Genomic DNA, 57,426 nt, shown 5'->3' with positions numbered 1-57,426 from the left:
AAAGAGTACTGTTACCACTGGAGAGCACTGTTATACAGCTACAAATACTGATTTATGTCCGTCAGCTCCCTACTTCAACAGCCCTTTCTGTTAATTGTTTGTAACATCTGGCAGGTAGTTTAAGAATTTGACCATGGTTATTAGAAGACCTGAAGGAAGTTCTTCAAAAGACTGGATCCTGTTATGCTACCTTCTACTTCAATTGCCTTTATGTTCCTGTGGGACAATAGCACTAATGGAGTTTGTCACTGGAGGTGGTCCCAAAGCCCTCCAAAGCCTTGCTTCATGTCTCCTTAACTCATGCTCTGAAGGGAATTGTGCTCTCTGGGGGTCCAAGAAGTCATTTTACCAACTGTAATCATTGCAAGCATCCATTTCCATCACTTTCTCCACCTGCTGATACTTCTCAAGGAGAGTAGTAGCTCTGTTGTTTAGTTAAGCAATCTACCAGCAATCAGTGACAGCTTTCCTGAAATTTACCCAATTAATAGTTGGGTGGATGACTCCAGACTGGGATTTCAGTGGCATTTGTAATGCAATTACAGCTGATGATGTTCTTGACTTCTCAGGGGATCATTGCAGTTGATTAGGGCACCAGCAGGCAGTCATGAGGTGCTCCCAAGGCTATCTCATCTCCAGGTTGAACCAGACCCAGTCCCACAGCAAATGGTCCAGTGCTGACTGTCCTGGTGGCCTCCACTGATCTCACACCATCTTTCTTGTACTGGGGGGCTAAAACTGGGCAGATTATTTCAGTTGTGGTCCAGCAAGTGTCAAATAAAGAGGAATAATCACTTCCACTGACACCTTTACTACGCTCCTATAAACAGCCCAAGAAGTTGTTTGCCTTCCTTGCTGCCAGTGTGCAATGCAGAATCATGCTTAACCTGCAGTCCATCAGGACCCTCAGTCCTTTTTGACAGAGCTCCTCCATAGGCAGTCAGTCTCCAGCCTCCTTCGCTGTCCTGCGTAAGTCTGTGGTGGTCTGAAAACTGATTTTATTAACTGGCTTGAGCTAGCTTGGCTTTGGATTCTCTGGACTTGATGTAACATCCAGCAAAAATACCCAAAGAAAATTTAATCTGCTCTAATGGAATATTTTGTACCATCAGATGACAACAGGAACCATCCAGAACTCAGACCAAGTTTTGTGAAGATATATTTCTAGGAGCAGAACCCTTTATCACTCTAGACATTTTCTGAAAATTATTGCAACCCAGCCTGAATATGAATCAGTGGTCATTAAATCTTGGATTGTGAGTACAAGAGGCCAGATGATACATTTCGCCAAGGCCTCTCCAGTACTTGCTGGAATGCAATGGCTCTTAAGGCTCTTTTGAGTGATACATGTCACATACTGCACATAAAAAAATGTAGAAGCACTCCACGTGATCACACCAAACCCCCGAAGATTTCTTTGGCTCTTCAGTTGCTTAGCTCAGATCCATAAGTGGGACACAGTGCTTCGTTCTTCAGCTTGCATGGAAATGCTGACTTGTTTAATTTAAGAATTATTGGTGGGATTTTCAGAAGGGCCTTAAGTGACTTATGAACATAAGCCCCATTGAAAGTCGAATCCTACTTTCCATAAATATCGACCATATTTCTTCTGGTAAAATGTTTCTGGCTCAAGGGCCTCCTGCCAAAAACAACCTGTCTCCATTTCTAGACAACTTCACCCTGCATTTTTGATATGTGCAACGTCCCCATGGAACAGAGTGTTGCAGGCCAGGAAATGAGCGTGGAACAAAAGGAGCGTAGGAAGCTCTGCCGGCTGCATATCCGACCTGGGAGACAAGACATTGCATGGCTGGGGCTGGGCTGCGAGAGCTGCAGCCTCCCCAGGACTCCAGTCAGGAAATTGCACAAAGTCTGGAGCGAGAGCCCCCCATCATTTATTTTTTTTCACACTGACAGATGTCCCTCTCTAGCAACCTGTCATTCTAGGGAAAAATGACAGAGGTGACAAAACCTGTCAGTCAGGGATTATGGCTGTTTCTCTAACTAGTTTCCACTGTCTGTGGCCCAAAAAATAGGTTAGCTACTGGGGCACAGGCTGTGGGCAGTAAAAGACGGGACCATGGAGCCTGCAGCTGGAAAACACAAGAGAAGAGAGGAAGTCCTATGTCCTTCTTCCTTTCCTCTTGCCCCTGCCCAAACTGGCAGTTCACTCTGGCATCTAATGGCTCCCCTTCCACACATGGCTTATTAACCCTTTCACTGACCACTGTACTCGGGCATTTCCAGAGCGATTTGAATGCCCAGACCAAATACCTGATGAATTCAGGTTCTTCTACTGCAAACAGAAATTCAGGACCAGCAGGATGAGGTGAGGTTTCTAAAGGGAAAATGTTACTGCATCACCAGCTGGAAAAAGAAGCATTTGCCAGTGTCCTCCTGCATTCAGGATCTCAGCATGGGAATTTCAGCATGGTCGTCATTGGGTTTCTGAGCCATGGGCAAGGAGGCATTTGCTGCAGTGGTGCAGTACCTCTTAAAAGCAGGTGGGTATCACTTCCAAAGCACCTTTCATGGTACCTCAGGCTGGATTCCTCCAATACTGAGAGACTCCAAATGGCTGTTTGCTTTAAAAAAATATAGGTCCACACCCCAAAATATATATGTAGTGATAGTAAGGCTTTTGACACACAACTACTAGTGGATAAAACAAATAACACAACTGCTGTCATTATGGGTAGACATAATGTTCAGAGAGACACTGACTAAAAAGGGGTCAGTTTTGGGGACAGAGTGGCTATCTAGGGCTGTGAATACAGTAGCTCTCAGCTTGGCCACAAGTTCTGGTCTTATAATTCGCATTGAGGTCCTGTCTGGAGGATGCCACAGCTCCCTCTGGCCTAGTCACCCAAGTCCCCTTACAGTGGAAATAAGGGTACAAGACTGAGGGAGGGAAGAGAAGATGAGCCCCCCCGACCGTTACCTGAAGACTGAGTCTCCTACCCCAGAAGTTCACTTGTGCCTCTGGTCCTATGGAGTAGATTGATCCTGTGGGACCTGTTCCCACCTTGTTAGATGGAGCAGGCCATCCAATGGACTAGTAAATATTGCAGAATTACACATTTCTGGTAAGTATAGCCTTTCTCAATATGGAAGAAGGAAAGGAAGACTTAAGAAAAATAACAGAGAAAAAAGAAATACAACTTTCTTCAATTTCTGTTTTATTTTTGAAGGAGCAGACCACTACATTTCTGTTGTAGTTTCTTAACAGATACCTTGAGGCTTTTTAAAGGTTATTTTTGGAGCCACTATATCTCATTCTTTCCTGGAGCCCTGGCCAGGTCAACAGCACTAAGGAATGATTGTACCAGATGAGCTCTGCCTCTCAACCTGTGTGTCCCATGGAGCAGACACTGTTGCTTGAAAGAAATCTAGCAGGGTTTGTTTTGGTGTTCAATTTGTTTCCTTGGTTCTCCTGAGAAAGTGACCATGGCAATTAGCAATATTAATTGAGCTGCACAGAAACTCAGTCAGAAACTCAGTGTCCCCTTGAGGGAGCAGCCACAGAGACCTGGATGCCAACCAAGGTCTGCGAAGGTGATAGCAGCAGGCTGCTAAATTCAAGAGCTGGGGCCAGCTCTGTGCTGGGGACACAAGCCGTGCTGTCAGCTCATGGCTTGTAACAGCAGTTTGGCACAGGGTCTTCACATGTGTGTTCCTCCACGTGGCCTTGAGCCAATGCACTCACACATACCTCTGCAAAACTGGGTCTGTGTCGATCCCCAGTCCAAGCAGTGTCTAACGTAAGTGAGATGCATACTTGCACAAGCGGTGCTGAAATCCCAGCCCTGCGGGCCAAAGCACCTCTTTGGCCTCTTGTACAGCTGCTGGTGCTGGAGTGTGCAGCAGGGACCAAAATCTCACCTTTTTCATTTCAGAGAGCTTTGGTCTTAAACCCGTAACCTGAGGGAGGAATACTCAAGCTGTTGCCTCTTGTGCCCTGTATTTTTAATGTATAGCAGGAGCTTTCAGCAAGCTATTACTTTTCTTTTCCCCTCCTGCATGATAAGTTTTGCGAAGGAGTCTGCCTATGACAGAAATAGCAATGAACACACGCAACTCCTCACCTGCTTTCCAAGTGTGCATTTGGGGCCAGCCCGTGAGCCATTTCATCAGGTTGATGAAGAGTCACACCACCAGCAGAACGAAGCCCCTGCGGTGCTCACAGGCTGCTCCTTGGTGGAAGCTGGAGCAATGGCGCAGAGGTGACACCACCTGAGTGGCAGCTGCCAAAACAGATGCTTGGCTTTGTGTGCTCAAGGGATGCCTGTCTCCATGTGGTTACCAATAGCTCACCGTTAGTGGTTGGTGGGATGGGGACACTGTAAGTACAACAGCCAGCTGCCATCAGCATCAGCTGAGTAAGGCAGTCTGATCTGCTCCCCGTAAAACAACCAGCACAACTAAGACAAGGCGATGGGTGACAGCAGTGACTCTTCTGAGAGGTATGGAGGAACCTCAATCCATCCCATTCCTACCAGTTTGATGTCAGTGCCAGCAATAGATGCTCAGAGCCTGGACAACAGTCACAGGTCAGCAGGAGAGCACCTGCAGAGCCGCACAAAGGAATTCCAGCCACTTCTGCTGGTACATCAGCTTCATCAGGGCCTAGCTTAAATGCCTCTATGCAAACGCACGTAGTGTGGGGAATAAACAACAGGAGTTCGAGATGTGCATGTACCTGCAGGGCTATGATCTTTTTGGTATCATGGAGACACGGTGAGATGGCTCTTGGAGAGGAGAAGGCTCTGGGGGAACCTTATAGCTGCCTTCCAGTACCTGAAGGGGGCCTACAGGAAAGCTGGAGGGGGACTTTTTGCAAAAGCATGTAATGATAGGACAGAGGTCAGTGGCTTTAAACTGGATGAGAGTAGATTTAGAGTAGATATGAAGAAGGAATTCTTTACTGTGAGGGTGGTGAGACACTGGCACAGGTTGTCCAGGGAAGTGATGGATGCCCCCTCCCTGGCAGTGTTCAAGGCCAGGTTGGACAGGGTTTTGAGCAACCTGGTCTGGAGGGAGGTGTCCCTGCTCATGGCAGGTGGGTTGAACTGGATGAGCTTTAAGGTCCCTTCCAACCCAAACCATTCTGTGTTTCTATGATTCTATAATGATCTGCCCTTATTTTACTTTTCTGAGTCTGGAGCCTTAAAAAGTCTTGAAAAGGTTTTTCAGACTAAATGAGTTATGTTTCAGGCTAGATCCACAGTCATGAAGTAGTCTAGTGGTTGCCGTTGCTCACAGAATACCATATTGTGTACCATATAGAGGCAGTGAACATTCACTGTAATCATTAAGTATGTGTAAATGTTTTAGATATAAGCAAATGCCATAGGTTGCTGAATTTTAGCAAACACCAAAGCACTTGTGTCTTCAAGACATTTAAGGAACTTAATGACAGTGACTAGTAGCAACAGTACCTGGAGACATAAAAACAGCCCTACCAACTTAAGTAAAGCAAATGAACTCACAAAAAGTGATTCTCAATAGTATTTTTGGGTTTCATATCATGCCCTTTGGATAGAAATATCCCCATCCATATGCTGTTTTGATAAATGATGAACAGAAAAAGGAACTGTGCATCTTCTCTGTTTGTTTGGTGTTCAACACATGGTGACTTCCATTTCCGTCTCAGCCTGATCGATTTGGCGAGGAGTCACCTTCCCATGCATGGGCCTTCCAGATTTCCATGAAGGGAGGACTTATTCTGGCCTGGCGCAGCCTCCAGTTGCGAGGTGCCACCTTACCACACTGCAGGATGCACCTGATGCACCAGTGATCCTCACCCATCGCAGACCTGGGTCTTGCAGAAGAAGGAGCATCTCTACCACATCCAAGCCACTACAGGTGGTATGAATCTGTACAGGCAGCTGTTTTCCTGATATCACCATGCTTTTAATACAGAAATGCCTTAGCTGACAGCTCTGTCTTATGCATTCAGCAGCTGACCTTAACCATTCCCCAGGTATTATGGGTACCCTCCTACAAAAATTTGGGCATTGCAGAGGATCTAAACCTCCTTTTCTTTGGTTGTTCTGGCTTCTCTGTGTTTTATATTTATTAATGCCACACCTTATAGGGCAGGAAAAGGAGTCTCTCTGGAGTTCTCATTACAACACAAGAACAGTGGTTTTCTTATTTCTAGTCCAGTCTTGGAGGAAAGATACCCTGCAATCGAATATATCCTGACCCATCTGTGATGAATTATGTGGATCTTTTTTTACATATGTTTATACGGTGTTAGTTAATTGTAATTACTTATCATATTTTGGAGTATTTGTGGCATGGCAGAGATGATTACTGTTCTTCAGAGATGCTGTGAACACTGTTTTTTAAAGGATACAGGAGACCCAGCATGAATGTATACTAAAGAGATTCTCCTGCAAAAGGAGAAAGAAGAAACTGAGTTTGCTCTTAGCAGCCCCATTCCAGCCTCCACTACCGCCTCAGACATAGGCACCCTTAGCATGACGTGGTGGGAGAGGAATTTCAGCATGAAATGTAGCACAGATGGGCCAGAGAAGGGACATTTTGCACATCCTCTTCACCTCTAGTCCCCTGTCTCATCCAGCTCCCTTTTGCCTCTAGCAAATGTTATTTCCTTTAGCTTCATTGTGTGGGTGCTGACACAATGCAGACCTACAGCAATGTTTTTTCCACTTGGGGAAACAGGGAAGCCTGAATTAAGCCTTCCCTGTTGATATTTGTACTGTGCTGTGTTTGTTTTCTTTATTTTTACATAACTTACAGCTCTGCTAATTCAATCACATTTCCTTCGCCTGCTCCCCCACAAGCCGTTCACAATTACCATCTTCTTGCTTGCTCACTGTCTCTGTGCCACCATCAGGTGTGTGAAGCTTGTTTTTTGCTCCCTCCACATGAAAAGCACTTTGGAGGGTTTGCTTTTGCTGTTCAGATCCTTACACCTTCATCTAGCTGCTGCTGCTGCTTCGATATAGGCAAAGACTTCCTTGATTATTTTATTTTTGATTATTTTATTTTATTTTATTTTATTTTATTTTATTTTATTTTATTTTATTTTATTTTATTTTATATTTCATCTGGTAATTCAATCTACTTTTCCACCTCACCGTCATCTGGATCAGGCTAGAAACTGTACTTTCATTTTCCTAGAGTCAGAAGGATGTGAGAACAGTGGTCTTTTGGCTGGATGAAATGTCCGTGTAGCCCTGTGACCCATATGCAGATTGGTGACGGGGGGCTTTTGCCAGCTGCACTGTTGTAGAGCTCACAGCCCTCCTCAGCAAGCAGGTACTTTCATATTCTATACCTGGTCATTTTGTCCCATGAATTTTCCTTTTTCGTTTTTTTTCTTTCTTCAACCTGTGTAGCCTTTTTGCTTCTGCCTTACCCTATGACAAGGAGTTGCACAGCATAGCCACATTTTGGTGGAAAAGTGCCATCTTTTGTTCATGTTGAAGCTGTTAGCATGTCATTCCTTTGCCAAGATACTATTAGTGCTGTTCTATATCACTTTTGCCACTATAAGCTAAGAAAAGAAAAAACATATCCTCTGTATTTTTTATTGTTTTGGAACAAAACATGTCAGTTTTGGAGGTAAAAATGAAGTGGCCTATAATGAATATGATGTCAAGCGTAAATCGCAAATCAGAGCTGACAATTGAATGTCTGAAAATCTGATGTTGCAATTTTTCCCTTTTCTTTAAGACCTTTGAACAAATCATTGGGGGCTGGTAACATCTGAAAGCGCTTAGGTGAAAGTGGCACGAAGAGGTGTGATCAAAGCCATTTTCAGAGCAGACATAAAAATCATAGCATATCTGATTTAAAACAGGGTAAGCAAAACCTAACCTGCCTGCTGGAGAAGATTTCATTGAAACTAGTTTTAGTTATCATGAGGCTCAAGTAGCACGCTTGGGACGCTTGAGATTTGGATCTAAAGCGAACCCTTACCAACAGGCATTTAAATACGCTAGAGACCTTGAGTCTTGCAATGTTATGATGTTATGTATATGAAGAAAACTCACTTTAAATTATGCAGTCTGATGTTAGGATGAAGTTAAATTGCATACAAAATAATAATTTTCATTATCAGTTAAAAAATCACCCTGCATTTTAAAAAGATGTTCATAGGCATCGAGCAATGTAGGTTAAAAGAGAAGAAAAAACCCCAACTTTTTAGCAAGGTACAAAATGTGTTTAGCTTCAGGCATTCTTTAAACTGCCTCTTTTCTAGGAAGGGAACACAGATGTGTGAGATTCCTGATTTAGTTCCAAGCCAATACTCTTAATTAACTTCAAATTGTTTAAATATCTCAGTGCAGGGCAGCAGCATCCTGGGGGTGCACTGTGCTTCACTCAGGTGTCAGTTGTTCCCAAGGTCCATCTGCAGCACCCCAAATTGCTGCAATGGTATGACTTGGGTTTGGCAAATTGCTTCAGTGCGTGTCTGTTTTTTGGACACATAAATAAGGCCAGAAGGGTGTTCAATACTGGGTAGGATGCCTGGGATAGGAAATACGGTTATTGGTTAAAGCTAGAAGAGCACATTTGGCCACTGCTTTCAAATTACCCTGGAATATCTAGGCAAAGGAAAATGGTACTTGGGAAAGACATGGGGCCTCTGGAAGATGGAAACTAGTCTTAAACTGTAGGACTTAAGGATAAACACTGGGCAAGGAGCAAGTAGGGAAGACTGGGTTTGGCTGGGCCAAGAGCTGGATTCTCGTGGTAGACAAACAGGAAACAGAAAAAAGTACTTTATATAGGTTTGAATTCACTATACATGGTTTGTTCTTCCAGTGGAAAAGTTCTTGGTTCACAAATCAAAAGGGAGTTGAAAATGCCTACCTGTGTCCTCAGCTAAGGCTGTCTCTCTCAGTTCCCAGGGTGTCGGAGTCAATGTCATTTATTTGTGCCAATTGTGCACTGCACCAATCCCATGGGTAGTGGCACCAAAACAGGTCTGGGGGAAATTAATAATTCTGTCTGCAGTGATGGGTTTGAGCAGTGTGCAGCAAACAGTGCCTGGATCTGCCAGCTGAACACCCAGAGTAAGGAAAGTATTAAGCTACTGCTCATTGTATGGTCAGTGTCTTATGCACCCACTGAAGTAGCGGTCCTGAAGAAACTTGCATGTGTGAGGACATAACTGAGAGATCTTTATCTTACACATAGGCAGTTGCAAAGAAATCGCCTCATTTATTGAACTTGCAAGTTTAATGTTGTTCTTTTGCAATCCATACATTTGTATACACATGCATGTATACACATATACACACACATACACATACGCATGCACATACTCAAGTTTTTTGTACCTGATTTTCTCTTGTATTGCATTGGTAAGATACCAGTGTAATTCCAATAACTTCAGGAGAGTTGCTCAGAGCTAAAAGCACTGTAAATGAGTGGATAATCAAGTCTGCAGTGTCACCTCCCCAGTTTCTGGGCTACATGCAAGGCAGTGTCCCGAGGACATATCTATACTGAATGCCACACTGTGAGGAGATCCCCAAGCAAGCAGCTAAAGAGCAAGCCTTGGATGGCTGTGTCAGTGTGGGATGATGCTATTAATTAGTCCTGAGTTAATTAGCCCCTGTGAGAGGCAGTGCTAACTTGGTTGTATTGCTTTGGGGACCCTATGTAGTGTCTCTGCATGGGATTGTGCTGTATCATACCTTAAGGACGTACCATCCCCTTCTGAGCCAAAGCGAGATCTGCCACACTGTGTCGCCCAGGTAGGCCATTGGATTTTGGTGGGAAGAATGGTTTGTGCCACTCAGTAGTGACCTCTTTCATTTGTTAAGAAGCAGTGAGGAAGACCACAGGGGTGAAAGAAAAAGGCCGTGGCAGAGGTCTGTAGAGTGGGCCCAAGTGGCAGGGAGAAGATGAACAGGGAAGAAACAGTTCATTTCTTTTTTGTCATGGGATTAAATGAAATAGACTCAAAACACAGAAGAGGAAGTATTTTCTCATGCAATGTGTAGTTAAGAAAGCAACCTCCCTGTGCCCGCATTTTGTGTATGTTGGACATCTATATAGGCTCAAAAAACTAAACAGACAAATAAAAAAGACAACCACAGCTGCCAAGTGGCAAGACTTACTTTTGGCTAAGGAAGTCCTGGGGTAGCAATAACTTGAGGACAGGAAACTATGTCAAAGAAGAGTTGCTACACCGTTGCCCTAGTCTGCCACTTTTTACCAGTCATCTGTTGGTGGCCAGTGCTGCTGCTAGACCACTGGCTCAGAGGAATCTTTAGTCTGCCCAGTAGAGCTCTTCCCAGGTGTCTCTGTGCCATATTTGTATTGCATTTCATGAGTTTTCTCCAAACTCAAAAGAGACTTCTGTGGTTAACTTAAAACAAAGTGCCTCCATCAGAAGTGTTCAGGTAGTAGACCTGTCCTTGAAAGAGGCAAAGTCACCAAGACTAGGACAACAGAAAAAACAATAATGCACATTTGTGTGATTTTTCATGCAGGGGTTGACCTATTCTGCAGAAGAAATGCATGCCACCAACTCATGGCTTACACCGAGAACAATGATAAAGATAACTCAGACCAAATTAGGTAACAGTAGAAATACAGTCCAAATACCAGGACACTGGGTATCTCACACTGAGGAAAATGGGATTCAATTCAAGCATGTGTTGCCACAGATGGACTAGCACAAGTATTTTTTATCTTCAACAAAAGCTCTTGCTTTGTTACATCAAATACCACAGAGCATCAAGTAGCATCTAAAAGGAAATGGAACCTTGGCTAGAGTAAACAAGTGAAGCAAGCAAAGAGTTGTGGTGCTGTATGCTGAGCAGACTGATTGATATTTGTCAGGCTTCCGAAGCTCCGCTCTGTCCCTACATTCAAGGCAAGCAAACAAGAAAAGGAAATTCGGGAAAGGATGATAATTAGCAGTTGCTCCCTCAGAAAAGGCTCGAACGTTTTCAAATTGCCTCCTGCCTTTCTAAGCCTGACAGGAGCCAGCCCACAGAAACTGTGTGTATTAAATAAATATAGGGAATGTAACAACATCATTCATATGTTCAGGCACTCCTTTGAACAGCCAAGTGAGCCAGGAATCTAATGAACAAACAGTCGAATGTAACCTCTGGATAACCCTTTAATCTTCTCCATTCCCCTTGAAAATCTGAGGAGGGAAACGCTAGAAGACAACAGATTGGAAAAGGCCGACCAAGGGAGCTACTGGCGGACCGCGAGGCATGGGCGTTTCTTCTGTTTGCAAATTCTAGCAATTAAGAAAGTGCTGAAAGACTCTGACAACATGTTATCATTGAGAGAAAAGAGACTCATCGGGTTTAAAAGTCAGACGATCCGTAAATAGGGTAAAAGACTGATTGGCTTTAGCTGGTAAGTCAAAAGCCAGTTCAGACTTTCCTCCTCAAATAACATCAAAAACATAAGCTGTCAGATCTGAACATGGGCAAGTCATTCATCTTCTGATGCCACAGCCTGTGAATACCAGGGCAACACATACGGTAATAACAAGGCACTGTTGAGAGGAGCTCTAAAATCCCATCTGATCCTCCACATGTTGTAAGGGAAGTAAGAGTTTCTGAAGGATACAGACTCTGCAGTGAGTAGGAAATGCGTCAAAGACTCTAAATATTAGGGGCAGATACTGTTATAAGAAGGAAAGCAGAAGTAAAAAAAAAAGTCAGATGTTGATTAGGAAAAATCTGTGAATATGGTTGAAAAATTTACAAATAACCCATCAGAAGCAATCATCTCATCAAAACCATGATCCTTCATTTTACGCCAGAAAATTAATTATATTGAATTAAGCCACAAGAACAAATGTGTTTGGAAATAAATATGTCAAAGGATGAATGAATCAACATATATCTTAAATTCGTCAGGAATGATGACCTGGCCACCAAATCAAATGTGGGTCACAAATGTAATTAAGAAAATCAAAATAGTCCTGCATCAATCATTAAACAATTAAAGCATGGGGAGTAATAAGAGGAAAGAAAAGAGGGCAGTCAAGAAAAAATGAAACATCTAATCACTGTTTTCTGCAATAAAGTGTGAATGATTCTGAAAGGTGGGCATTTCTCTGAATTAAAAATATCTTAGTATGTCATTTGGCTTCGAAATGCTGTCAATCTCTGTCTCATTTGCTGCAGTGACAGTTTTGTTTCCAGTTTCCCTCTGCTTGTTCTTTGAGCAGAAGAACATAATTCACCTTGTGGATGTGTTGCTGTACCGTGTGGCCCTGGGCTACATTGCCCAGGGAAGTTGTGGATGCTCCCTCCCTGGCAGTGTTCAAGGCCAGGTTGGACGGGGCTTTGGGCAACCTGGTCTGGTGGGAGGTGTCCCTGCCCATGGCTTGGGGTTTGGACGGGATGATCCTTTCCAACCCAAACCACTTGATGATTCTGTGAGTCTGTGATTTGATCTTGCTGAAGTGGCTGGGCCAACAAAGCAGCATAATTTTGTTACCGAACTTCTAGCCACTTTTCTAGACAAGCATATCATTTGTCCCATAAACAAAGATGAAGATTGTGTGAGACTGGGCATCTAGAATGGACAAAAAAGCTAAACAAAAACCCAACAAGAAAGAGATTATTAGATTAGAGACATCTACTATTCCAGAGCACTCTTGTCAGATGCAGCCAACACAGTAGCCTGTATGGCCGTAAAGTTTTTAATTGAAAGCATCTTGGAACTGCTTTACATTTTAAATCTTAAAGCAAACACTCTACATTGCTCCCTGTGGTGCATGCAAAGGTAATGGTTCGGTAGGATGCTCAGTGGGAACCCGCGCCGCTGGCAAAGTCAACAGCACCGTTTCTGTTGCAGAGTCTTCTCTAGCAACTCGGTGATTTCTGGTGTGTTCAGTTTTGGACATCCAGTAAGGTCACTGCCCAAGCAAGTATGACATATATAGCAGGAACAGCCATATATGTGCTTTGCTTTGCACCATTGCACGGAAGTTTGCTGATGAACACATATTCTTAGACGAGAATGAACCAGTCTGAACCATCTCCCATCTACTTAAAATCTAGTTGTGTGCTCAAAGAAAAACAATGGCATAGATGAAATGCATTTTCCCCCAGAAAAGCAGGATTCTGTCTTCTCTTTGTCCAACATGTGGAATTTTCCCATTAATGTCTAGGACCAGATGCACCAGAAAAGACATTTTAGGCTCAGAGATTTTATTCCAAAACATAAGCAAGGATCGAGATATTATTCATATAGTTGATTGCTTACTTACAAAAGCCAGCTGTTTTATACTTAAAAATAAATAAAGTTTGAAAGATCTCATTGTATTTAATTTTACCCTTTACTAAACTGCATTTCTGTGCTTAACGGTAACCTTCCCATTCAAACGTCATTAGCTGCTAATTAAGATGTTGATATGCTGATTGTATATCTTGCAGTAGAGATGATTTGCAGGCACTTACTAAGTGTTTATCAAACTCCAGCACACGTATTGGTTTAGCATAAGTGTGGCACATTTAATTTACTGCACACTGTCCCAGTTCTCTGCTCTTTTTTCCTAATACATAATGAGCAAAACATGGCAAGTTGTCAGGAATCATCTCAGATAAGAAGAAAAGTGACCTAAGCACTCTCATGCAAACAGTTTTTACCTCTGATTTCAATAAACCTTATTTATAAATCTCTAAAAAGATTCCAGCATATTAAAACCAAAATTAATAAGCCCTTTGAATTTGTCTACAACTTACGTTTTTGGTATTAAAGGTTTGTTGCAAGCAACTTCTGTGTTACTAACAAGAAGAGTTTAAATCAAAGAGAAGCAGCGATGATCCTGCTAGTGCAAAAGCAGTTCTGCAACACAGGGTACATTTTCACAGGACTTTTTAATATAATTTATGAATATTTGCTCGCAACATAATTGTCTTTTCTGCTGACATTTTCAAAGCAACACTGTGATTTGTTGGGTCTCCGGAGAGTCCGAGTACAAAACTGATAATTATATTAAATATACATAGACAATAAAGAGTGTGTTTACATAACTATGCCCATAAATATCTGATTGAACAGTCATTGTTCTCAAAACCCTTTTAAGCAGCTCTCAGAGGGATCCAATTCTAATGACATGATGGTTTAAAAGATGTTGCTCAGTCTTGTTCCATATTTAATTAACTTTCCTTTTTTAAACTTGTGATGCTGGAGACAATAACAAATAGCTCTGAAAAGAGAGCGAGCTTTGAAACACGAGTGAGACCTTGTCAGGCTTTTGTGTGCCACACAGAAGAAGATCTGCACACAGGAGCTGGTGGCCAGGGACCGCCCAAGCTCCTGGGGGAGCGCACTGCTGTAGCGTTCACAGCTCACTACTACTAATAACAACAGCAACAACAATAATAATAATAATTAAAGAAATCTTCTGCATACAAATAAGGGAAGCAACATGGGGAGGGAAAAAGGGCTGTATTAAATGGATTGGGTAAAATAGGCCTAAACTTGTTTATTTTTGCACCGCTACGGAGCAGTGAAGCAAATACTTTAGAGAATGGCACATTGCCCACTAAGATGTAAAGGGCGTGTGAACATTAATTGAGCATCAGTGTATGACTGAACACATTAGAGAGAAACCAAGGTAACATTGCTGAATTCATGGATGGTCTTATTCTACCGAGTCCTTCACATCGCCTCATCCTAGACAGGCCTGCAAGAGCAGCACAATATTCTGTTTTCACACTGAGCTATTTTTAATTGTCACCAATTATAATTCATTTACTTTTATGTGTCCTGGTTGTCACAATATTAACATTTGTAAGTCTTTCCCTTTGCAGGCTGTGAGAATCTGTTGTGACATCTCAATAAAGTGGGATTCAATCAAGGTGTGAATGAATTGTTAATCTTGTTATAAATAGAAGGTGCCATATGTTGGTAAGGAAGGGACGTCTCTTTTTCTGTTGTTGAGGACAGTGGTAATGAAACAGAGTGGTCACGGCAGAATTACTAATAAAAGCCCAGTCACTGGGACATGGAGAGGACTCGGCTTTCCATGTGCAACTGAGAAGAAGTGGTAACTGTTAGTACATCCTAGGCAGAGCCATCTTTTTTGGGATTTGTGGAGTGACTCCTCGTTCCTCAGGAAAAGCAATGAGAGCACTAGACTAGGAGTGAACCAAAGAAGTTCTGATAACCTCTCTGTGAACACCTAAAATGGATTAGAAAGTCTAACTTAGGCAACCAACTATGAAAATGTACATGATGGTAAAAACCCCTACTTTGGGTAGCTGAATGTCATAAAGGCCTAATACAGATTTATTCCCTGATCATCTTTTGTTCAGATAAAGAATCAGTGCACTTCCTCATAAGTCCTGTGCTCAGATTATTATCTTAATAGCTTGCTTCACTTCTGCAGTATAAATTCCTTATTTATACCTGCTTTAGGTCTCTGACGTTTCTTAAACACGGCTCTGGCAAACAAGCAGGACTAATCGTTTTCCTAAACTATCGCTTACAGTAAAACCCATGTCCACTTGAAATCCTGGGAATAAAGCCAGTCTCAGAGGTAAAAGGATACCTTTTCCATCAATCTATCCACACAGCCTTCTGAATGGATTTATCCTTGCACATTAGGTTAAGGGTATGAGGAGGGGCTCCTCTTAGCCTCTGCTGCCCCAGGACAGAGAAAGGCAAGCCATAGCTGAAGCGCACACACAGTGAGCTGTGTCTCTCCTTCCAGCAGGCAAGATGATCTGCCTCTCCCCTTGATTTTTCTAAACTCTGTGGCAATTCCCCAAGGAACACTCAGTTCTCATTGGGAAGTTCAGATGTCTTCCATAATCTATTTAAACAGCTATTTAGGTATCACTGAGAAACCTGTGACTTTAGAAAAGGTAAGAGGATTCCAGCACTTGATACCAGCAGCCAGCTCTCAGAGGCCACCTGGGGCTGCCTGCGGCCTAAGACCCCGCTATTCGCCCGCGCCGACCTGAGGGGACAATCGATGCATAAAGTCTTCATCACGTTTGCTGCTGCGCTGTTTACTGCTCCTTTATTTACATATCTAGAAATTCAACATCTTTGCATGTTTTGCAAGCTGTCATGACATGAGACGCTAGTAATATGCTATGTTTTGCTTGCTAACATATTTTTGACATATTTTAGCTTTTGATTATAAGATTGCATTTTTCTCAGCTACCATCTGTCTCAACTCAGTGGCACTCTGACATTTACAAAAACAGTAGGGTGTAATATTTCTTATATACTTGAACTCTACTAGAAACATGTTATTTTCAGTCTTAACCAATATGTCACACTTTCACACATGAAGGCTGAAATGCCTTATATCCTTTAAGGTATCTGTCAAAAATAAAGAAAGTTGCATCGCATTCAATTTGGCTGAGATGAGTAATATATTAATGAGAATAAGAATGGGAACAGTTTCTGACTTATAAATAGAATTGGCATCCTACAAGCCTTGTGTACTCATGCCTGCGTTTATCCTTTTGTCAGCACAAATAAGATATTCATACAAAACCCAGGATTTTCTTTTTTGTATTTGGCAAAATATGCACAATAGCCTCAAAGCTGGAGCTTTAAACACAACACATTTTTTTCTGGGAATGTCTTGTAACCAGAGACTTTCAGACTTTACTTCTTTCGTCTCCATCCTCCATCTGTGAGGAGTCAATATGTGACATTCAGCAAACTGGAAATCACACTTTATATCTACCCTGACAGCAATAGGCAAGCAGCTCCAGCCATTTGGACTGTTGTGATGTGCAGGTCTTTAACTGCAGTATTTCAGCAACACTGGTTTCCATGGGATAAAACCAGCAATTCAAGCAATAGGGTAAGATACTGAAAGAGCAGGAGAATGTTTTGTTTGTCCTCTGTTGTAGGTGAGCTGGAGTAGTGGGGGATACAGGTAGGCAAGAGGAGTTTTTATCCCCTTCTTTCCTCGTCTCGAAACTGCAGGCAGTCAGGAGCCAATTCAGACCCGAGCAGAGCTATGAGATCTTGTGACTGCTCCCCCAGGGCCGCGGTGCTGGTGAGCATCATCCCGCAGTGGGCACCACCTCCAATTCTGCTGCCCACGTCAGAAGAGAGGGTGAGGGATGGGAGGAGAACAGTGCTACCAGCAGAGCTGTGGTGCCTCCCAGTTGTCAGTACCAGACCCAACTCACTAAAAAATATCGCACAGATGTGCGGTGACTCCTCTGGCAACCGACATGTCCAATGTACAGGTATGTAACTGAGACTGCCAAACAAAAAACCCCTAACAAACAAAACCAGAAAACAGTGAATATTGCCCTCAAGCACACATGGCTTTGCAGTGGGCCAGCAGTTATGTTTTTACAATTACATTTATTTAAATGCCTAGCTTTGAGAAAAGTGACCTGCTCCTACTGAGCAGTGCATAGGTCCTGACACAATGGTATTCCAGAGCACAGTGGCCCTTTAAGTACTACAGGAGCAGCAATAATAAAGTTACTTTCCAAGGAAAAAGACAAGACACAAGCACACTTACACATAATGGTAAACTGAATTTATTTCCTTTTGGAAAACAATTCCAGTAATCTCCAGGTTCAGACCGCAGAGTAAACATTAATAACAGTAACATACAGGTTAGTTCAACTGATTCAAGAATTTGGCCATGTGAAATCATTAAGGAAAGTCTTGAACACTCAAAGCTTCAAATGGTATCCAGAAAAAAAAAACTCTTTGACAATCTACATAACAACTATTGCATATATGGTAATGCTATCTGTCATATCGCAAGGCTTACAAATATATATACGGGCCTTATTCAACTGTGGGTTCCTGCTCTGTGAGAAAGAGTCTCTTCGTATTTTTTGCAAGAATCTTCAGCAATAAAAAATAGTCTTAGATTCACTGTTTGTATACCAAAAGAGAGGTTTCTTAGACTGAAGTTTAAATGAAAGGAAGGCCAAACAGAGCTGTAATGGAACATAGCTATTACCTTCTCCCTCCTCCTGAAAAATGACACTTTTTCTTAAGCTTTTTTTTCCCCCTCACACAGTATTATTATTATTTGTATCTTTCTTGAATAGGGCCCAAGTCCACTTGTCTTTATAAGACCATTTTAGTATCAGACAACATAATACATGTGCAACACTTTATATACAAGAAGTCTATCCGGTGCTCAAAAGTTCAAACACATGAACATCCAACAGTTTCGATAATACAAGTTTATGGTACAATACAATGTTTCTGAATAATATACATTAACAATGAAAGTTTCGTGCAAAGAGTAAAACGTGTTCCCTTTTTGTGCCGCAAAGAATCCTCTGGAAGAGACGGGCCTTGCACTAACTGCTGTGCTGCGTCATCGTATGATTCTGTAACAGAAATAAAAGGAACAGTTTAGTCACAGGGCAGGCATTTCTGAAAGAAAGATGCAGAAACAATCCTCCCAACATGTCTCGTGAAATGATGGTCTGGGAAGAGAGTATGTTTGACCCCTCCTTGTTTTAAAGCAGCCAGAAGCAGCATCTTTATCAAAAAGTGTTTTCCCATCTATCTCATAGAATCACAGAATGGTTTGGGTTGGGAGGGACCTTTAGAATTCATCCAGTCCAACCCCCCTGCAGTGAGGAGGGGCAACCTCAACTAGATCAGGTTGCTCAGAGCCCCATCCCACCTGACCTTCAACGCTGCCAGGAATGGGGCCTCTACTACTTCTCTGGGCAACCTGTTCAAGTTTTTCACCACCATCATTGTAAAAAAATTTCTTCCCTATATCTAATCTAAATCTACCCTCTCTTAGTTTAAAACCATTACTCATTGTCCTGTCACAACAGGCCTTGTTGATTGTCCTCATCATTCTTAGAAGGCCTCCTTTAAGTAATGGAAGGCCACCATGAGGTCTCCCTGCAGCCTTCTCTTCTCCAGGCTGAACAAGCCCAGCTCCCTCAGCCTGTCTTCATAGGAGAAGTGCTTCAGCCCTCTGATCATTTTTGTGGCCCTCCTCTGGACCCACTCCAACAGCTCCATTTCCTTCTTTTACTGAGGGCCCCAGAGCTGGATGCAGTACTCCAGATGAGGTCTCACCAGAGCAGAGCAGAGCAGAGCAGAGCAGAGCAGAGGGGCAGAATCACCTCTCTTGATCTGCTGGCCACGTTTCTTTTGAAGCAGCCCAGGATGCCATTGGCCTTCTGGGCTGCAGATGCACATTGCTGGCTCATGTCCAGCTTCTCGTCTACCAGTACATCCAGGTCCTTTTCCACAGGGCTGCTCTCAGTCACACCATCCCCCAGCCTGTATTGATACTGAGAATTGCCTGATCCAGGTGTAGGACCTTGCGCTTGGCTTTGTTGAACCTCATGAGGTTCACACAGGCCCACTTTTCAAGCTCATCCAAGTCCCTCTGGATGACATCCTGTCTTTCCATGTGGCACAAAAATGGCAATGAACAATCTCTGGGTAGGTGTGGGCTGACCTGCCCCAGTGAAACCGCATACCAGGTCAGCAGTTCTGGTGTTCGCTAACATACAGCTCACGGTTTATGCATTACGGGGATGAGAAGAGCATTTGTTTGTCGTAAAAGACCTCGCTGCCTACAAACCAAAAATATGCTAATTGGACTGTGCTTCCTAGACTGTGGTATCGCTTCAAATATTTTAATGCATTAAAACCTATTTCCCCCTAAACAGTATAGCACATCATTCTGTGCCTGGCAGAGAGCTCAAAGGATGAGGAGAAAACAGGAGAGACTGCCACAGCCCTTCCTTCAGTTACCAAAACCACAGGCATTTTTCCTCAAGTGAATGCAGTGCCTTATGTGAGGTGACACAGCATCGACTCTGGAGCCTGAATTTCTCCTTTCCCATATGAGCAATTACCAAATCCAGTAGCAAACACAAGTTTCACCCACTTTACTACCACTGCCCTAATCGAGTCGACCACTTTTAGGGATGACAGATGCTATTTCAATGCCTGTCCTGGTTCAGGTCCTTCGCAAGCCTTGAGCGAAGAGCAAGGGTCCAATCTAGTATGTGTTATTTCTTCTACAATGTATGCTGGATCCACAGATGACTGGGAAAGGTCTGTGAATGCTCCTGCTCAGACAACAGGGCAGCCACTGATTAGCGATGAATTTTCCCCTTAGTAATCTGGGCCAGATTTGGGCCAGTGACCCAGAGGGCAGGGGTGTCACATTGTCCCGTAATTTGTTCCCAGCACATTCAGTCCCTTCACTCTGCTTTATTAAGTTAATCTGTCTTAAAACCCCTTTGGACTAACACACTTCAGGATGAACCTGGTCCCAAAAGACAGTCATCGTTTTCAACGAAGTGAACATCTACTGAACCATACCCTCCAGAGCCACCCAAGAAAAGGCACAAGAAAACAGCCTTGGAGAAACAAATGTGAAATACAGCGTGACTGCAGACCAGGCCGATAGCTCTCCCTCCCTTCCTCCTTCTCTCTCCTTAAACTGTGCACGCACACAAACAATAGTTCATAGGACATTTGGCAAGGAAAGGACCTTACAGTAAGACTGAGGAATTTTTAATGTAGTGCCATTCTCAAGATTAAAGGAAAATGACCCAGTGACACTCAAAGATGCAATTTCCAGATGTGAATACCAGATGATTTAATGCTGATGGCAGGAATTCCAGACCATCCAAGGCCAGAGCGTGTTAAAAAAATACACCCTACCACTTGATTTCATTTAGCTTCTTATCCTTCCCACAAAATAATTTCAAAATGCTGTAAAGCAGTAACAATAGCTGCAGACTAAATTGTTGGCTGGTCACAGGCAATGGGCTCTGACTTTAAACCACGAAGCAAGGAAATTAAGAGTTAAGCCTGACAGTCAGCCCTTTTGTCATCCTGTTGTGTCCATTTATTGCAGCACTTACAGCATAACACCACAGGCTTATTGGAGACCCCGCAGTACCTAGGAACAACAGGACAAGTTAAATATGGGGTGGCAGCCTGCATTCTGATTTCCTTCTCTGCTTCTGAGTAAGTGAAGTCATATACCAGTTGTTACATTGCAGAGAGATATTTGGGGGGTGGGGGCGGTGTGTGTCTTTTGTTTCTAATCTACTGAGAGCAAGCATGTCACTCATGCCCATCCTTTATGTCTTTCCACTAAGTGAAAAACGCATAATTAGTTTGGGGCTGGATGAAGAGTTGCATATGAAGCAGTTTTAGAACTGCAGCCGTAACTCTGGCTGCAATGATATTTTTGGTTGAAGAATAAAGAGGTCCAAATACGAAGCAGACAAAATAAAATACGGCATAAGGACTAACTTGCCTCTGATGTCAGTGTCCCTGACTCTCGTGCCCTGGTGCAAAATGAGATTCTCTAGAGATAATAGAAGAAAACAAGTGTTGCAGAGAAAAACGAGACAGGGCAGGATACGAACAGGAGGAAATGCTTTGAGCAGTTTAGGCCTTAAAAAGGCAACTGTACTTATTGCAGTCAAAAGAAAACACAGTTTCCAAAGTAATTAAGGCTTCCCAAACGTGAGGGACTAGGGAAAAATACCTATGTGGATAAGTGGCAAAAAAATACAGAGTGGAAGCACTTCAGAAGCATAACATTGACAAGACAAGGAGGCGAAGGATGGGAGGGGAGAGATAAGAAAAGGAGGAAAATTCTGTAATCCCACAGAGAGCCATATTCTGCTCCACCAAAAGCCATCTATTGGAGACCCCATGTCTAAGTGACTGAAAATTGCGAACATTAATCCCAGTTATGAACTGTTGTTGTTTTTATGAGGGGTGTTGTGTTTAAAAATTTAGGGCAAAAATTCCCCTCCATTATCCACACAGCAGATCTCGGCTCTGATTGTCTCTTTGCCTTGCGTGCAGCCAGCTCCCCGCCTCCCCGGCAGCGGGGGTTCGGGCAGGCGGGGAAAGCAGAATTTGGAGCTCCCGCCAGCAGGGACACGGCAGGGACATGGGTGTGCGGTACACCCAGTGAGAGCACAATATTACAGTCGAGATCCCCTGTGCGGCTTGGAGAGCACGCTGCCCTTCACTAAAGACACTACACAAGCTCGAAACATGCCTCCGCCGGAAACTTCAAACTACTTTGCCTGAGTTCGGAGCAATTAGTACATCCTCTTGCCAAGGAGAAATCATTTCATTAAGTATAGGAGATATCATATGCTCCCCTTCTTTGCCTCCCCCAAATCTGATTGCACATAAACCCATCTGTTTAATTATGAGGTAGTCCCCCTACGAAGCAAAAATTTCATTTTCCTGCTTAGCCAAAGAAAGCGAAAAATATTTTTTCTTCACATAATCTTTCCTGGACTTCAGCAACAGCGATGTTAACATTTCCAAAAGCTGTGATTTCATGAGGAGAAACTACTTTGCAAACACAAACACAAGCTTTGCGTGCACAAAATGGAGGAACAGTGAAGCAGGAGGTCTGCGTGTCACTGCATTTGTCACCGCATTAGGCACAAACCAAGCCAGGAAAACTGCCCTGCATCCCCAATTCCTCTGTCTCAGTATTATTTGAAAAGCAGCTGTATTACTTGGGAAAACCTGAATTCGACATAAGCAAAATAAACTCGTAAAATGTATTTGCTCTGTTCCTAGAAGTAATTATTTTTGTTAGCAGACCCCAGAATCCTGACTATTATGTAAACTGCTATAAAATTCTACGCCACCACTTTTCTGAATGAAAACGCTTTGAGATATCCTTGTAGTCAGTGCTAAGGAGTTAAAAACATGCACAGATTTCACTGCAATACTTGGTGGAAGAATCTCCTCTGAAAAAAACCCAAACATAAAAAGGTTTCTTTGCAGAAATGCTTGAGACAAAAGAGGTAATAATACTTTTTGTCGTTGGTATATGTCTTTGTGTTTCAGATAGAACATGAGAAGAATTAGCTAGGAAAAAGTTCCTGCCCACAGGCTCAAAATTAACAAAGAAAAAAATACCCCCAGATAGCCACAGACTCACCAGCCCATTAGAATCTTTAATGGGAGCTGTGGTCACATTCAATTTAAATGTGACTTCTGTTTTTTATGACTAGATGCAACAAGATGTGGTTGTACCTGACAAACAGTGCAAAGAGGGTACATGTGAAGAAATACCAAGATGAAATGTAGACACATTATTTCAACAGATGGTAACAGTACCATAGCAGCATGTTATTTTTCCTTACTTCAAGAACACAAATATAAGTAATCAATCATCACTGATTAAGTAATGATGGTACCCTACATGTTATCACTTATGTGGAATCCTTTATCTGTGTACATTATGGATCATCTGGTATTTTTTTTGCATTCAAAAACCCAGATGCACCCTGCCGCACTGCAATACAGTTCCAGGTTGTAAAACAGAACTCTACATTACTATCAACCTTTAAGCACTACATTTTATTTTTTTTTTAACAAAAGCAATTGGTTTCCAACAGGCTGGATAATAAGTCTTTTGACCTGCATTCTTCTCTGACCCACTAAGGTCACCCCTGTGCTCGGGCATATAGCTGACTTAGGAAATGCCTGCAAGTCCTGCATTTCATCTCCTGCCCACTCAAAATAAAGCTTTCTTTAAATGTGCCTGTATGTGTCCCCGAAGACCAGGGAGGCATCCCTGTAGTGGGCAATGGAGGGACAGAAGCTTCTGCCTTTATTAATGAATGCAGACCATTATGAGTCTGGCTGGCTCCTGCACTGTTCCCAGAAGCATATACTGTACGTGACTTAAAATGCTAGAATATTGACACAAAGCGAGCTGGGCACCCCTAAGGAAAATTACTCCTTGGATATAATGTAGGCTCGTAACAGCTATTAGAGTACAAAATAAAACCCTCTGGGATCAAACTGACATATACCGCATTCTACCTACTCCTCAAACATTAGAAGAATTTCTTTGTGAAGGCATTCTCAAGGACAGCATTAAACTGACTTTTGTAGCAATCTGCAACAGCTTTTTGGCTTACAGCTTTTAGTACTAAATCTCTAGTTTGAATCAATATAAGTACTATATCTTCCACATTAATCAATACATTTGGTTCAATACACGTTCTATTAAATTATACTTTCTAATCAAGATTTTTTGCTTCTCTTCCCTTCTTTTTATTCCAACTTCTTACCCTGTACCATACTTCTCAAACTGTCTGCAGCTAACAAGAGGATGTTGGATTTTCCAGAAGAGAAGGGGAAGAAAGAAAGGCCGGTGGAAAAGGCAAGACGAGCTAAATCTTAAGTGCAGCAGTAATGACAAATCAAAACCACAGTTTCACAGTGTCAACATGGTTTCCAGAACTTAAGTCTGATGCTTCACTACTTAACTTGTTGTCACGATGTAAGACCTCTCAAGCAGAAAGCTCTGCATTGGGAACAGCCGAAATACTGCAGCAAGTGGAAAGAAGTGTGGGTGAGGAGGGAAGAAGGATATCAGGCATAACACCAGAAACAAATAAATGAAACTTATTCAGATATAAGAAAAATCTCAGTAAATATTTATTTTTATACCCTTTCTTCAAACTTGTTCTGCTTCAGTACTGCAGCAGCGAGTTTCTTGTCAAAGCCCTGTTATATTATGGCAGGGTTCTTTCCTGGTAAACTGTAATGTGATTACACCCAAGACTAAATTGATGAGATATTTAGATTTGTGAGATACTAAGATTAAATACATACTATAAATTAAGATGTAAAAAGGTATTATTTAGTAAAGTCTTTGGGGATATTCGAAACATTTGGATAGAAGATGTCTCCAGCAATCTGAGTGACATTCACAGCTACAGTAAATGACTTTTCCACACCTGTGTTAGGTTTGGTGGAAAGTGGTTATTCATCATAAGCAGAGAATATGGAATGTAATGTCAAAAAGATAAACACATCTACTGCAGGCATTTGCCACTGTCTTACAGACCAGAAACACTGCACTGATGTCCCTCGCTTACAGTCAGTTTCTCTTTTTCTTGTCTCCACATAATCGCTGTGAATCTGCAGAGAAACTGCTGCATTTTCTTTTGACATTCAACATAATCTTACAGTACTTTCTAGACGACACTGTGTCACCATTAAAGAAAAAGGTGAAATAGGATAATAAAAGGGAAGAACAAGAATTCATAGAATTTAAAGACAGAAGAGACCCATTAGGGCGTTTTCTCCACCCACCTTGCCAGTGTTGGATTATTGCCTATAGTGTAATTCCGTGTGTTTTGCCCAGTCCAATTTTAATTAGAGCTTCCAGTGTTCCTCTTGGGAGACTATTTCACAGCTTCACAGACCTCAGGGTTAGGATTTTTTTTTCCTCATGTCCCAGGAGAGGAAGAGGCTCAGCCAGCCTCCAATCACACAAGAAACCAAATCTGCATAGTCAGGAGCTGGGTTCAGTAGAGTATCTGGGCCATTTCAAAGCATCTGAAAGCAGGAAACTTACTTTCAATGCCCCAAAACATTAAGGCCCTGGTTCCACTGCTGCTGCAAGCAATTAAGAAGATTCTGTTACATGGGCTTCTCAGGCTTAGTTACTGTACAGGTAAAAAAGTGTAGTGTAAGTGGGATTTGTGTTACCGTTAGGTAACCACTTCCACAGCCCACCTCCATGAAATGAATTAACTAAGGTTTGAGACATATCTAGGTCTATTCTATGCTATAACCCTTAACTGTACTGACAGAGCATCTATGAACACCAGATTGTAAACATTTCTGTATGACCACAGATTATTTTCCCTCCCATGCCCCTCCTTTCCTTTCATACAACACAAACTACAAGAAATTAACTTAAATCATTGTATCTGAAATCTTGGAACTATCAGATGTTTCTGATGCGTTTCATCACAGGAATCCCAATGTTTCTGATACAAAAATGAATTTATGTTCAGATTTCAGTGGTCACACTTATCCCAAGTGCACGAAGGAGCTGGAAAGGAGATGAAGTCTGATAGTTTTTCATAGGTGAAAAGTAGGGAGCCAAATGGAGACTCTGGAGTAAACAGAAAAAATTCCAGGCCAGGTGTTGCTGCCACCAGCATCTCCAGTACTGCAGCGAATTTTTAAATGCATTAAAGTAGGCATGAAGTTTCACCCAGGCCAAGTTTGGTCGCCAGCACAGACCTAACAAAATACAATCTCTGAAACTTGAGATTCCCAAGGAAATAAGCATTTGATCTGAGCTGAAACAGAGCTATTTTCACAACAAAGAAGGGGCCAAATCCCAAGAGAATGTGTGTTCCCATAAATACCACATATGTGTGGTGAGTTGATGTTTACCAGCCTTTGAGAATCAGGTCTGTTCTCAGACATGATGGCCAATTAAATGGTCATCTCAGGTCATGACTGACCACTGCTGACAATGATAATTTAGGAAAGTCTACACTGAATTGCAGTTATTCATATAAATTAGTTCACCTAAGCTATGTGATTTGATATTATCTTAATGTCTCTGAAATGGCATGACTGCTAATTAGATCATGCTCTTAATTGTATTTATACAAAACTCTTGGTATTCTGGTTCTTCTACTCAAGCATTTCCAGCTGGGCCAGGGAAAACCAAAACATAAAAAGATCTTTGACTGGCTAGCATGTTCTCAGGGATGCAAACTGAAAATTAAAACCAAAACCAAAACAACCCACATCCCCCCAGATATCTATTTTTCTTCAGAGACTTCCAGTAAGTAAAATGTCAATGATTCCTTTTTGGATTCATTATTGTTTCTGTGTCCATATATCACAGATTTGCTGTATGGAAAATAATGACATATATTCTTAGGTACATCATTGTCACCAGAAGAGAACAGACACCAACACAGGTGTCTGTTCACCATCCTTGCACCTTCCTCATTATAAGCATTGGCAGGGGCCCCTGGTTAAGGCTCTTTTAACCTATGGTGCCAGGCAACAGCCTTCCATACGCCTCCCTTACCCTCTTTGGTGATAATTGAAATGCAAAGGAACTTAAAGCCACCTCTTCCATTCTGGGCAAGGTGTGTCTGGATACACAGGTAAGGTGTGTGCATTACCCCTGTAAATGACAAGATGATGGTGATGGGGATAAGAGACAGCAAGGGTTAGGCCATGCTCACAGCAATTCACTGAAACTGGAAAACTTTCTTGTTCTTTTATGCTGCAAAAGGGCTGTATTGCTAATCAGGATCCAGGCTTAAGTCTTGTTTGCAGATAAATGAGGCTTTTGTGATACTGTAAATGTTTGAAATTAATACACAAGCATCCTTCCCCAATAACGAAATTGTTCACTAAGTGGGCATAAAAACTTAAACAAAAAAGGCAAAAGGAGGCACTTCTGAGAAATATATCAAAATTCTTATTACTTTAGAACATGATTATGATTACCCTGGTATAAATTAAGAGAAACTCCACTGAAATCAAGGGAGTTTCAAGACAGGGACAAGTAAGAACAGAGCCAGGCCTGTAGAGTTTAAAACAAAGTGAATATTCCTCACTGATTGCTGCTTGCATACCCTCTGCAGAGGCCACAACCAGAAGTCTCTTCACTGTGCCAGACAGTCAGGCAAAGAGCAAGCAGAACCCAAAACTGAACAAATCTGGGCTTATCTGCAGCTATTGTACAACAGAGTAACAGGGGCACAACAAGCTTTGATAGGCAATACTGCCTAATAAGATATTCAGGGATTAAGTCAGTGTTTTATAGACACATATGTTCATGGGCTGGCTGTTGCTCTGCTTTACTTTTTTTTCTTTGTTATGTTTAATTTATCATGCTGGTGCTTTCTAAACTACAACATCTGTAAACAAGTTTAAGTTTGACCTCCCTCCCATTTTACATCCACTAGCAGCACTCCTACTTTGTGCTCTAATTTTAGATACCTTAAAGACAAATAAATCCATGGGGGAGAAAGAGAGGTAAAAAACCCAAACAACAAAAACAAAACCCTTGTCTAACAACATGTGTTCATCTTGTGTGAATACAAATTTGCCTAGATGGGAGAGAGGAACGGGCTCCTGGAACAGGAGCTACGCTACGTACAGATTCCTTTATAGGTCAAACCCAATTAAACAAACTACTACTAAATATTTAACAGCTCAGTGCAGTAACGAGTAACAAATAATGTAAGCTTAAATTGATAATTACACAGAAATGTCCTATTGGAAACATTACATGTTTCTTGCTCCTCCTGTTTTTTTCATACTGAATCTTCATAAGTCTTTTCAGCCATTAAGCTGACAAATAAATCTGGATTTTACACACATCTGTTTGGTCTGTAATGAAGTTTTCTATGAGTAGTGAGAAGGAACCTTCCAAGTGGATCTTCTTTTTCTCAAATTTCCATTCTAGGCATTTTGATTTAAAGCTGAGTAACTGCTAGATCATGAATTGATTTCAAATCTGAAGCCTACCAGCAGGTCCAGAATTTAAGCGCCTGTCCACAGGTTTCAAAAGGTCACCCAATTAAAATGGGGAAGCACACAGAGCTGTGATTTATATGCAAAGGGAAACCTTTAAAAAAATGATCCTTTCCAGTTTTCCACAGGTGCATGTACAAGAATTCCTTTGAACAAAACGACAAGTGGAATTACAAGTTTCTTGATACAGCCTGAAAGAAAAGTGCTGTAACTTGTCTCCACGTTTATTATACAGACAGATGCATCCCACACGGGCATCGATCGCCGAGTTCACCTCCCTACCTCGTGACATGACGCTGAGCATTGTGCTCATCAGGTGACAAAGGGACAGCCTGGATTCCCGACACATTGCCAGCCCGTGCGTGGGGCCTTGTACAACAGCTCTCAGCTCACTGGAGGTTATGGATCAGCTTGAGATTAACACATAGCGACTAACACCATTTTCACTCAGCTGAAAGCAAACCCTGGACCAGCCCAGTTTTAAAATCACCAAACCTGGCTTTTGTCATATATGGTAGTTATCCAACTACTAAGTGTACATACACTCAGTTAAGGGAACATATAAGTGGACTGGTACGTATTTTTGATCCTGAAATCAGGAACACTGGTGAAAATATGTCTCCTCATCCATGGTATGTCAGCTTTAAAATGGGCAGGAAAGGAGAAACTACGGAGTTCTGCTAGCTCTTCTCCTCTTCTAAATGCTGACAGTCAGCCCCAAACTCTGTTGCCCACTGGTGCATCTCTTTTCTTCTTCAGTTTGCAAGGAAAGCCAGATTGAGAAGATTTGACGGTAACAGCCAAAGATTTCTGAGCTGAGAAGCAGAGGTTTCCCCCATGGCTTTCACTCTCTGACTTCCTTCACAACCAGTTACTGTGCCATCCCATCTTGGACATCTTACAGTTCTTATTCCTACAGCTCTTCAAACAAGGAATAGTGGGAACTGGGACACTGCCTATGTGGCAGGCTTGGAGGCTTGGTGTGTGTGTGTGAATTACAAATCTACTTGTTGAAAAACAAAATGAGGGCAATTTTCATCCCTTCATAGCTGGTAACTAGTTAGACAGTTAAGAATCCTATGTTGAAATGTTGTGTTCTTAGAGCAACCTTATTTGAGTTCCCTCCATTTCAGACCAACAAACTCCAGGTTGTCAAGAAGACTTTTAGAGAGACCAGAATGCTACTCTGCCCTTTAAAACAAAGTCACTGCTTCTCTAATTTTTGTAAGGACACACACACAATAAATCACTAAATCTGGAGTGTTTACTGACATGTGAAACCAGGACAATAAAATTTGATGTTTGTCATTGTGGTTGTTGGTTGTAAAATGCAGAAGCCTGTATTTGCTATTGTCTTCTGTTTTGTTGTCATTTGCATTCGTGTCAAGCAAGTGTGAAATGTGACCACAGCTAAATGGCATGAATTTTACTCTCACTTTCTCCTGTTTTCAGAACCTATAAAAGGGGTAAGACAGTGAAGCCCAACTCCTACGTTTTAATACTTCCCCAACACATCCAAACAAGAAGTACTATACAAAGCAGCATCCTTTTACGCCTTTTTCTTTCCTTCCCATGAGGGAAGAAGTATCCTCCTACCAAAAGTCATTCCTTGAGGCTGGTCATTCTGGTTGCTGTCACACAGCTGGCCAGTGACACGTTGCAAGCCCAACACATCTTTAGATCTTGCCTTGACCGTGCACTGACAGTTGAAGAAATGCCTCCCCTCACCTCTGGGTTTGGCTTGCGGTGCCGTGGTACTCCTGTCTCCTAGGCTATCTCCTGCTCAGGGATCCAGCCTCCTGCAGCTGCCGCTTTCATCCCTTGCTGCCTGTTAGGACTCTTTTTAGAGTGGGAAATCTTCTGAGTGAGTGAACAGAATCACATTTAGGAGGAAAATAACTGGAGACAACACTGACACTCGTTTTCTCTCAGTGTTTACTGCCAAGGTGTCTGAAGCACAGAACTTTAATTCATTTACAAAAAGATGTGCTGTAGCTATGGTGAGGCTAATCTATAACCCTTGCAGTCTTATGTAATTTGCTACTCCAAGTTAATTTTAATTCATTACAATAAAACCCACCTAATTAAAATAACTCTTTAAAGTGAAGTTATTAACTTGAACCCAGAAAAAAAAAGCAGAATCTTCGCTATCGGAGGGCGAGTCATCACACTGCAGTGCACACTTATATAAATTCAAAGGTAAGCTATAAACAAGTACCCATAGCAATAGTGCCATGCATAAAGGGGCAGGCAACAGGAGGCCTGCTTTCTAATCAGCCCTCAAAGGAACCTGCCACACAGAAGTGGCACTTATTCTAATTTAAAGCTCTCACAGTTACTTTACCTTGGCAAAATTTATAAACTAATAACTTTAGTAAACAGACTGGCACTCCAAACAGAAAAACAAAATGAACACAACGGTTCAGGCCTGCAGAGAAAGCAGCTTTCCCAGGAAATGCACTGTCTTCAGCAATGAGATAAAACATTTGTTTGGGGGCTACTCTTATGGTCCCTGATGTTCAGTAACTGTTCTGCACCGTGCCATTAGCGTCAGCAAGATCTGTACTGTCACTGCACTGTGGTCTACAGTCGATTGTCCCTGCAAATCTCTTCAGCATCTTAAGGCATTTTACACACCTGTATATTTGTGTTATGGTCAGCTCAACCAAAGAAATACTTGTGGATCTGAAAGAGCTTGCTCTGAGGATATTTAATATCATTAAATTGCCAGGGCAATCTGCTTTCAAAATGTCAGTTTAAAAACATATTTGATATTTGCAATTAAAGCTCACATTCTTTCTCATTTCTATGATTTTTGCTTTTCAGTAACTGTTAAAAATTACAAAAATTATACCGTTCTCCATTTACATACTCAATGAAAAAAAAAAGAAAATCAGAAAGCAATAATAAGGGCTAAGCAGAAAATCTCTGCAATACATGCAGCACGATATTGGATTTTTTTTTGCTATACCCTAAAACACACCACTTTGTAGCAAGTTCCTTTTCAAATCAAAGCGCTACTACAGTAAAACAACTGCAGGCAAAATGTCTAAGACACAACGCAGTTTGTGTCAGAATGCTCATCACTTCAGGCTGACCTGTCAAACTATCTTGGGGAACGCGGTAAAAAGGCAAATCTGCAAGTTGGTAAGAAACTTTTGAATGATAAAAAGTCTGCGCTGCTCACAAACCACAGAACGCTGTGCAGCGTTAACCGCGCTGTACTGATGCTTACAGCAGATGTCTGTCCCTTCCTACTGCTTACAGGCACACCTGCTCAGGCTGCGCTCCTAAGGCCGCTGAGAGGGGGCCCACATTTTGGAGCTCTAACAGAAGAAACCGAATAAAAACTATGTGCTCAGATGAGTGATGTGGAATAGAGCTTGGAATTTAGTGCTGTACAGATACTGCCATCAGCAACAGAGCTACGTTGTGAATTCAATATGGGCGAAGTCAGCCAGATGACGGTTTTGAGCCATGGTAGGCGATTTTTGGCACTACATTTTCAGGTGATTCTCCGCACCTTACAGAATCTGACCCCTGCACCCAACCCACGTCCTTAGGGGACCCAGTATTGTCTCAAGGTGCCTTTTTAGGCATTGGGGATTAACATATTGGCCACAGGGCTTTTCCAGAAACTAACACAGCTGTCAAGACAGTCTACGGAACTCACCAGAGAATCATTTCTAAGCGGCTTTGAAATCCCCACTTTTCATAGATATATTTCTCTGTTAATTTCTGCACAAGAGTCTGACATCTGCAGAGACTTATCATTCTCTGCTAAACTGTGTACATTTTCAGACTAATTCCTACACAGCCACTGTATACTTTTGTAAATCCATGCAGCCTAAACATTCAAACCTTGGGCCACCATAGTCCTCAGTGCACATTCATAAGCCTGCCTGAACTTATACCATCTTGTAATAGCCCCCATGGGATTGTTATATCAATTAAAAATCCCTGCAATTCATCGGAGTCTGAGACACGCCTGTGAGGGCCAAAAGGGAGTGATACAGAACCAGCTAGCAAAATAAACAGGAATTGTAGTGTACTAAGGGAATCCTTGGCTGTCTGACTAAGGTACCTTTTATACTGGCAGGGGATGCAAATTGGAGCCCGAGGATCTGCTCTTTCATTTTCAAAGCACTTTGCAAACATCAACCACTTCACCTTCACACCATTGCTGCGAGGGAAGTAAATATGTACAGTTCCTGCATCCTGTTTTCTGGAGGTGCAAAGAAGCACAGGGCATTTTTACAGACACAGTCTGTGTTCACGCACAAAAGGGAGCTTTTGACAACCTCCTCCTTCGTGGGCAAATGAGTTTCGAAGGCCACCGAGGGGACTGGTGGCAGAACAGGGATTACAGGAGAGACCTTGCTATCCAGCCCAGTGCTAAGTCCACCCGGCCTCCCCTGCAACACACCAAAAAGCAACTTGCTGAATTCCAGCCGTACGCTGCTCTGCTGTAGAGGACAGATTACCGCATGTCATCCTCTATAATCTCTCCTGTAAGAGGGATTTTACACGCTTCTTGGGGACCTCCCCTCCCTTCTGCTTCCCCCCACAAATGGCGGCAAGGTTAGAGACAAGTTGTTTTCTCAGGGCTGAGATTAAAAATGGTCTCTGTGTTTTGCTAAGCATTCCTCTGAAGCATGGGCAGCGTGTGCGTGTGTGTCTGAAAATGACCCCAATGAAAGGGAGGAATGAGAGATGCTAAACAATGCTGCGCAAAGTTGCAGACTGTTCGGCTACAGGCCAGAAAATGAATCCAATTTTTCATTCTGTCATTATAAATATTTCAGTGCAAATGGTACTGATTTTCTGCAACTGTGGTTAAGCAAAGGGCCTCCGAGTGAATATTTAAGGGGGGGAAAAAAAGGGAAAAGAGGAAGAGGAAAGGGAAAAAAAAAGAAAGAGAAAGAAGACGGACGGGGGAAAATTAAGATTAGCAACCAATTAAATCCAAACTTTTGCTGTAAAAGATTCTGGGAAAAAATTCAACAGCGATGCAGCATGTGACTCAAAGAAGGAGGAAAAAAAACATTTACTCTGCTCTTCTTCTGACAGTTTCTCATAAAATATCTGCAGTCCATCTATCTTTTAGTACTCCAGGCTCCTCTGGAGAGCAGAAAATAGTAGTTTAAAGCTCACTTCAGTGCCAGTCTGCGGGAGATTGCTTTCCACAGGACCCCTGCTGATGGAGGCCTAGGGGAAGAGGCCCAGGAGTTATTCAATCAGTCCAAGGCTCTGGGGCAGCCGGGGCTCCTTTGAGGGCTGATTATAAAGCTGCCCTCCTGTTGCCTGCCTCCGAACAGAACGAAATGAGCAGCCTCTTGCTGAGCAGATTCTGCAAGAAGGAATTTCACCTGTCATGGAGTTTGTCAGAATTTCAGGATTTATCTTGGTGCAAAATTAATAAAATACCAACTAGGATTTCAGCCTGACTACTCAGCTGTGTCATCTCAAAGTGATCTTTCACCTAAGAAAACCTGGACACAGAGCTACTGGAGTCATTCCTGCCCTACTTTTGCTCGTTCAGCAGGATGCTATGACTGAATAACAAAATGATTAGAGGTGGATTTCCTGACAATTACACCCAACGTTAAGCGCTGGGTGGGTGCTACCGTCCTAATGCGTGACCTTCCACCTTACTTCTGTGATTCCTAAATCTCCCTGGAATAAGCTCGGAATCTGAAATAGAAAAAGATTATTTCTGCAGTTCATAACCTAGCAGGTCCCTCATGGCAGCACATCTGTTAAGTTCATACACTGGTATTCCAGGTCTGGATTTGATTTATAAGTTTTAAAGGAATACAAACAACAGACTACATGAGATTACATTCAGTGAAATGCTGCAAATTAATATCACTCTGACAGTCAAGTACATGGTCTTTTAACCATATTCTGAGTCTAATATTGCAGTAAGATGCCAGGTTGATAAAGTATCATCTCAAACCTCTGTGAGCTGAGTTCAGTTCATTTGAAGCTAGACAGTCTCACCGGTCTTCTGACAGTGCCTTACAGCAATAATAATAGTAATAATAATAAAAAATCTTTGTACACTACCTGTTTAAGTAAGATTGTGCTAGCTTATAGTACTTGGTCACATGAAATTCAAGTGTTAGGTAGCATAGAAGCAATTAACTTGCTGACTGCAAGAGTGCTTTTCAGCTAAAAGAAGAGATCAACTTGTAGAAAATAAAATGGTTGTCAACCAAGCCAGCTGATGAGTAAATAAATATTATTCAATTTACAATGTCGTTGGTTCAGATCTTGACATGGAAAAACAGAAATCTGTTGTACCAAGAAACGGCAAAATATGCCCAGGTTGGGAACAAAGATGCATTTGCCATCAATAGCTCTTACCCTACATTGTGGCCATTTCTGTACACTGCTCAAAGCTGCTTGCTGTTTCAAGTAACAAATCTACCTTTCTGTCTATTTGCTCATGAGAATTTTCTAACAAGAGCTTAAAACAAATAGTAACATATCCCTTTCCTACCTCCTCACCCTTTAAATGACAATTCAACATTAATACACATCATAAAGCCACCTTTACCAGGTGCTGGTAGTCTGACAGTTTTAACACCAAGAGATCTCGCAGTAAAGAGAGAGAGAGAAAGCACGCAAGTGAATGCACAGATGGTGGGAGGGGACACAGGGTGCTCTCAGCAGGCTACAGTAGAGATGCATTAACTCCACAGGGGGATAAGGGCTTCCCACCAGTACAGTCATGAATTATAACTGAGCATGGGAGCGAGTTCTTAGTGCCTGTCTCCAAGCAAATATACTGTTCCATTTTCCTGCACAATCACCTTTCACCTTTCCAAACGCAAAGCAAAGCAAAATGCACCACTAATATTTAACAATATCACAGGTTCTTTATATCGCATAGCACACATCTACGCACTCCATGCATGGGGAGGAAGCAGAGTATTCACTGACACAGTATCCCCAAGCAGATTTACACACCCATGATCAGTGCCTGCGTCTAGCAATTCTGTTGCAAAATAAGACTGTAACAATCCAGATAAACAACTCAAGTTTCACGTGGAAATGTGTGTAACTCAGCAGTATTGAGAACTGAACTGAACAAGAACTGAATCATCTCTTTTTCTCTTCTCTTGTTATCAGGGTGGAGGACACTCAATTCCAGCTTTGACCACAATAGAAGTTCAACTTAAAAAAAAATCAAGAGAGCCTGCAAAAATCCACTCTTTCTCCATCCAAAAGTATACTTCAGCCTCAGTTTGATCAAAGCATGGTGAAATTGACTCAAACAACAGGTAGAAAAGCTGAACCTAAAAGCTGTTCCTCCTGGTTGGGGTTTTGTAATGAACAGCTCCAGTTGTGTAGCCACCTGCATCTGAGTCTTTCTGACTGATGTTTGGAATAGAGCAATGTAATGATGCTCTTTAAAAAAAATTAAAAGAAAGAAAGAAAAAAAAAAGATACAGAAGGAAAGCCACCGCTTCTGAGCCAAGATTGCTGTTTACTGGAGTTTCCTGGATGTGCCTCTTTATGAATCACTGACCACACCTTGTTTTCACAAACTATCTGCACCTCCTCCCTGGGGGAATTCATCCCCTCCCAACTTTCCTCCTACTCAATGAACTTATCAATGGAGAAAACTTGTTATTTTAGCCAGCTGAAAATTTGACCAGTTTTAAAGGATTCATTTACCATGCCTTTCACTTTCGTTTAAATTCTCAGTGTTCCTGTTCTAAATGACAGCACCGCAAGCGCTGCTTTTAAGCACTATTCATCTTGCCTACCACATCTCAGCTTTTCACACAGAAGGCTGCTCTCTCTCCAACAATGGAGCCTTACTCCTTTATAGCTGGAGGGCAGAGCCTGTTACTAGCTGTAGACTTGCTGCAAATATCACAATAAAGGATACAAGTGTGAATTTCTCTTAAAATACGGGTTCAGCTCTGGAGGTACCTTGCTTTAGAAAACTCTGTCAAGAGCAAACAATATATCTTTCTCCAAAATGCACAGCAGCCACCCAGTTGAAACAGCTTTTCCAAATGATCTAACGTGTCAATGGAATAAGGATGCTCGTGAATTTTATACTTTTCTCTGCTTTGGGTCCCTAATCGATATTTTAGCTTCCTTCACACTTAATACACTCAATCTTGGTTTGGCAGCATGTCTTGTGGAACATTAAAAGAAGAAAACAAAGTGCAAACATCCCCCTTCTCTCCAAATCCCTGGAGCTTGAGGAGATGCAGGGCTACTGAGCTAAGCTCTCTGATGGAAGAAGGCTGGGTTCAGACTACAGACCTTAAGAGGTGGCAGGTTTGCTGCTACCGAGCCCTTCTACTTATGCTTTGGTACACCGAAACCATGGAGGGGTGAGGATGCTGGGGCATACGGGGGCCACACCACCTTCTGCCAGTGCTGCGGAGGGAAGAGGGGGCAGGCTGTGAGCAGCAAACTTTCAGTGGTAACGTTGTGCCATCACCCGTTGGGAAACCGCAGGACCAGTGGAGAGTGGAGCCAGGAACGAGGAGCTCGTTGGTGGGGATGGAGTGAGGGGGGCCAGCAGTGGGGTGGGGGGAACGGAGGCAGATTTGCAGAACTGGCCACAAAGCTCCTCAGTACACCATAGCTGGATGCTTCATAAAGTCACACTGATGGCAGTCTCGGAGATGACCATCTGTTGTCAGCTCTGGGCCAGATGAAAGATAATGTAACGGCAGCTACTGGTAGCTAACAGCAGGGCAGTTGTAGGAAGGACTGTGTCCTAGAATGAAGAAGCGGTGCTTCCTGTTTCGCACAGAAAATCAGTCATCAATATCGACTACATTAGCAAGAAATTAATGGATGGACAATTAAGAGAACTGAACTGATCTACCAGGGAAATTATTCAAATGCAAACAGAGCGCTTATTTCATCTGCTTGCTCCTGGTGTATGAGCCAACTGATCTGACTAATGGCAAGGTGTAGGCTGAAACGTTCAGGGCACAGATGATAAAACCTCATTTTCTGCAAAGGGCAGAATTCCATTTCTAATGATTATTTGTGGGTCAGGGAATATATTTACTGTTTTCTCTGCCCTCAACATACAACAGGACTCCCTGATGTTCACAGAGGTTTCTACAAGGACTGAGGGTAGAAATTGGCCTTTATGTAATAACTGAACTTCCCCTTATTATCATCATGATTTATTTTTACAAGTGCCTTATCATTATTATCAGCATCACTCAGCAGAAAAATGTTTGCCTTCCCAAGCACTCTTACTTCTATCTTGTTTCTTTCTTTGTCCCATAATCTCCTTTCTACTTCTCTGCCTTTCTGCTCCTTCTTCTCCTTTCTGTGCATTTTTATTTCTGCAGCAACTTCTGATTTGCTTCTTTAGGCTGAAATCTCTCACACTTTGCTGTTCCAGTTGCTTAAAACAATCATAAATCATGATGTTAATGTTGACATGTAACACGAGTGATATGCTTCAGAGTCAACACTTAAAAAGACAAAGAAACAGTGGAGCTTATCTTCTGATTGCCGTGGTTTCAAGCTGCTATAGACAACAAACTGTATATTTGCATGACACAGTCTTTGCAGTCACAAGGATTATGAACTGTATTTTACTACCTGATTCTGCAGAATTTATTTAATGTTGACAATAAGGGCAATAATAAGAAGAAATCCAAAGTATGGGTTAACCTTTTTTGTTGCTACTGATTTTTTTGAAAATAGGTATCTCTACTTTACAAAAAGAGTCCAGGCATACAAGACCATAAACAGGAAGGAGTAGGCAAAATAGGGACACATATTCAAGCATATGTACATTTAGGTATGACTCTATCCCCCTTGAAAGAGAAGGAATGTACATTTTTTGCTTATTTTTGTATGGGTACTTTGTGGGTGTAGCTCAGTCCTTACTTTGGACAGTATATTTAGCTTCCAATCCTTTGCCATTTTACTGTTCCTTAAGTCTGAATTTCTTTTCAATATTAAATTGGTTTATTTAAAGGCAATAATCATCACTTAGCTGCTACACTCTCTTTCTCAATTAATTCTGTAATTTCATCACTAATAATCACTCAAGCATCTGAAAAAGCAAACCCATAATAGTGATTCCATTGCTTCAGAAATCTAAGAAACAGACTCTCAGGGAATGTATAAGAGATACTGTGAACACACCGTTTCCTGCTTATTTACAGGAAAATGTGTGGAACGTTTCACAGGCTGACTGTTGCATGTAGAGTGACAAGTATATGGGGTATGGGGAGACAAGTAAGAACCATTAATACTCACCACATCTTTGTCAAGAACTATTTAGTAAAATCAAAATGGTCCCTGAAAAACTCTGGCACTTTGGGCTTGGTGGACTTTGCAACCTGCTATAAATATTCATGAACTCACGGGGTACACACAGGGATTGATTACATTTGAATAGGCCAATCAAAGGAGGGTGAACTCACAAGCTCCAAACCTGGAAATTTCTTATTTAGTAAAGAATTACCGCATGAAAACCTAATATGGCCGTAATACCCCTTAATCCACAGGAGGGAAGAGGCACTGGAAGGGAATTCAAAGTATTTTTTTTTGGTATTTAAACTTTGTTTGACATTGAAGCAAAAGACTTGGGAAACACTTTGAAGGTATGTCCTTAAAGAGCTAATGCATGAGTGCCTCCACTATGCGTCTCTTGATTGCCTTTTTGAGAAAATTTGCAAAGAAAATAATTCTCCCTTCTAGGGAAAGAAGTCTCAAGTCTCTGGAACACAAGCCTGAATTTTTTACATCTTGGAAGACAGGGAAAAATACTCAATGCACATACTGGTGCACACTAATATCCCTATACCTATCTGAAACAGAAAGCACAGTAAGGCTTCAGAAGAAAAAGCACTCAGAATGCATGCAGCTCTACCTACTTCCCTCAAAATATAAGCGTTAATTACAACCCTGGTATCTCTGGTACACATATTGTTATCATCATCCTCACTCATGAGATGGGTTGATGTATGGTTAAGTGGAGTGAGTTAGTACCAGACCTGGAAACTGAATCCAGTTCTTCTGACTCCTAGGCGTTTGCTCTAGCAAAAGCAACCTGATTGCCTGCAAAGGACTAAGGCCAACATGACTGAATGCGGTGCCTGTATTTAGGCATCCAAAATGTTTTGCTGAAAACTTAAAGGAGCCTATGGCTGCTCAGCCTTTTATCAAGGCTCCTAACTTCAGGCATTTATGTCCTGATTTCCTGATGTACTCAGCACCAGCATCTCACACTAGCCTTAGCTGCGGCTGGAAGTGCTCAGCACCCTCTCAGAAATAGGCCATTGAGTTTGAAAATGTTGGCCTAAAGCTTTGATTGTTAATCGGATTTCAGGTAGGCTTCTTTTTAAGAAGAGCTGACAAAGTTATTCCCTGCTGGCTCCTGGCCTTTGGGGCCTAGAAAGCCAGCATCTATGTTCCACTCCTCACCCTAAGAGTTTGGGGACCTAGAAATGCCAGAGCTAATCTCCAATAGCCCTTAAAAAATGTTTTGAGGCCATTTCTTTGTGAAGAAAGCATCTTCGAAAAACTAACTTCACCTGCAGGTTTGAAAGTTTTGTCCCTGTTTTTAGGTACAGAGCATAAATTATTCATGGTCTCCCCTGCTGTCATGGAAGGCTCACTGTGGGGACCTACACCACACACAAACTCAACTACTGAGGGGCCTTGGCAAAACAATCCTATGGACGTAGCGGTGCTACTTCTATGGCTGATCCTATTCCCACACCAATTTCTTTCCCAGCCCTTAGAAGGGCTCTGCCACAGGGAGACAACCCCAGCCCAGGTGAATTAGCAGTTTTCTCTAGCTGACCCTCAAATGAGAGAATATATAGTGTTTGAAACCCAGCTCTGCTACTGTCTCCACTAAAGGTTTCAGCCAAGTCTTTTAGTTCTTGAAATGGCCTACAACTTGCTTAGTTCTGCTCAGGTCAAGGCTGTTTTAAAGGCCATTTTAAGATCCTGAGATCTTTGGGAGTGTTTTACAATGCAGAGATCTTTGGAAAGTTTAGAAATGAGGAAGGAATTGGAAGATTAGTTTCAACAGAGCTAACTTTAGAACATTAAAATGTTACAAACTGGACATCCAGAGAGGGACACGTATAACGCTACGCAAAACGTTTGGAGTCTCTTCTATGCTGCCTCTGCCCTGCTCTGCTTCAGCTGCTTGCACTGGGAGTGGAGAATGTTCTCCTGCTGTCTTAGGCGACATGAGCAACATCTGCTATGAGTGCTTCATTCCTCCTTTCATCCTTTCCCTGGGGAGGGAACTGTGTGTTTCGCTTTGGAAGAGCTCTGTTGTTGTGGGTTGGGGTTTTGGGGAAGGTTTAGAAATCTACATGCAGGTGCATGTTTACATGACAGAAGGAAGCCTTTGGCACCTCTAGATGTGCCCTACTCTTAAAAGCACAAGTTAAGGACACTCAGGGTAATACTTAACCGCTGTGAAAGTCTGTTCCATGCTCCCAGGCCAGCCTGTGAGAAAGTTCTAGCTGCATGCAAACAAGGTTCATTTCTTTGGTAAAACACTCACAGGACTGTCAACTACCACATTGCTACCGGATAGGAAAAACTTCTCAGGTGATCTCTGAGATGTACTGGACCCAATCCACCAAGAATATTAAGGTCTGAGTCTTGCAGCACAACTGGACAAACACATAGGAAGGCAGTGTAGACAGCAAGAGAGCAGGTTGAATATGATCCTGATCTCCTTTGCTACTAAGAAACAGCGCTGCAGCTCTCTGTTTTCGCTGGAACGTCCTACAGGCTGATGGCTTCATGCCCAGGTATGCTGTGCTGATGGAGTCCAGACAGGAAGCAGCAAGGGCGTGAATCACTGAGGCCAGGTCCCTTTTGGACAGGATGGGAAGCAACTGCTGATCCAATTACTTCTTGCCCTAGTTTTCATGTCTGTAAAGTGTGGACACTTAACTGCCCCAGGGGCAACTAATTATTAGTCAAAAAATGTTAAGTAAATGCTCTAATTCACCAAAAAGAGATATAATTTTTGTACTGGGCAAAATGGTCCTGAGAGGCCATGTAATCTTGGCTAGTATCATATTCAGAACTATCATCACTGATAAAACACTAATAAAACCTGTACAATTATTCAGCAATTCTATCAGACATTGGTACCTCCCTAACCCAGCAACATCTAAAAAAAATAAATCTAAAATGAATCCATTGACTCTGGGTAACACCTTGTAAGAGTGTCCCATTGCTCCCCGCAAACACCCCAATACGGTGCGCTGACACGGAGGTAACACTAGGACCAGAAATAGGAAAAGGAACAGCTACTTCTCATCAGGGTCAAGGGAAGCGCAAACACCCGTTCAGACATCTAAGCCTAAGTCCAGAGACTCAGGCAGAAGAAACAGGCACTGAAAATAGCATGAGGACAAGAAAGGGAAATTTTAATAGGTACATACTACTTTACCATAATTTAATGAAAATTCAATATAAAGTTAAATTAGGAATAAGTTTCTTTACTTCCTTATTAATTAAAAGTTAAGCATCATTATAATGCATTTATTTTCTGTATGCCTGAATTAATTTCCGTTAATTATCAGCTGTACTGTATGTGTGGGTAGGGCTTCTATGCCGTTGTGTTCTGTTCTGCTCTACCTCGTTCATGTTCTCACTCTGCCCTACAGCCATGGAGTGCTGTCTGCAGCTTCTAATCTGAGATGATGAGCATCTCCCGTGCATGGCAGATGCACTGCAGATGAAAGTTTAAATTAAAAGCAAGGAACCGCTTCTGATAGAGGGAATAAATACACTGTTACACTGCTAGCCCCAACACAAACTGCAGTAATGTGAAAGGATAGAGAAACACAACTTGGAGGCTGGTTGCCAAAGATTCCTCTGCTTCAGCTGGTAGATAGCCTGAACAAAGCGGTGCCTCCTATGCAAAAGCAGACTCCAAAGGTCAGTACCTACTGCTCTGCTTAAGTGCTCTGCTTCCCTTTCATTGGCCTGGGTAGATAACTGGAGGTAAGAGCAGCAATCCAGTGATCCCAACACATAAATGCAAATGGCATGATGGTACTGCCTTTTTTTAAACATAATACATTCTAAACTGGGGTGGGGCTGCCCAAGTTAATTAAAATAATAAACATAATGAAATAAATTAATAAGAAAATGAATACCTTTTCCTTTTTGCAAGTGTAGATATAAGCCAGAGAGAGGCTGTCTCTAAGGGTATGGAGAGATGTGGTCTATTAAGAGCTTTTTGCAGCATGGAACAACCAACAGACTGTCACCTAGCCAAGGTACAGCATAATTTGTCTCTTTGTAGCGACATCCTTTTGTGCCCTTCACTGGAAAGCCAGGTGCCTCAGTTATGTTGAAGTTTTAATGAGCTAGGCTTGGATGAAAAGAGCAAAATTAATTGTGGACACCTCAGTCAAAGGACTTATAAACGGGGGGCCATGTTATAAAAAGAACCTACTGAAGGACCCTAAGTGCTGAAAAACCTCTTCATTACAAACCAAAATCACATGGTGGATGGTGTAGGAAAGGCCTTACTGTACAAATACTTCTCCTTGTTCCATCCCTATGGACCATCAGAGACCTTGAAAATTTTTCCTCTGTCCACCTATCTTAATACTTCAACATAAACTAAAACAATTTAGAAACAATCATCTGTTGCTGTCTCCGAGTGTAACACCACCACTTCCCATTGCAAGACAAACAGTGTGGGATGTTAATGTATAGTAAACCCTTCATCCAAAATTGTTTTCAGATCTTGTTCACCATTTATTTCTACCTCTCTGTCCTTTTGATTACCATTAGTAAACAGTATCATTACAAGTCTGACAACATTACACAAGATAACAGTGTACAATCCATTTGACCCATTATTTTTTTCTCCCGCCAAGATAAATTTTGTCTACTTCTCCCTTTCCTGCCCTTCCCCCATTCCTACACTCCTACTGCAGTGCTTAGCTCTTCACATTTAAGAGACAAAAGAATACACTTATTTTCCATTTCATTGCCTGAGTAAATGTTAGGATGCCCATTTCTCTCCCCAAGAACATCTTGTGCTGCAGCAACCTACAGAGCTAGAATCCAAAGGTGGCTCCCAAAATCCAGCTCTGTACCAGGTGGCTTTCTGCCAGCATTTTTTTGAATCAGCATGGGCTGAATCAGCTGCAATTTCTCTTGTCCTTCCCTCATTCCCATCCTGATGATGAGCAAGTATCAGAGGAGGTCATGGCAAGCAAAGCTTTGAACTCAGCTATCCAATACATAAGGCTATTACAACCCCCAGGTAACAAGTGTGGTACCTGCAGCTCTGTTTGGAAGAAGAACTTCTGTGGACACTGTGTGCAGTCATAGATCTTGTCCTCTTGTCCATGGGCTGAAAAAATATGCTGCTGCAACTTGTTTGCTTGGACAAACACTGGAATATTAGACAAAGAACAAGCTTTTTATTATTTCATATTGCAAGTGAAGAATTTTTTATAAACAATTTCCAACTAACACTCAGCAATTCCAAGAGGTAAAATTACGCTGGCGCATTCTGATTTCATATTATAGCACTGTAATAATGGGTACCAACAAACACTATTTATCTGCAAAGTGTGATCCTTCTTCTAAAATTGGTAAATTGAAACAGATAAACAAAGAAAAAAAAAAGACCTTAAAAGGACAAAGATTTCTAATTTAAAGAATTTAGAAATGCCATTTTCTCTTCAGAATTATTTCTTCATGCTTACTGCATGATTGAACACGCACAAAACTTATTTCCTAGCAACCAACAGGTTTGAAAAGCATAGACACCAAAGTCCTGTTTACTCTGTGTGCCTTAAGTTAAAGCTAACAAACAGCTCTGTATTTAAATGTGTTAATGCTAAAAATTATATCCCACAGCTACACTGGGGCAATGTCTATAAATGTGAAACAGAACTGCAGGTAAATTCTCTTTGGATACTTTAAGATCAACTCTGCCTACACACTGAATGCAAGGGTTTCAATAATATAAACATGTTCAATTTTAATGACTACAAAACAAGGCCCTAAGACTGTGTAACAGTTTACCTAGGAGACATACTATTAATAATTAAATTGTATATGCCAGAGGCAGTGTTTGGGTTGGCAGCACTGACTTCTGATGGATGCCTGGTGCACTGTGACCTAAAAAAGTTTGCATCTACAATATTAATCTGTATAGGCAGGGAAAGGATTTATTAAAGATGCTGGCATTTGACTTTGACTCCACTCCTAATCATTAAAATTATTCTAATTGCAAGGCAACAAAAACATTAGAATATTGTTCTTCTGAGTCATACATTTTAATCACATTTCTCATTAACCTGAAAAAAAAAAGATCAGATTCCATTTTCCATATAAAACTTATATTGGTGATTTTTACTTCTTGTTAATATTCTAGCAAGACATGCTGAAATAATTTAATGGCATATTGCTAATAAAACAGCGTTGTTTATGATTAATGCTCAGTGTCTATTTACCCCATCAGCAAAAAGGAAAAAGTGTTTCACACAGATTGGAATCGACTTCTCTTCATACTCTTTAACACATTTTACAAGGCTACTGGCTCAAACATTAAAGGATTAGTTTTATCAAGGATCTTGCTCACATGGAGAACCATCGGTGGGTGCTTCTTACATATGTAAAGAGTTTTTATTTGCGTTTACAAGTCCCCCAAACTTGGAAATGGAAAACCCATGGCATTACACTAAAAAAAAAGAACACCTTATAATGTGCACACAAAGACAAGGAAAAAATTAGTAGCATCAGTAATAAAACTCAAAACCACACATAACTGAAAGAATTACTGAACACAGACGTCTGACACGCAAACTGTTTATGGCACTACTACTCACACTCACATGTTACTATGACAAGCTGTGTGGTGGAGACTAACTATGTATTTTTTAAATGTTATATCCCACAGAAATGTATGAAACCTGAACACAGTGAGGTAATAATCATCACCAGCCACTGTATCTGAGAGATGAAAAATTTAATTTTAATTTTCTTCTGTAGCGCACACTTAGGTTTTATTGGGAGGGGAGCTGCCAAACAAAGAGAAGTAAAATGAGGGTATTAAAGGGTCTATTTGCCTATCAATGAAAATCCTTCACTCTCATTAATGGAGAACAGAAACCTTGAATGGTTTCCAGAATTAGCATGCCATTGATGCGAGAATACCCAAAGTGTGTTTTGTCATGTTTGTGATTATCTTTGAATTTCATCTTGTAAAGCAAAATTGGGCATGTAAGCTACATATCAACACTTGTGTTTTAGGTTATCATTTTATGAAATGTTCTATTAAGAAGTCCTTAAAAAAACTCACAACAACTCTGTAGGCAACCTTTTAATGTGTTTTCATTTCCAACAACAGCATTTTTCTGTTCCTCATTATGGCCCAAACACTGCAGTGCTTAGCCCTACTGGGTCAAGTTATTTTCTCACTTGGGTTTTACTACTGAATAACACCACTGACTTGGGGAGGATTATTCCACACTTGGACTTGTGTCAGGGGAAAGCAGAACTTGACTTATGGCAAGACAGCATGGTTTGCTTTCTAAAGCACATTACAAGGGTGTTTCTTCTCTCCACAAGCCAACAAACACATGCAAGTGGGCTTCCTTACCCTGTCGGAGGAGAATGTTGCTGCACAGGCTATGCCTAGCAGCCCTTGCCCATGGGGCCAAGTTCTGCTGTGATTTACATTGTTTTAGATGAAACATTTATAGCTTTGAAGGACAAATTTAGAGGCAGTTTTAACCTTGCCAAAGTTTGGAACATGAAAGCGATGAACGTGATACCGTGGAAGGTAACAGACTGTCACTTCTGTAATTATAAGAAACGCAAACTTCTGATAGAAGAGCTTGAAATGTAGTTCCTACAGATGGATGCCTAATCTTCCAAGTTCTGTTTTCTAAACTATTTCTAATCAATACTACTAATGAGCACAAATGTAATGTTCCCTTCTAAAACTGACCTAAAGCCAGAACATGACACAGTTGTAAGTGGAGTTCTGCACATGCAAGCTAATGGTATGACTGGGACAAGCAGTGATCGCCTCCTACCTGTAAAGCACACTGGACATTTGAAGGTGCCCCCCATGCCTTCAAAGCTGTGCTCTATCAGGTGGCACTGCAGTTTGGCAGGAGAGTCAAACGTCTGATTGCAGAGTTTGCATTCATGGTTCAGTCCTTCATCTGTGGGAGAAATCAAAGACAAAGTGAAATTCACCTCAGCCTGCACCAAAGAACAAGTCCAACACAATCTATGAACTGAAGAGACTGTTTGTTTTACTATGCTCAGGAAACTGGATGTCCCTCAGCACCTACAGCTGCTAAAGTGTTTTCTTACTTGGTAGCTTTCAGAATGTACAAAGCTTAACTGGGCATTAAAAGCACAGCTTTTCCACGTACAATTACCACCGAAGAGGAATGCAGAGCATTAGACTTCAGTAGGAAATGCTGAGTGGGACCTGAAACACCATCTCTTAGCAGAGTCATCCTATCACAACCCAAGTCCATTTGCAAAACAGTGCGTGAGGAATTTAATGCTGATCAATGACCATTCCATCTACCATAGGTAAGAACTGGCTGACATGGAGTTTATACCCTCATACCACTCCTGCTCCATGTTTCCAGTCCCAGAGGCATACACAAAACCTTTTGCGAGCCACAGGATTTCCCAGCTCCTTTTCTGACAATCTAAGATTTTTTCTCCTTTATTTGCATTTCTCCTCTAAACAGCTCAGAAAAGTCCCCGTGTGCCTTCTGACACAGCTTTCCCGTCAAGGTCCTGTGGCTTTAAAACCCTTCCCGCTCCCCACCGCTTGTTCCTCTGCTTCCTTCCATTGTCCTCCCAAGGCCGGCTGGTGCCTGGCACCAGGTTCCCTTCCTGAGGGTGCTGCAGGATTCATCCACTCGCTCTGCTCCGCCGTGAGGGCAGTCAGCGGCTGTCCTACTTAGAAACAGTTGCTAGGTAAGAAGTGGCTTCCAGCCCTGCTGCAGAGGCCTCAATTCCCACAGCGCCGCTTAGAAAAGGTCCTTCTGTATGTCACCGGTGTGCTACACAAGTAGCATTGATCTCGCAGGTAAATACTGTATCTGATTATTACAAAACAAGCTGGGATAAAATGCTTGGCGACTGGCACGGCTCCCTACCGTTTTCTCAGGTGAAAAGGAGTGGTTTAGGAGAGCGCCCTATTCACCCCCAACACTGACGTGCCAGGCTGCCGACCTCCTGCCAAAAGAGCATTGCCCGCAGTGATTAGTGACCGCAATGACGGATGTCTGCGGTTGGCAGTTGCTGTCGATGGTGACAGCAGAGACAACGTTTTATACTGCACACAACAACCCTCCCCACAAATAACAAGGAAACATGACACGGTGCTTGTGTGGGGCCACACGTCCTCTCAAAATGAGCCTTAGTAACTTCTTAGAATTGAAAAAAATTTCAATGTTAGTCCTCAGTTTTCACTTCTTGTTAGTCCGAAAGCTAAATTTAGCCTTCATGTAAGTCATGGCATCTTTAGCAAAGGGTGGGAATTTGTGGGCTTTAGGCAGCACAAGCTAAGCCTGGCGGTGGTGGCCATTCTGCAGGTGGGACTACCAAAAACTACCGTGGTGTGGTTTTCTACCAGGCATCAGAGCTCTTTATAATGAGAAGGTAAGGAGCAGATGAAAACCAGCAAAGCCAAAAGATTTACACAAAATTGGGGTGGGGTGATGGTGTGTCTCCTCTGGAGTAAATAAGTTAAAATACACTGCAAAAGTTTCTGCCCTGACAACGGTCCTTAACTGAGGAACTCTCCCTCCACTGAACAGCTGCTCTCATAATGTCCATACATACGGCACCTTCATTGCCTTTAACGGTAAAACTGTGTTTTTCATGTAGTGACTGCGAGAGGAATGTAGGACCCCATTTTGGCTCTTTAAGATGGACACATTGGCACGTGGCCATGTGTTTAATTCTCCTGTCTTCCTGTCAGTCTTAGTGCAACAGAGTGGTGCCACGGGTACAAACATGACTGAGCGTCACCTGTGTCCTCACAAAGCAAACTACAGACTTCCCCCTGTCCCCTGCCCAATCCTTCACTGAAGCAATGATCCTGCCTAGCTCCACATGCTAAGGAGATATCAGGGGGTATGAAATGGCAGGCCTGCTCTGAAAAAGGTGGGAGCCAGCTGAAAAAGGTCACTGGTCCCAGCGATCCCATGCTCATGGACTACTGCCACTGAGGTGCCCATCTCTGTTACTCACATCAGACAGAAGAACTTTGTTGCTTTTCACCCTCAGCCCACCTGACCAGGCACCAATTTAGTGCTGAGTGAGGTAGGTGTCCCATCCAGTCAGTCACACTGGCAGTCAGGTACCGCTGGCTGAACAAACTCTCTGCAAAAGCCTCCCAGAGGCTGAATAGGAGTAGGTGGTATCTTCTCATGAGGTAAGTGACACCTTTTGTAACTCTTCATGGACAAATTAGATAGCATTTATCAAATATATGCTAACTATTTCCTCAGCAGGGAAAATTTCAGTTGATTCTCAAGAGTTGCCTGGGATTTGGGTTTCTTCACTACCACAAACCCTTCCAGCGTGTTCTGTGTTTGCTGAGAGAAGACAAGCATGGCCCACGCAAGCACTGCCAAGGGGAGCATGAGGGAAAACAACCTGGCATGCACCAGCCTGTACATCTAAGAGAGACGGCCGCATCCTGCGAGGCAGGCTGTACGCCATGCTCTCCCAACGGGCAGCAACCCACAGCTGTGGGCAAAGCTGCAGAGCAGCGCACTGAAAAGAGGAGGAAGGCTCAACAAACCATGCACAAACGTCTCCTCTTCCCTCAATTTGCACATCAACCATGAGGAATGTACAGACTGCCACATGTGATCAGATCATTTCTTCTTCCTTGCCGTGTTCATTACCTAATGGATAGCTCTGAAGATGGTGCAAGTCCCGACAAAGGGTAATTATGGGCTAGAAAGCCTGTAGGGTGAAGTTTCTTCATCAACTGTTTGTGCTGATACACACGCTTGAAGCAATTAGGGCAAAAGGAGCTCCATCCCAGGATCTTCCACATGGCAAGGTGAAGGGAATCAGTGGCGATTCTCGAATCACAGAGTTACTGTTGGCAAAGTGTAAAGGAACCACGCTTATCATTCCTAACCATGGGAACACTGAACGGGGAGCTCTTCAAACATTCCAGGGGAGAAAAACTTCCTAAAAATAATATTTTTATGTGGAGCTACAGAAGACAGGGAAGGCTTTTTCCTCTTTCCATTACCTTAGTGAATGAGGAAAAAGTAGGAAGAAATGCATACACTTCTGATGCTGAAGAAATACCAATTTTAGTTACACATTACTTGTACTTGTTCAGGAAGAATTGAACCCCATTAAACGTGACCCTATTGTATTTCCCATATCACTCAGATCCGAGGTGATCTCTTGGTCACAAACATCAAAACCACTTTGATTACTGTATGTTGCAAATCCGATTTTCGTAAAGGCTTATAAACAGGGTTTGAAAAATCCCCTCACCCACTCGCCTGGGGCAGAGAGGAAACTTCCCCAGGCAAGAGACATCAATTTGTGCAGAATCTAAGCTTTCTCTTCAAAAGAAAATGTTTTTAGTCTCCTAGTTCTAAAGACAGCATTTAAAATGTGACTACATTTGTGTAACTAATAGAATAATTTTTTTCCCTTAGTCCCACTGTTCAGGGAGTTATAAACCTCTCCCTTCTCACTCCTTTTCACCCATTTTGTGCACATCACCTGCTCTATGTGACATCCTTGGAACAAAGGGCAAGGTTCCAGTCCTTGGATTCAAGAGGGTGAGACCAGCTTGATTTAAACTGAAGGGAGACAGCTAAGGTTACAGCATTGGCAGAAGAGCCAGGAGTGCTGGGTCTCGTTCCAAAGTCCAGCACTGACTTACTCACATCACCTTGGGCGTGACGGTATGGCCTGCGTTTCTCAGACTACCCATCTTTAAAGAAGAGGTGTTAATTTTTAATTTCTACTTAAACAGGCTAGCCTAATTACTATCCCTTAAGACTTTTAATACAACTGGGACAGTGGAGCTGAGAAGAGTCCAGGTCTAGCTATCATACACAGAAGACTTCCAGAATCACTGTCATCTGCCTTTGAAAAGGCTTCAGATAACATGTGGCACACAACTGCACACTTGCTCGGGTTTATACTTTAATACACGAGGGTGCTGCAGAAGGATGAGGGAGTAAGGCTCTGTCCTTGTGCTCTGCTCTCTGCAGATAAATTAAAAGCAGAGCCAGCATTTTATCTCCCAGTAGCATGGAAGAGCCAGGGTGTGGCAGCTCTTGCAGAGGTGCCAGATGTGGGAAGAGGATGCAAAAGGCTCTGTTTACTTGCTGGCCCCTGTCGAGCTCTTCATGTTCAGCAAACAATTTGATAGGGTGCTATGGAAGTGCAAAGTATGATATCATTAATAAATAAAGGGCTGGTGAAATGTCACATTTTCAGTTTCCATTTGGGATAATCCTGAAATAAAATGGAGTGCCAGATACAGTCCAAGATGCTCTCCTTCCCTGCACAACAGAGCTACTGCTCTTTGCTCTTACTCAGGAAAAATAGAGGGGAAAAAAAAAAAAGTAAAAAAAAAAAGTGCTGAACAGCTTTAAAAAATTCAATCAAAATAATCTGCTCTTTGGAAAGGTGGTGGCTGACAGTAATTGGAAAATACTGTCTGACTCATTTATTAAAGTGAGATTCAGAGGCAATTGATTTAATAACCATTAGAATATTCTATTAAGGATATAATAGGTTGGCACAGCCCTATTTTTTATTAAGAGTTATAGGTAAGAAATAAGCAATGCTATGGAATTTTAGACAACTGCTGTATGGATTGAGACTAAAAATATGGCTTGCAAAATAGGTATAAAAGCAGCAACTATCGGGAGGAGGAATAGGAAAGTACATTACAGTGCAAATGAGTTAGCTGAATGATGAAAAAGAAACGAACCTTTAATATAAAGCCTGCACTTTTCCAAATCTAACAGAAAACCATGCACTGCATTCCCTGATGTGGTACATCGTTAAACAAGTCAGCACGTCCTTCACATTATGGATCCAACAACTCCACAAGGAAGGCAAGAACAAAGCACCCACTGTACAGCACAGAACTGCTGCTCACTGTTGCCCTTACATGGGTAGGATGTGAGTTGGGACATGGTTAAGACCTCGCACCATGGATGAGGATGGTTTACCCACTGCTGGTAGACAAATGAGTTTGATGAATGCAGAATTTCTGCATAAGTAAATTGCTTTTCATTTGTAATCTTTATTCAGATAGTGGGAAAATGTAAACATGAATCAATTCTAAATAAATGCATTTAATATTCATATAAATGTTTAATATTTACACAAATATTAAGTGCTTCAGTGGGGGTAGGTGGAATTTAATTGAGGTGTAGCCCATTACCTCAGCAACTAACTTGATAACCAGCTATAAAAGCAAACAAAACCAGTCTTCGTGCTGAGCATATACTCACATTTGGGGAGCCTTTGCAACACCTACCCATACTGCAGAGTTAGTGGGTTCCTTGTATGGCAGGTGAGATCCCTCCACCCGCATCCCTACTCGAGGTACTGTTTTGGACGATCCGGTCCAATTTGTGTTACCAACTCAATGCACAACTTGCTCATTTCACAGAAGGCCCTGACATTTCAATACACATTTTAAACAAGTGAAACCCTTTAAGCCTCCTCTAGACTGCATGTCCCATGTTTATGCTTCTTGCTCTTCAATAAAAACAAAACTAGAGCAGCTACAAGCAAATGTTCACTGGCTGACTTACACGCAGCTGTTAAGTTGGTAACCACTGGGGGCCCTCTTATATTGTCTGATCAACACTACAGTCATTACCAAGTACCAATTTGTAACAGTTTATAAGTAACTCTTTCTCTTATTCACCCTGGAGATTGTTCAGAAGGGTCCTTCTGCCTTTTACTCTGAATAAATCTATAGGCAAAGGTCCAAGGATGATGATGTCCTCCCAGTAAATCATCACGAGGCCGGGTCCATGCTTAAAAGCATCTGCTAAGAAGTAGCATAAACTCTGCCCTCCACATACAGCACAGCAATGAAATGGCCTGCAGACCCTGCATTTTTTTCCCAAGTCTAAAGCATGCAGAGCTCTCACAATCCCTGTGTTTTCTTTATATTTTTTTTTTTACCAAGCAAACCATGCCCCTAAACCAATTTCCCCTTCTCCGCATTGCTTCCACTCTTCCCCGAGTTAATTTTGCAGCACACATTTATAAGCTGGAGATCTGAGGAGTAAGGAAGGAACGCCATGGATGACAGCTAACCCCTCGGCTACAACATCTCACACTGAAAACCGGAGAAATACAAAATACACTGTACAAGACTATAATTTGCAGAGTACACAGCCGTTCATGCTTCCTAGTTTATAGTGCTGCATTTCTCTGCATACTTTTAATTCTACTGGCCACACACCCATACACTCATCAGCCTCTTGTGCCACTAGAGACAACCTTGTTCCTGCTCAAAATTCGGTCGTAGGGCTCGCTATGGCCAATAAGTGCACGACAAGTGTCCTCACCTGCTAAGGAGCACACAACACCTCTTCCAATGAAACGGTGCCTGAAGTCTCCAGCACCATGTTCATAATTTCTCCCTGACTGTAATAGTGCTTCTGTCATTTTCAACTTCTCAAATATTATCGCAAAACTCTCTCACGAAAAACACTATCCACCATGGTGTTAATTTTCGAAGCTGACATGAAAAGCATGGGAATACAGTGATAACGAAGGAGACACAGTAAAGGCAAAGCACACAGCTGAAATTTACAGCTGTGAGAAGAACCTGTCATGGAGAAGGGATTTTTTAAAGTCCTAACAGTTCAGTCCTGATGGGGCAGGATGGAGAACTGGATAGAAAGCCAGAAACACACCCATCTTTCTCCTGCTGTGTCTCTCCCCCTGCCCTTTCTCAGTTCAGAATTATTTTTGGGCAATGCTCTGCCCATGCCTGAGGAAGGAAGCGGACAAGACACAAGCCTGCACTCTTGATCAATTCAGCAACAACTGCAGCCTCCCCAGGGGAAAGTTGAGCCCAGGCTATGACTCTGCCTTGAAGGACACTGGCCAGCACCTGAAGGAAGAGGATGGGATACGCATGGTGCCGATGAGGCCAGGCCATGCAGCACCAGGTAGGAACCCTAATTCAACACGCAGGGAATAAATCCTTACAGCTCTCTGCAGCCTATTACTAACGCTACGGCAAAGGGTGCTGATTGATGGAGTGACAAAGAGCTGGGATCCACCTCCTCAATTAAAGTAAAAGTTCATCTCTCCAGGGCCAGATTTTGAAATTAGATCTGCTTAAGGGAAAGCCAGTCTACTGCATCTTTCATTCCACTGTATTTTTGTCTGAAGCAAGGGATGCATTTCACTTCACCAACTGTTCACTTTTTTGCTTGGTTGCACTCACTTTGGCTGCTTGTAAGTGAACTCTTCTTACCACATGTGCCTTCTATGTTCTATTAAAGCCGCGAATCGTCTGGCTTCAGTGAGGCTGGATGAAAATAAAAGGAGGGCAACTGGCAGGGTCTACTTCTTAATAACTGTCATGTTTTCAGCTCAAGGAAGAACGATTTAAATGCAGCAAATGCCCTCTCCATCAAGGAACAGCATTTTCTGGGCAACTGGCTACCAGGAGAGAGTTCAGGAATTCAGCAACAGGGCTATTCACCAACTGATGGGACATGCACAATTTGCTACTCCTTGTCTGTAACTGCACCAGGAAAAGGTAGTAAAATTTGTACAAAAAAAAAAGTCTGTGTTGCATCAGGTAGCTATACACGTTACAAGGTTACACTCCATCACTGCAATAAAATCCCATGTGAGAGCGCTTATTTTGGAAACAATTTTACCATGGGATATAAAAAGAAATTTAAATCGGTAGCAATAAGCTGAGTGGTATGAGTTATTTGTAGACAGATGATCCAGCTTGACTTTACCTTTTCAAAAAGCATTTGGTGCTCCCTGATTAAGAACTTGGAGCGTGATCCTTCAAACGCTGGCATAACTAACTCCTGTCTTACTATGCTCTTGTCTAGACTTTTTGTGGGACTAAAGTCTGCCAAAGGGTGCAAGGTCGAGCCCTCCATCCTTACACTGCACAGTGAGATACAGATTATCATCTGCATATTACAGATAAAGAAACCAAACCCCAGAGCTGCTAAATGTCTGGTTTTCCACCCCAAACAGAGAATGAAAACCCTCTTAGTAAATTCAAGTGGATGAAGAATCAGGTCCTGCTTAAACTGCTCATTTTTATGAACACAGTGTCAGCATTAAGGTCAGAATTAAGTTTTTCTTTGTTCTCTTCCATGAGCCTACTTCTTTCCAATAAGTTTTTTGGACAAAACCTTTTCTAGTAAAGTAAAATTACAATTTGAATGGCTCAGAGATTGCCTGAGCAAAGTAGTTATTAACAATTTAATAAAACTGTAGGGAGAAAAACTAATAAAAATGTCACATTTATATTCACAAGAATTAAGAAAAGCAACATATACATTAAAAAATTGGCTTTTTTAGCACTGTTCGTTTAATTTCAGTATTTTTGTTCACTGTTTCTTTTTCTTCTTCTTGCTTTCTGGTTGGAGAACCAGCTTTCTCTGTTATTTGATGTCAAAATACCTACCAGTAATGCCCACCCATCTGGGAGTTCTGAAACTGGTGAAAGTACAGGTATATCTACTTTTAATTATCGCACAAAGAAAACACAAATTGTTAAACTAGGAGAGCGTATTTTATGTTGCATAAACTAATGCAACCTGTTCTAAATTTAGGGCTACTGGGAAAACATCCTCTTGCATGGAGACAATCAAAACGTCAATATTAATTCCACATCACAGTGGACCAGCAGTAGAAATTATGTTTTGTACAAAACTCTCATCAGGTATTTCTTTTGTTCTGAGTATGCAGACAGGGTCAGAGTTGCCTTCCTTCTTCTGGCATGAAGCCACTAGATGTCCAGAAGATAAAGTCTCTAAATGCTAAAATACTGCTTAGCCAACCTACAAATAATTGCCTCCTTGCTCTTAAAAGAAGAGGAAGAAAAAAAGAAAACGGAGACTAGACTAGACTAGACTAGACTAGAATAGGGCTTTCCTGTGTTTTCCTGTATTACTGGATATTTCAAATGATAGCATAAAGAAATACCAGTGGTCCTTGTATTTTCTAATAAATCAGATAATTTTCTCCAAATCTGAATGCCATTACATGAGTCAAAGATTATTTGGCATCCTTTTACATAGGTGAGGGACACTTTGAAATGAGCAGCAATTGCTGGGATATTGATCCAGCTCTTAAACTCATTTAGGAGTGTATCAACTTCCTGCTTTCTTTCCTCTTAATCTCCATTTCCTTTCCCCCAGCCCTCAGAAAAATCACGGAGGAAGAAGTGGTTCAGGCCGTTAAGGCCCTCAGGTCTATGCTGATAACTGGGCACTTAATTAGATTATTTTCACCCGAGCAAACTGCTTTGCCAGTTACGGGGGATCTCCTTGTACAGCCACGTATTAAAATGGTAAAGCTCTATTTAATGTAAAGTATTATTTATATTGCTTGTCTGACTTAGTTTGCTTTTTAATTTAGGAAAGCATGAGAAAGCTCAATTTTAATTTGTACTAACCTCTCCCTAACTCTTTCTTTGATCCTGCTATAAAGGAAGCAAGCTGCTTTCAGCTCACATATCAGAAAAGGACCAGACTTCATTCTAACCCTACTCCACTCTCCTTCCCACTTTCTCTGCTGGTACTAACACTTCACACTGAGCTGAACAAACAGCTGTTGGGATTTCTGTATTAGAAGTTCTTTGTTTGTGGATAAGAGAATAATGAGGGCCAATTAGTTATTTTTCCTCTATTTGTTGCATGTTTGTGGGTTGGTCTTTTTTTCTTTTAAAGTCTAAATGCTACTTTTACAGATACATTCCAACTCCTTATCAAACCTAATTCCTCACTGAAGCAAAGACATAATTTCCCACTACGCCAGCAATTGAGGACTGGTGCCTAAGAACCTCCTCCCTCTCCAGTGAACTTTCAGTAGCAGAATTGGTGAAGTTAAGAACACGAAATAATAAGGGAAATAAAGGAAATACAAGAGAGTAGAAGAAACAGAGAAAATCTGTTGGAAATGAGATGTATCACTGACAGGCAAACACTGGTTGGGGAAGAAGAACAGATGTAGTAGCAATAATAATGAAAAAAGGGGGCAGACTGAAAAGGCTGATGGAGAAGAGGTGGCAAGCAGAAGCGGGACAAGGGCGTGAAACCCAGCAGAAGGCGAAGAGCCACGAGAAAGTCTCGATTTAACCCTCATTTGAAATTCACTGAAGAAATGCAGAGATGCATTCATTTCCAGACAGAGCTTGGGTAATTTAGCGCAGCTCCAATGGCAATAATGATAGATGTATTTTTACAGCCAAATGTCTCAAGCCAACAATGTTACCACTATATAATTAATAACAATAAGCAATTAAAAAGAACAGCAGGTTACAAGTATAAGGCATCAAACTATATTACCAAAGGAAAAAAATACAGCACTATTATGAGAAAAATAAATGTATAGGCTGTCAGGTCAGTGCATATCCTCTCTAGATAAAACTTCTAGAGCTGGAGAAAAATGTGGCGTGACATTAAATGACTATGAGGTGATTAACATCACTGAAAAACCAAAAAACACTTGCAAGACTCTGAGGAAATCTGAAATGTGATATGAAAAACATGCCTGTAACAGCAAGAGAGAGGTGGCTGACCACTGTACGGCTTTAGCTTTTTACTATGACATACTCTATTAAATAACTTACAAGACTGCATTTGTCGGCTGAAATACTCTGCAAAAGGCCTACTGAGGTGTCACTGTGTGCATGTTAATTTAAATAAGAGGAGGTAGGGAAAAAAGAGGAACCCAAGAAGAGTGGTAGGAGGATTCAAGCCACACTCAGCAGTAGCGCGGAGGAAGGGTCAAGAGACGCAGGGTTTTGCTGGGGTTTCTTCCACCCCCTCTTTCCCCGGCAGTTTGGGCAAGTGCCAAATTCTCCCTCTCTTTCACACACGTACACATCCCCCTCCCAGCCGCCTCAGC

At 42.0% G+C, this 57,426-nt stretch overlaps 1 long non-coding RNA gene across 1 annotated transcript; it reads right to left on the bottom strand.

The window, feature by feature from the left end:
• Nucleotides 1-17,482: 17,482 nt before the first annotated feature.
• Nucleotides 17,483-46,484, bottom strand: LOC104538547. The gene is made up of 3 exons (XR_728115.1): nucleotides 46,347-46,484; nucleotides 43,575-43,690; nucleotides 17,483-18,311 (listed from the first exon to the last, which is right to left on the bottom strand). It is a non-coding gene; the product is annotated as an uncharacterized LOC104538547 (long non-coding RNA).
• Between the last annotated feature and the right edge of the window lie 10,942 nt (nucleotides 46,485-57,426).

Source organism: Mesitornis unicolor, unplaced genomic scaffold (genome assembly GCF_000695765.1).
Source record: "Mesitornis unicolor isolate BGI_N332 unplaced genomic scaffold, ASM69576v1 scaffold7013, whole genome shotgun sequence".
NCBI lineage: Eukaryota > Metazoa > Chordata > Aves > Mesitornithiformes > Mesitornithidae > Mesitornis > Mesitornis unicolor.
The sequence above is the reverse complement of the archived record's forward strand: the minus strand, read 5'-3'. Positions and strand labels throughout refer to the sequence as shown.